The sequence below is a fragment of the Poecilia latipinna genome, unplaced genomic scaffold (assembly GCF_001443285.1).
Source record: "Poecilia latipinna isolate Pla-1442-1.1 unplaced genomic scaffold, P_latipinna-1.0 Scaffold402, whole genome shotgun sequence".
Taxonomy (NCBI): Eukaryota; Metazoa; Chordata; class Actinopteri; order Cyprinodontiformes; family Poeciliidae; genus Poecilia; species Poecilia latipinna.
In genome coordinates, this window is record NW_015113018.1 from 96,211 (window position 1) to 159,376 (window position 63,166).

Sequence of the window (63,166 nt, forward strand, 5' to 3'; positions counted from 1 at the left end):
ACCTCCTCATTTGGTCCGGCCCCCTGAACGATACCGGATCCGGCCCGCCTCCTCATTTGGTCCGGCCCCCTGAACAATACCAGAGAGCATTCTGGGTAAACGTCTATCTACAAACGCAGATATGTCGTCGGCAGTAATCCAATGCCCCCCCCAAGGCCCCCCCAGTCCACAGTTTCACTCTCCCCCCCGTCAACAGACCTTTTCTAAGGTTTCTGTCTCGAAAAACTAAGACCGGCCCCCGACAAGAAAAAGGAACAGTCATGTGGCCCTCGCAGGAAAAAGTTTGGGGACCCCTGCTCTAAGGTGTCACAATGAAATAGTGAAGAAACTCATTTTTTATTCTTAAATTGTAAAAAAAAAACATGATCAGAAGTAGAGCAGCAAACATCTGTCTTACAATTTCATCAAAACTTAGCGAAGATAAAGTTTTGCATTTTCAAACAAAGTCATACATTATATGTTTTTTTTAATTTTCTTCTGAGTATGATGAGCGTAACTAAAATTAAGTAATACACAGTTAACAAACAACTCAAACACAAAAATGCTGTTAGTTATAAATGTTCAGAAAAGAAAAGCCTGTGCTTTATCTAAAGAAAATCTAAAATGTATATTTATCTTTTTTTTTAATCATGTTTAAGTATTCAGAGATGCCTCCAGAAACGTTTTGAAGGGGTTGCCAGGAGTTACCAGTAGTAGTGAGGTGGGACTGTGAAACCAAAAGTCAGATGAGAATTGCAGGTGTTTTACAGTGTTGTTGTATGTATAACTGGAGCAAAATAAAAAAAGGACATGTGTGTTAATAAGCAAACAAACAAGCCTTATTTTAGGACAAAGTACAGCTTTAGAAAATCCTCACCTTTAAATGTTGCACACCAAACTAACCACATGTAATGTCTGTTGTCATTGTTCTCTTTTACTCTGAAAACAAAGTTCCTCCTTAAAACGACTCAGATTTGGGAAGTTATGTAGAAACAACAGAACAAGTGGCTTCTTGTAACAACATATCAAAAACACAAGAAGGACTCATAATGACGCCAACTTAGTACGAAGATTACTACAAAGACAGTTGATTTGTGTCTCTTGTCAGGTTAGTGATGCCAAAGGTATAATAACTTTCTGCTAAAAGACTTTAAGAAGTTAAAACCCATTCAATCACCTTTCTGCAAAGTGCAGAAAGGTGTTTCCATGAGCCCTGCTGAGCCTATTCCACAGCATGATGCCGCCACATACAAGCTTCATGTTAGTTTTCCCTCAGCCATGATGTTTGCCATATAAGTCAAAAAGTTTAACTTTAGTTTTCTGTCACCAGAGCACCTTGTTCCACATGTTCAAGGAACAAGATGCCTTGAACACCTTGTTCCTTCTTGCAGACGTAACTACTTCTGGCTTTCTCTCACCAATTTCACAATCTTGACTCTCTTCCATTGAAGGCAAATTTGAGGAGTGTGCATGTTGTTCTGTTAACTGGTTCACCTACCTGAGCTGTGGATCTCTGCAAATCCTCCAGAGTTACTATGCTGCTTTCCTAAATAATGCTCTCTTTGCCATCCCTGTGTAGGTATTCATATGCTTACAGGTGTTCCATACTCTGGTGTGTTCCTTGGACTTTATGACGCTGGATTATTTCTTTTATACCTTCATGACCTTACACAGAACACCCACACACACACACACACACACACACACACACACACACACACACGCACACACACACACATATATATATATATATATATATATATATATATATAGAGAGAGAGAGAGAGAGAGAGAGAGAGAGAGAGAGAGAGAGAGCAAATCACACACATTTGAAAGCAACAGGCTGCACTAAATATTATTTACAGGTATCAAAGTAAAAGAGGCTAAAATGTTCTTTAATATGCTTCTAGTTGTATTTCATAAAAATCTTGAGTCATTTTCTTTGCACTTCAAATCTAGTTTACTGCTTTGTGTTGGTCTCAATTAAACCCAAATAAAATGTATTATTTTAAATCTTACCTAACAAAATGTTAGAGGGTGCTTAATACTATCGAAAGATACTATACTTCTAATAGTCTTCTCCCACTGCACACAGACATTGCAGTCATTAAAACTAAACTCATGTTCAGTTTTATTGAACTGAACTTGAATAAAACTTATGTTCAATTTTATTGGCTGCATAGAGGGAGATAAAAAAAGGAACTGTAATCTGACCTGAATGAAAAACAGCTACTATCACATTATATTTGTTATACAAAAAGTTTTTGTTATGTATCTAGAAATACTTCTGTATCTGGAGATACATTTTTGATGAACAGCATTTAATGCAGTCTATTCATTATATGATTTAAAATAAATAGTATAAGGTAATAGAAACAAAATATAACGAATACATAAATTTGATAAAGTTCTAAAATGTGTACATTACATATAGAATCATTCAGTGCCAGTTTTATTCAAATTGCACTGGATAAACAGGGAAACATTTTGGCTTGGGATAAGTGAACCATAGACATGAAGTGAACATTTGAGGGGCCGAAAACAGGAAGTCAACTTAGTATGAAGTTGACTTCACAACAACCTGCCATTTCATGCATAGTCCGAAAGGTGGCAGTAATGAATTCAGTCTGTAAATAACTAACCGAAGAAGAAATTCCAACCAAAACAGTCTGTGGCGCTTTTCATTTGAAAACGCTTTGCTCTTAGATAGAAAATCTAGGAGAAAATGAGTATTTCCGTGTTTTTGTTTTCCTGCGTTTCTTGCTAACACCGTTTCCCCAGTTCCGTTAAATCAGCCTCCATGTATGCTAAGGAGTTAGCTAAATGTTAGCCAACTGATCAATTCTTTTCTCCGGGTTGAACTGATGTCTGTCCGGCGGGTTCTGGTGGGTTGTACCGTGTTGTCTTTACAAGATGCCTGTGTGTTTTATCCCTGCTGCAAAGGCTGCTTCTCCCGGATCGATGCTGAACAGAGAGACGCCTTAAGGTATAAACGAAATATAAACAAGTTTTAACTCTGGTTGAAAAATGTTATTTCAAAGGAAATTCAACATGGTTATATTCTTATGTTGTGTACTTATGTACTGCAGACGTTAATCCACAGTCACGTGTCCTCTCTGTCAGGTATAGGTGCTCCAGGTGTGATTACAGGTGTATCAAGGATCAAGTGGACTACAGATACCGTCTCTCCCTGCGAGTTGTCCGAGATACATCCACATTTGGTGTAACCGTGTTTGGAAATAGTTTGAACTCCTTTTTCGGCATCCATGCAAGTGGATTACAGAGGTAATTTTTTATGTCTTATTTTCCATTCAAAGTGGCACAGTTGGTAGCTCTGATGCCTTGCAGTAAAATGTTCTGGGTTTGAATCCCAGCCTGAGGTTTCTCTGCACACTTTGCATGTTGTCCTTGTGTTGCAGTGAGTTCTCTGTGATCACATTTTGATGAACATAATGTATTTTATATCTTTTACATGATGATAAATGATTAAGTATCCACTTATTAAATCCCATCCCCTCTCAACTCAAACTAAAACGGTGTCTGTGTAATCATACAGTAGTATACTATTTGTTAACTTTAGTGTCTGGGTCACTAAAAACATAAATCGAGTGTGTGTAATCGTGGGCAGTGAAAGTCCATCCAACAGGCCAAATGCAATTATTGGCATGCAGAATTTGCATTTGAAATATAGCACTCCACTTAATGTTGCATTCAAGCTGTTTGCATTTGCAGAACTGCACACATTGGTTTTCAAATGCTCAAATCTAATCTAATTACTTGTCTACTTTTCTGCTAGTTATTATGAACAAGGAAATTAAAAGAAGACATTGTTAAGCAGATAACAATGGAGAAGAGTCAACTGATGATGCATAATAGACTTGCACTTATACTGACAAAATCTGCTGGGATTATATTTTATTATCTGTAGGTTAGCTGAAAATTCAGAGGGACCTGCCGGACCATCAGCAAGATCCACATTGTTGGCGAAAGCAGTTGAAGACTGTTTCCTCGGTAGATACTTCATCTTTGGTATAAAGGTAATAGAGTTTGAATAGGTTTTTTTTTGTTAAGCAGCGCCGTACTTCCTAGTTTTTCATTCAGGTAAAATTCACATTAGTTGTTTAAAAAAAGTGCCAGTACATCTTGATCTTGGATCATGTTATTTTTGTAACTGTGCCAGGTTTTACAAGTTCTTCAGGTAACTGAAACAAATCTGCCCAGTTGGCCAGGATGGCACACTAATTGTGTTTAACATGCAAGTCTAAATATTTACGCTGAAGGAAAAAAAAATACCCATCCATGCTGGTATGCAAAAATGTATTTATTTATTTTTTTTTATCATTTGTTCACTTCATATTTGTAGTGTCTTTAAGCTACAATAAAAAAATAATAATTTTCTTAAAGCTAAAATCAAAACATAAAGGGATAGTCTCATGATCTATCCAAATTAGTTTGAAGAATGAAACTTTTGTCTTTACATTGACCAATCTATTTCACATAAAAAGAAACATGAAGAGGATTCTGTATATTTCTCCGGGTTAAAATATATTTAGAATCAATCAAGGAGCAATAAATGTAATATGAAGCAAATTTTTAGTCTTTAAAGATGAACTAAACTAGTGAAAAAAGCAAAGGTGCTACAATAATGCTGTTATATTATCTTCTGCTTAAGGCTGGTTCACATTTTAAATGTGCAGTAATTCCTCTGAATAGTCAAAAAAACTGGTGTTTTGCATATTGTTGATAATAATAGTTATTTATTAAATCTGGAGTAATTACAAAAATATTTCAAAGCCTTCTGAATTTTAAGATTAAGTAAAATAAGTTTTATAAAGGGAATTTTGTCTGTATTTATTCTAAATCAGTTCTGCACATTTTTACTTATAATTATTAAATTTTATGCACATGGTAAAATATTATATTACTATAAAACAGAAGGAAGTTTTTCTGTACTTCTAAATCACACAATCAGAAATTGTTTTCTGGATCTCCTAATCAAGTTAAGTATGAGTTTTTATCCTTTTTTTTTTTTTTTTAGTTTTGTAGTTCTCCACATCAAAGGCACGCCACTTCAAGTTTCTCTCTATGTTGGATTTTTACTTGAATAAAGAGAAATGAATTAAAAGTGAAACCGTGGCCACGTGACCTGATCTCTGCTCGGTTGTCCGTCTGTGTTCAGGTGAGCAGAACAGAACGGGAACCCTGGCTTGAAGAACCTGATGGAAGTGAGACCGGCAGAGGAGAGAGAGCCCAGTTTGTTGCCAGTCAGATGATTCTTCCCCCAGCCTCAGGCCTGACCGGCTGCACCGTGCTCAGTTATTATCAGCGCCTCCTTCAGAGAGCTTCTGAGCACGTAGCTGATCCCAGCAGACCGTCCTCAGCCCCCCTGCTGCTGATTTCTGGTCCTTCTCCGAGCAGCACCCTCAGTGGCGTCACTCTGTGTCCCTCGGGTCATCTGTCCCAGGCGCTACTTCGGTAAGAAAAGACAGAAATCACAGTGTTTCCTGTACAGAAATATTCAAGCCTCACCCTTTTTAGAATCTCGTTAATTTTATTTTTATTACACAAAATTTGCGCACACGCAAGTAAAAGCGTTTTTGTTTCCATCCCAGTTTCCAGCACCAGAACCAGTCAATTACTTCCACCCCTCCGTGGCAGCAGTCGCTTGGGCTTGTGACGTCCTCAGCAGAGCAGGAGGAAAGATCCAGTCAGGATGGCGCAGATCAGAGCAGCAGACTGACAGGATGCAGCCCAGCGCCACTTCCTGTGCAGAGAGTTCACACGCAGAACCATCCAGGCACCAAGGAGAGTCCAGCTCCTCTAAAGCTAGAGTCCAGCTTTCACATCCACCCGTCCTTTACTGGGGATTCAAACTCCTCTTGTGCAGGAAGTGCTGGAAACAGCTTCAGTGTGAAAACTTGCTGTAGTCCATCACAGCCGAGGTACAAAAGCTGCAGTTTCACTCCGAAGGAGCTTCCCACCACACATCAGTCCCAAACATTTTTATCAAGCTCATTTGCTTGGGATGATTTGCCTTTCTCTGAAAGCCTCTCCGAATTTTTGTGCAAACAAGACGAAGGTTTAAATGTTCTCTGTAAAACAACAAACTTAAATTTGCAGCATGAAAAACAAACAACAGGAACCTTTGCGGAAATCGCAAACCGGTCAGCCGAGCCAGCTGCTAGTTGTCTGAATACTGGAGAGATGATCTCCACAGACCACCTCCAAGATATCGCTAATGTGCCAACAATAGATAGAGAGGGACAACATATTCTATCTGATCGAGACTGGAAGAGCTGTGGTGAACGCATGAGCAGGCCTGAAGACAACATGATTCCGAGGTATGATGAAGCTTTTTTATCTTTTGAAAAACAGGAAGAGCAAAATGAAGTGGACGGTTACAACTGCTCAGCTGACTTATTCGGTGACTCATTTGTACACCCGGCAACGGACACAACTCACACACGCACCGAGAGATCGCCTTCAGATGCCCATTTCCGGTTCGCTGAGATGAATGTTCAGCACGTAAAGAATGAAGCCTCGAGTGTGTCACATTCAACGCCTGACAAACGGAAGCTGAAAAGCGATCTGACGGCTAAAAGGGATTCTGTAGGCCTGCAAGATTTTGACTTTGTTCCTCCTTCTCAGTCCACTCCCATTGTGAAAGCAGGTGGAATGACACGATCGACCGTGGTCACTTCCTGCAGAAGTTTGACAGATGAGACACCAAAAGAAAATTTAAGGTGGAGTGTCAGATCCAGGAGGTGGAAGAGCAAAATAATTCCAGGAAGGAGATTCAGGAAGGATGAGAAATGTAAAGAACGACATCCAGCAGGGCAGCAGGTAACGCGGCAAAGAGGAGCAACTAGCTTTGAGTCACCCAGTCCAACCAGTCAGAAACGTGACTCTGAAGCGAGCAATGTGACTGTTTGGGACTATGACAACGCAGAGGGAGTTGTTCCTCCTACTCCTGCTCATAAAATGCAGTTGAGAGTCTCATTCAGAAAAAAATGTCAGACGGAAAATGGCCGCAGGGATTCAGGTTGTAACATGAGACGATCTCCGGGAGCTGGAGGAAATGATGGCAGAGCTCTGTGGGATCAGACTCAGGCTAATGAGACAGAAGGTGAGAGAGATCTTGATGGATCTCACCTCACTGAAGATGGAGGAAACCTTACATGTGACTGGTCAAGGGATTTATTTTCAGACTCTTATCTGAATTCATAACTTTGCAAAAAAAAAGAAAGAAAAAAAAGACTTATGTGTTAAAAATTTAAGATGGATCAGCTGCTGTCACCTTTTCTTTAATAAGCTAATTAAATATTTATTTCACTTCAACATGCTTTTTATTGCATGCACTAAAGATCAGCTCACATTTTATAAAATTGCTTTTAAAAGTCAATTACCCACATTTAAGCATGTTTTGTTTCTTTCAAGCTTATTTAAAAATCAAGTGTGTTTTCTTTGTTGAAATATGCCAAACATATGAGGTTTTTCAGTTCTTTTCGTTTGCCCCATCCTAATTATTTTTTAGATATTAATAATATTATTACATCATAGTTATTTTATAAATTTTAACTAATGATAAATATCCAAAATATGCATATTGCTAGGTGCGTTTGTGAACATGTATTTGCTGCTGAGAGGGAAGAGACAGCAACTTAACAGAGGGGGGTCAAATACGTAACAAAGGTCCTCTATTAGAAAACAAACAAACGATTTGGACATGTGTTCATCACATGACCAACTAAACACTCTGTCACTTCTAAACTCTGTAGTGTTAAATGAATCCTGCCCTTCTTGGCAGCACCCAGACCCGGTGAGAAGACCTGCTGTTCCAGGTTCCTGTGTGTGTGTGTGTGTGTGCGTGTGTGTGTGTGTGTGTACGTGTTCAGGGGGTCAGTTATGTAGGGACGAGTGTGGACAATGTCGTGCCACAGAGCTAAGATTAGCTGTCACGATGGCTCTGTTCTGCATGTCTGAGTAAAACAGAATGAGAGCAAGATGAAGATGATGTTACATGTGTAAAAGTGGAAACTGGACAGCCAGTCCACAGCTGGAGTCCCGCGCTGACCTGTGTGTGTGTTGGGGCTGGTATGTGCTCACTGCTCAGCTGAGTGTGTTTGTTTTCTTTCGTTTGTTATGGGTCAGGACCACTAAGTGATGGAGCAGAATGGGATTCTTCAAATGTAGTAAATGCTGCAGAAATGTAGCTTTTGCAGTCACACAGTTGTTGGTTCAGACTGAAATGTTTCTCTCTTCTACTGTGAGTAGAGTGCCTTCGTATTTGTCCAAAGAGCAAATTTTCTCCAAAGGATAAAAGACTGCAGACTTAGTTGATCATATTTTTTTTGTTGGCAACAGAAATGTTGTCATAAAATTTCATTCAAACATTTGTGATCATTTCTGTATCCTAATGAAAATATTTGGTGCAGTTATTTGGTTCACACATGCAAAATGTGAGTTTAATCACAGGACTATTAATATTTGCTCTATTTTTCAGAATGTGAATAATTAGGACAACTTTGGTAAATTTGGCAATAAAATTCAGTTACAGTAAAAATATTAGGTTCAAAAACTCTAAGATTGTGTTTGGTCATAATTGGAAGAGCTCGAATGCTGCAGTGTCTTGCAAACATTTTTTATACTGTTTGAAATTTCCCATGTCCCATTACAATCAGAAACTTTATTATATTTAGTGTGATTTTATGTGATTGATGGCGAATATATATATATTTTACAAATACAAACCCGAGCTTTCTTTTGTATTCAGTTCCTTTAATCCAGCAGACATACGGTGGGCATGTTCACCTCAGTATAAATCCAGCTGAAGGCCTCAGAAGTTTGTTAGAAAATATTACAATGTATCTGACAACAGAGCGTTACTAATACTTGGTATTACTAGTTTTATCTTTTGCTACGCTTTCTTATTAATTTTGTTCCCTAAGTTGTGTTGACACTGAACTCTTGCACTGTACTGATCCAGAGTACGTTGTTTCCAGAAGCTGCAGCTCTTCTGCACCCCACTGGTACAGTACGTGAGCTATGTCACTGCACACTCAGTGAATGGAAACACTTGGAGCCAGCATGTGTTCAGCTTTACTCTCTGTGACAGAGGGCACATTGCTCTGACCCTTGAATCAGCGCACCGGCCTCCTGCTAAATAAGTAGCTGTACTCAAAGGCCTTCTCGGAGAATGTGAAAGTCTCAGCCTTGGCTTGTAACTTACAGGCTTGTAGGATGTCTCACATGATCTGCTGTTGATCAAACCACACCGCAGCAAATTGCTCCGAGGCAAATTGCCAACTACTTGAATGCATTTCTTTGGAGGAGCTGATCCTTTAATTGCAATCAACTTGCTGTTCTAGTTATTTGATACTTTTCAACTTAAATCTATTTTAAGTAATGTAACATTGTGTATATTTTCTTGGTAATGTTATTGTGTTTTTATCTCAGATTGCAATCGGTTTTCTATTTATTTTCTCTCGTTTTTATCTTCTAAAGCTTTTTTTCTCTGATGTTGATTCCCTCATTGTATGAAAATATGAAACATTTTCATGCAAAAAGGGAAGATTGTTGCTGAAATTGTTTAATCATTTTATGTTGTAGAGGAGAAATGTGTATGATATAAGCTTTAGTTATTTTTTTCTTTTTCTGAAATAGATTGAACATTTCTCGTTCTGAAATACTTTGATGATCATCATTATTAAATGTGTCCTGAAAAGTACATTTGCATTTTGATTTTAAATAACTGCAATCCCAACTTTTTGTTTGTTTGTTTTTACGTTTCTCTTGCATGCTTTGCAATATGAACAATTAAAATAATTAACAAAACATCCACTGTGAGCCTCTAAATAATCCAGCTGAAAACAGAGATAGTTTAAAATGAGAACAAAAAACGGATCTTTTAAATCATCCATAGGTGTTTAACTGGCTAACAAGGTGAAATGCAAACTATTATAGCTGATCAGTCTGATGATTGAGAATTAGAATTAACCAAGAGCTGTTTCTATCTAATCCTAAAACCAGCAGGCAGTAATGTTTTGCATCCGCAAACAAAAATATACAATTAAGTTTTCTGCAATGTGTCTCTGTATTTCATTGTCATCAAGCTGCTGGATCAAAATTCCAACCGATTTTGCTTCATTAGTTTCATCGACTTATTGCACATTAAACAGGCAACATCATCACTTGATGCATATTTCATATGCCGGTAAATATGTCGTACTATCTCATCTACGTGAGCCACAAAACGCACCATTTAGATGTGTCACAATGCAGCGCAGCTCAGTGTACTGCAGTAGTATTTCCATTGCACAGTTGTCAGGGAAAATGCACTGCAGGCCTGTGGCGGGCAGGAGGTGTGGCTGTAACGTTAGAGCGGTGGAGGGATTAAAAGCCGTGACGAGCACGTGGTCAAAGGGTGGAGAAATGGCTTTGTATGGGGTTGTCAACAAAAACGTCAGCTGAAGGGAAACCGGCTCGTGACACTGGAGAAGCTTCTGTGTGCAGAAGTGAACTAGATAGAAATCATCCTGAGAATCATCAGCGCTATCTAAGGTGGCCGAACTTGCATAATGCAGAGTAAGATCTTAGGAAAGACTCTGAAATAAGTAGCTTTGATCTTCAAATCTCTTTGCAACAAATACTAAAAAAATAATAATAATAATCACAGGCTATTATTCTATGGCTCACCTTTGACCTCGATCCAACACAACCAGGTGCAATATTTTTGAGTTTGAGCTCTTTTTTGTGCACCATGATTCAAACATAGACAGAAATGACCCCAATGAGCCACCATATGTCTGTATCTTTTAAATAAAAAGGGCTTCCTGCAGTGTTTTTGTGGTGCAGGCAGGAGTGCTGGTTCTACTTGCTCCAGTTCTGTGTCTGGTGTCAGCCCCTCTCTATAACAGGACATGGAGAGCTTGACATCACAGGCCAGCGCTCCTTATAAGCACCTGAGCATCCACGTCATGGCTCACCCCAATATGAAAAGCGTGTGATTGTTTTCCACATGAGACCCAGTGCAGATAAAGTACGGTGGGACTATATATCCACAATGAAGACTCTTTCCCCACTTTAACTGAAAGCAGGGCAGACAGTGATTGTTGTCCGTCTTCGGTATATTATGAAGGTAAGGGTTTTTAATTTTCATATTCACTTTTACCCAGTCTAAAGTGCTTACCAGGTCTTCACTAATATGTTTCTTGTAAAAGTTATGAAAGCTTTGGTTTGCATAACACTGGAGTATAACACTTTTATTTAATGTGGTTATTTTTTTAAGTTTAGATTACTCTCCACCTGCTTATTTTTGCTTATTTGCTGAGAGTCGGACTTCATTATCAAGAATGAGTAACAAACTGTTTAAGCACTGATATCGCTTTTATTCACACAAGTTATTAGAGAAAATTAGAGCACTAATTAATGTACTGTTAAAAATCGATTTCTCATACAAGTTTCCCCTTTCTACATGGTTTTATGTTACTTTTTTACTTTTAAAAGATCTAAATTTGCTGCCTGACGATTTTCATAGCTCATTCATTGATTTCTATGACTTGCAAATAAGAATCATTTGGTGGCATATCTCACTTCTACTGAGCCACTGGTATTTTTCCGTATCTTCTAACTACATTTTTTTCAGATAATATTATGCACCAACTCTTGACCGACATTATTGCTCACTGAAACATTAATCTTTCCCTTTATTTTTTAACTTCTGGAGCTGTAGGTTTTCAGATTACCCATCACATTCATTTTCAGGTGCATAGCTCTAGAAGACATAGTCTTACAATATAAAATATATTGATAAGCAATGATACTTACAGTTTTCATTGTATTATTTTTATTATTATTGTTGAAACAACAATTTACACCTAACAATATGCTGATTTGTTGACTCTACACAGCTGCAATGATAATGATTTTCTCTTATTATCAATATAGTGATGACACTGAAATCTGTTTATCTTCATACCTGTTCTTCAGGCGACATCGTCTCCGCAGGACGTCACCCATGCAGCATCACTGCTGGCATATCTGAACCATCAGAGGGATCGAGGCATATTCTGTGACTGTGTACTCAGGCAGGGGCAGAACTCAGATCAGCTTTACCATGCACACAGGTCAGCATCGTATTATTATACAAATATACAGCAATATTTTCAAAAGGACAAAAAATATTCAGAGATGTCTGTCGAGTGGTTATGAAGGAGTAAACGCCCCATAGAGATTTGTTTTAGATTTTTTTGTTAATGTTTCAGATCATCACACCAATTACATTAGGAAGAAAACAAAACAGTTTTTACACCTCTCTGAGCTTAATAACTGCTTATGCCACCATTGGCAGCAATAACAATTTATGGCATTACTTTTTATAAATATGAAGCATTTGTAACAGTGAGATTTGGGACTTTTGCTTCACATTGGAGGAATTTTGTCCCACTCATCTTTTTTTTTTTTTTGTCTTTCAGCCAAATTTAAAAAAAAATTAAAGACGCCTTAAAAAAATCTTTACAGACGTCTAGGTCTCTAGGACGGTGTTTCTTTTTCATTTTAAAATTACTTTAGATGGAGTAGAGAGTAATATGTTGGTTTTTAGATGTTTTTGTCTACTTTATGTTCCTGCAGAGACTCTATTTAATTGATTGTTTGATTTATTTCCAGAATACTAGTTAAAATAAACTTTTTTAATCCCAGAAATCACTTTTTGTTGTTACGCATACAATTTTCTTCAAGAGTTGCTGTAGACGATGATAGCTTTGGGAAGAAAGGATCTGTAATCTGTAATCTGTAGCCAAAGCTCTTCATCTGACTGACACCCTTTGGTTTTATAGCAGTCTCATGAAAAGGATGCTCAGGGTTGTCCATAACTTTTTTTAATTTAATGAAGACTCTTGTGCACAATAATCCCCAGATGTTGCAGAGTAGCCCCTGGAGCAGAAACAGCCTTTTTTTTTCTTTTTATCAGCCTTTATAAATCCGGGCTCTGATGCTGCTACCCAAACAGATGATGGCAGAAGAGATGATATTTTCCACAACAGATTTACACAATATATGCAGCATCTTGTTACTGAACAGAGAGACTGTCACTTCTACTTGTCTGGTTATAATTAGGCATTTTTCTTGACTTGTAAATTTCCTAAAACATGACTTTTCATAACTAATCCATGATTTAACAAGGAGCACTTCTAATTCTTCTAGGCCCTTAGTGAATGGTTGTTAAAATGGCTTTTTGTATTTAATCAGGGTCTCTGTGTCATTTTAAAAGTTGTTTGATGATCTGTAAATTATTTTAAATATATTCAAACACTTTGTGGTAAAAATGCAAAGCTAGATAGGGGCAAATACTTCTTTACAGCACTAAGCTAAGCTTGACTCTTTGCTCTGCAAGGTGTATCCTGGCAGCCTCCAGCCCAGTGTTGGCATCCATCCTGTCCTCATCTGGTGTCCTGGTGGAGCTACACGATCCAAGTCTCCCGGACTCTGTGCTGCCGTCCCTTTTGGACTACATTTACACCGGGGTTCTTCCGCACCCTCTCAGCAAACAGGAATATTACAGACTGCTCTCTGCCGCCTGCCAAATGCAGATGAAAGAACTGCAGGATGCTCTGAGAGCTAACTGGCTGCAGATCCAAGGGAATGCTACGGATGATAAAAATGCGCCAGTTATGGTTGAAATGTACTCATTTAAAGAGGCAGAAGATTCTTACAAAATTGACTTTGAGACCTTCAAACACCTTCCGTCATCAACCACAACATATCATTTTCAAAGCCATGAAACAACTAGACAGCCGTTACTTAATGAGATGTTTCAAGAACCCCGGATCGCTTCAGGAAGCGCCAATGCCTGTCCTGAAAATGATGAGGGAAAAATAAAAAATCATTACGTAAATGGTCACACAAGAACTGGTTTAGCTTCTTTAAATGATTTAAATACTCTCAGTATCCTTGAAAGCACTGACACAGACGACGCAGGTGACTACAGACAGGTAACGTCGCTCACCCAATGGGAATCGCTGAGGTCCAAGGATGACAAAGCTCAGATGCATGACTCATCCGGGGTAGATGTGCATCATTCGCTAAACTTTGTAAAACCAGACATGAGACAGAGAACCCCAGAGGAAGACTTACTCAGTAAATCTAAGGAAAGAAAGAGATGCTCTTCCTCTCCGTCATCATCGTCACCCCCATGCTCTGAGGCGGTGCCTGTCATTTGTCACAGTAGCAGAGCGGCTGTCCTGCATCAGTCAAAAGTCTCTGTGTGGCCTCACAATCAAGCATCTGAGTCTTTTGTCCAGCCTCCCTCCAAAATCGCCCACTTCTCACTCTCATTAGACATAGGCGATGACAACACTGTTGAAGCAATTACCACTCAGTGCAAAGATCAAAATGGAGAACAAAGTCAGGATCCCAGAAGCACTATAAGGCACACCAGCTGTGCTACTGGCCACAAGGTGGACAAGGATTACAGCAGCAACAATGGACATTTATTTAAATTCAATGACACCTGCAAGAATGCATCAATGCATTTCTCTGCTACCGCATGTGGCAAAGTGCTGGAAAGCAGAAAAAATTCATCCCCTGAAACCGCGGAGCCATGTTCCTTTTTAACAGCACCCATTGACCACAAGTTGTCGGGCGCTACGAGACGCACTGCTCAGCCAAATCATTGGCATCTTCCTCATCAGGATGGACGATGTGAAGACGCATCACTTCAAGATTCAAATCACCAACCCTTAAAGCCTGCTTTGTCTCCTGATTCAGATGAGTTAGGCGGTGAAGTTAATGCTCCTTTTTCAGCTAAAAGATCACTGAGTCAATACTTTTTTACAGAGATAGAAGACCAGTCGGATATGAACACCAAACATGATGAGCTACCTGTGCCCTGTCAGCATGGGCATGACAAAGAGGTAAAGCAGTTTGTTGGCATGGATACAGCTGATGCACAAGCAAATCAGGATTCCTCTGTAGCCAGAGCTGAGACGTTAGATGAGGCTGATGGACAGAGAGACATCCAACAAGGAAACCCGTTTGATATAAAACCATCCCAAACAGAAGATTGCATTACACTAAACATTAGCATGACGGAGGTTCCCAAACCTAAAGAGCTTGAAACTCAGAGCAGCTCCTCTCCAGTTTACTCACCTCTGAGTGAGCCGGACTGTGATCGAGCCTCAAAGCCATCAACTGTATCTGTCTGCATACCTTCTACCCTTCCAGCCAGCATGCCAACAGATAGGTCAGCTCATCTGTCATCTCCCAATCACCAGCCTTTCCAGTGCTCTTTGTGTGATCGCTCCTTCAGCCAGAGAGGTTCTCTGAACAGACATGTGCGGAGCCACCTTGGCGTTCGGCCCTTCCCCTGCCCCTGCTGCCCGATGACCTTCTCACGCCAATATCGTGTCACAGAGCACATGCGTGTTCATCAACGTTCTGCCCTGGGAAATGACTTACAAAAGTCCTCTGTCATAAACAACAACTAAATGTCACAAAACTGGAATTGATTAGCATTTTTATAGTACATTAGAATGTTAAGAAGGAAAATTGATAGCTTATTTGTGGATGATGGACTCCTGTCAGCTTTTGAAGGTTTTGCAAACCTCACGTTTCTCAGTTTGTGGCATTCTTTGGAATCCAGTGTAAAAATCTAGCAGCAGAGGCATCTTTAGCCACTTTTCATCATGATCTTCCCCAGCAGCTGATGAAGAACAAATCTGTCCTGTTACATTTTTAATTTATATTTCTACTTCTACAATTATTTTTGGCAGCTATTTTCCTTTGAAGTCCGCTGACATCAATAAAAATTGATGTCAGCATTTGTTACCTGACATGAAACTGCAGATAGATGTTATTAGCCGTTACATGTAGAACCTTCAGATGCTGGGAATTTGGCAGCTTCAGATTTTTTATTTTCCTGCTTCGAACTAAAGCCACAATTCAGCGGCAATGTTTGTGCCTGGAGTGTGTTGAAGACTTCATTGTTCTCACGAGATAACAAAATATGTCTACGAAGCGTTCCTAACTTCCCCAGTCATCGAGAACATAAAAGTCACTTCCACTTCGCTAAATTTTTTTGGCTGTTACCAGAATGTTTTTTTTTTTTTTTTTTTTTTGCACAGCAAGTGCGTCAAAATCTAAGAAATGACATGGCAGCTCAGTCAAGAAACAGTTTTAGCATTTTATTTTATATTGTCACACAGATGTTTGTATTTATGCAGCTGAATCCATATAAAAGATGTTAATAATGTTAATAAACAGACAATGTTAATTTAGCACAAACAAGGTGATGCTTATTAGCTCAACATCCAAGTCAGTGTAGAATATGAACTGACAGATGATGCATATTGCAGTCGTTTTCATGTCTTGGGATATTTCTCCCTTAAAAAGACATAAAAAGAAAACTTCAGATAGTGTTATTTTTTGGGAGGGAGTGGAGAAGGGAGTGTTGCTAAAAACAAGTTTATTCCTGTGCCTTCTGCCAGTAGCCTTCTGTTTATCCTCTGGTTCTCTATCTGCCTTATGCAGAAACCTATGCTGTCATGATCAGTTACTGACATGGATAAATAAAATTGTCTCGAGGAATAGCTTTAAAGACCCCCTGGAAAGTTCAAAGAAGAATTGACATGACCACTTTTCTGATTTCCTGAAAGAAACATTTAAAGAAAGTAGAGGGGGTTTAAAATCTCTAAGACACATCCTTCTTTTCTTCGACACATCCTGGAAATTCAAAGGTATTCCCAGGATACCTTGGAATTTCACAGGTGAGTCCAAATGAGCTCTTTGTGTGTCCTGGGGTCTCCTCCCAGTGGGATGTGCCTAGAAAAGCTCCATAGAAGAGATATGGTGGTAGCTATAATCTTGAAATTACAAATCTATTCCTAGGAGTTCTACGTTGAGCTATTAGTCAATATGTGAAATATGTGATGAATTCTTTTTATGCAATCTGTTTCTGTTAGTCCAGAAGGGTGCATGTCTCTACATTTGTGCTGCTGGTTTGCTGTGAAACTTCACCTAAAGAAACAAAAGAGTCAGTCCAGAGGTTCCAGAGTGTTCTGTCTTGTTTATGCCAAGTTTATTATAATGGGTTTCTTCAAAGTTAACTTGTGGAATTTACTTTTTTTTTATTGTTGGAAGTTTAAATAAAAAACACCTCACATATATGTAAAATGATAATGTTGCTACAAATGATCACAATGTCAACAATACCCCGCTGACATTTTATCCTACTTTGAGGCATTCCGCTTATGAAAAATAAAATAAAATAAAAAAATGTAGATGTATTAGTTTTTTGGGGGAGGAGGAGGGGATTTGTTGTCCTATCCTTCTGCTAAGGATAATTTAACATTCAAATTAAAGAAACACATGATTAACTTCACAATGAAATTATTTTGGAAAGCATTTATTGGAACTATTAGCAGCTTTAATGGAGTAATAGTCTACCTGCCTAGGCCTGCCTGGTTTTCTTTCTGCAACTTTATTTCCTTCCATTGTTATAGACCTCATACTTCCCACTCTACTTGTATTCTATGCCGTTCACTGAATATGTGAGCTTGTGTAGTTATAGGACTTTTTATAATTTCTTTACAGAACACATCATTCAAGTCCTGAACTGTCAATAAAATGATGACCCTTTTTGACGTGGGAATGTGTTTACTTAGCAACTAGAACATCGGGTCGCAAAAATATGTCGGTTGCATTGTAATGACTACTATGAAGAAGTAAGCTTAAAGTTGTTGACTTTGGAGTTATAGATCTGAACATAACTCATGCCCATTGCCAGAATCAGGTACGGCAACTTGACACTAAATATCAGGTTGAAGTTCCATTGACATTGGGAACAAGTATTTCTGAAGAAAATATTTGTATGCAGCGGTATTAGTGCCCATTTCCCAAGAAATATTACCAAATCAGTTTGGTTATCTTTCTTGCCTGTGTCAGCTTTTGTGAAAGTTGTAGTGCGTTGTAACATCTGAGGTTAGTAGCCACTTATACCAGTTTTTTTTTTTTTTTTTTTTTAATTATGTTGCGTCATTGGAAACATGTGGTTGCAACGATAAGTGCTTGTTTGCATTTTTGTATAGTTAATCAGAGGTACACTCTGGTACAATGAGGATAACACTGCAAACTGAACTTCTTATGTGGCTTCTAAAAGTACGGCCTCACAATCTGAGGGTTTCGAAGAGACAGGGGAGCATGAACACATGACTCCTTTTCATTTCACATAGCATCTCAGGATCTTGAACATTTTCATAGACGCAGCATAAAATCTTGAAACAAATCAGATTACTAAACAGGAGAGCGAAACAATACTAATAAATAGTCACCGTAGCTGATGTATTATTTCTAAATAATCTATGAATTACAGATTAAGTTGTTACCACTTGGAACTAATAAGTGCTATGCGTTTTTCTGTGTCTTGCTCGCAGTGCTGGCAATGTCCACACAGTTTGACTGTTGCACTCACTGGTTTAGCTGGTTCAGATGACGCAAAAATAAGATGAACTCCAGGCTGCAGCTAGGGGCAGCAGCTTGCTACCACTGCTGAGCGGCAAAGCTCAGTGTTTTCACTTTGATGACGCTGGCTTACAATTTCTGGCAGTAAGACACAGGACTGGCCACACCACACATTAGTTGGATTATTTGCATTGTGTTCTCTACGGTCACAGAGGAAGGCCAATATTTGAACATCTGTTAATAAATGAGAGATTCTTTGTGCTGCTGCTTGAGCTGCGAAAGTTTGGACCTTCTTCACTTTTCATTCAACTGGTGCTTCAGCTGCCGTCGCCGTCATCACCACAATGGCCTAAACAGAAGACAAAGAATGCTGGATTTAATAATGAATGTTGTACCTATGTTTTCAGTAAGACAGACGCTTCTCAATCAGTGATGAAGTATTATATCATAATCTGATTATAATGCTTAATCTCCAAATAAAATCTGTCTGAAGGATGAATTTTTTTCAGCCTTTAAACCAACTACACCACACTTTTATAGAGGCAAAAAAATATTTGATCAGTTTACAATGGTTAAAGTTTATTTAGGGATCATAACAAAACAACTGGGAACTGGAAGTTATTGCAATCAAAAACCTACAATTTTAATCAACCTAAATTGTATTTATGCTTCAGTAAAAATGGGCACTAAAAAAATTATGATTAATATCAAAATGCTAAACAAATTCCTTCCTATAAACTACTTATTAAACCTGAAACACCAAATTATTTAAATGGAAAAAATATAATCAGAGTTCAGAAACATAGACGTAGGAGCCTAAGAAAAAAAAAAAACACATGACACAAAAAGAAAGTGAATTCTAAGAAATAAACCTGAACATAATGACAATGACAAAAAAAAAAATAAATAATAAAAATATAAATGAAAGCCAGTAACACAAACACCTAAAATACTCAGATTTTGCAGATTCCAGTATATCTTAGGGAAGGATTATAAAGTTGTTATAGCTCTTTCTAAAATCTCTAAAATATATATTTTGAAGAGACTCAGTGGAAAATAGCTAAAATGAAGTGAAATACAAGATTTGAGTTGTTTTGTGCGCTAGTGATCAACACACACTCGCACCTCGGCAAAATCCCTAACAGCCATGAAATGAAAGCCAAGACAGTTAAAAGAGACAAAACAAAGACGATCAGCAGCAGCACAGAATGCAGTGGAGCAGCATTACGGTGCACTTCATTTAATTTGTTTACAGAGCTATTAAAGCTCCATCTGAGTTGTTGTACCTGAGTTTTTGTTGAACGGAGGGCAGCTCCTGCCAGCACTGACATGGTGATGAAGATAATTGTACCAACGAAGCTGTACAACAAAAAGACTACCTCCAAGGTCAGTCCCATAACCTAAAAAAACAAAACGAAACACTCAAAAATACAAAAAACCCCCCCAAAAAACCACATTAATTCTTAAATAACGGTAAAATCGACAACAGAGACATTTTGATGGAGCCTGACGTTTATCCAAGGCAATTATTTAATCATACACACAATTTTTGTTTGGGCTTTGTTTTAAAGAGCCACAAAGCTAAACCTTTGGACATAAACATCTACAACTGTCCTAAAAGACACAATGCTAAATAACAGACAATAAATTATAATCAGGTTGGGAGCTGACATTTTACAACAACAAACAAGCAAAAAGACATTTTTGAAACAATAATTACTTCTATATGAGATGTCCATGGTATTTCATTGGCAATGTCGGTGTCATTGCTGTGTTCATGTTCATCACCACTGTATCCATAGTAGATGTGGAAGTTAATGAGCATGACGAAAATTGTCCAAAACCCCCCGAGCGTCGACACAATGCTGAGAGCAAATGATATGGTTACCTGAGCACAGAGATGATGAACAAGGTAACAAAAACACCTAGTGCAAACTTCCCTAACAAGGAGGCTCAGCTACATCCGCTGGTAATTTAGGAAAACTTACAGTTTTCTTGGTGGGTCTGTGCTGTGTCACAATATATAAAATCCCACAGATGGTGAGCTGTAAGAGGCGTGAGAGACAATTAGTCAAGTGTAAAACCCGATGCTTACAGCTTCTTCAGAACAAGGTCATTTTTAGAAAGCTACCAACCAATATTCCCATGAAAATCTCTGGAGGGATGACCATCCACATGTGGAGAATGTAGACGTCTGAGTAGGTGGCGATGGCAACAATCACCGAGGATGACCCGATGACCAGCATAACCGTCTAGAAGAAATTAAGAATGACTCTTTCAACCATCTTTTACCAATAAATAATCTGAAGTGTGTGTGTGTGTGTCTGTGTGTGTGTGTAGGAGTGTGCGTGTGTGTGTGTGTGTGTGTGTGTGTGTGTAGGTGTGTGTGTGTTCTCCTTACTCCAACGACCTTGGGTTGACACCTTAGGAAGCGGTGTAAAGGTTTATTCCCTCCCAGTGTGAAATCCTGAGTGGTTTCTTTGTTCCCATCTGGTTCACTCACAGGGGAGAGTTCAACAGACATCTAGGGGCAACAAAATACATAGAAATGTGGCAGTCTGTCTGAAGTCTGTTTGAAAATATTTATCTATTTTAGAGATTTGTGCTACAAAAAATAATTGCTTTTAATTATTTTCAGTAACATAATAAAATAACATTTTGTCATAAAAAAAATATTGCTGTGGTTTGAGGGTGATGGTGGTAGAGTCCAGTAACAGAAACCAATGTTTTCACCAAGCTCAAGTTGCAAGACAAGCAACTGAACAAGTACATACATTCCAGTGAATCTTACTTTCTACTTTTGATCAAGTATGAAATTTGTGAAGTATTGTTTAATTTCTGGACATTCAACCCAGCATGAGTAACTGAGCAATCTTGTTTTAACCAAACACTAATAAAGGTATTTATTTTAAAAATTATTATTGACAAGTAATTGGGACAAGCTATTTATTTGCAATAATTATTTTTTATAAATAGCAGAATTTACATTTTTCTCTATCTGATTTAATCATTTTTAAATATGATTAGTTACATCTTCATTTTTCTTTCTTTTTTTTCCAAACTTCTGTTTTTTTGGGGGTTTTTTTTAAATATTTGTTTATTGTTTTTTTTTTACTATATGTAATCAACAAAAGTGAACAAAAACAACCCACCCCAAATAAACAAGGAGCACAGCAGTGTCAAAATAGAATAAAATTAAAAAAAAAAAAAAACATACATACAGCCCACATACACAAAGTACAAACATACATTCCCAGGCAACATTCTACATAGTCAAAGCTCCCAGACAGCCAAGTGAACGATATATTAAATGTAAAGAAATAAAAAAAAACAAGTAAATTAATAAAATAAATAAAGATTAAAGTCTCTGTAAGAAAGATTGTACTGGGTCCCAGATCCTCCAGAATTTGTCTGACTTTTGATGAAGATCATGAGTCAACTTTTCAACTAAAACAATATCAGAGATTTGTGCAAACTTCTGTTTGACGCTTACGTTGTACTTTTGCTTCATCTTACTTGAGCAGCTCATTTCTGGGTATTCTGCCCATCTGTGGCTGTAACAAAGGAAACCCCTAAGTTTTCATTACACTGCTGTGTTTTTAACCACGTCCTCAGTAAAACATGACAGCTCGACCGAACAGCTGCGCTCAGAGAAAAAAAAAGAAGAAGAAAAAAAAAAACCTTTTAACCGCGCAAACCTCGGCTTTTGACCGCAAGCTTGAATAATCCCTCCTATTCCGAAAGCAAACATTCACTTACGGTAAAATAGCGAACATAAACTAAGACTAGAAAATCAAACACGGGAGCCGTCTAATTTGAAGGACAAAGTAGTCAATCGTTAGCAAAGTAAGGCTAAAACATAACAGGAGAAAAGCCTGACCGTGTGCAGATGTGGGCTCAGTGCTGCGAGTTGGACTTGTTGTTCCAAATCAGAATAACATCTGGAGTAGTTGTGTTACATCAATGGGCGGTCTGTGGCTCATGCTGCACTCTGCACCCCAAAGTCGCCACTCTGTGTTGTCGTCCAGTAATTGTTGCCCGCATATTAAATGTCAGCATGGTTAGATGTCCGCTTGCACAACAAGTATTGATACCTCTCAAACCTTTTCCCCCTTAATCCTTATTTAAACTCCATATATAGCTACTTTACTTATATATGTCCATAAGTTTGAGTGTGTCTGTTGGTTCATTCTGTATCAAGTCAGTTGAGTTTATTACTGCAAAAATGCAGAACTAAAGGAGAAGGTGATGAAATAGTCTGTGAGAGTTCAAAGCAACAAGAGACGATTTCCTGTTTTTGTAAAACTGATACATCTGTTCACTCTGGAGGTTCTCTGCTCATGAGGCGTAAAGAAATGCTAATGCATGCAAAAGTAGTGTGGGAAAGAAAAAAGCACCAGAGGCCAGGGACTTTAAAGAGGATAGTACTGATTTAGAAGAATGTGTTGTTTCCAGGCATGAAAATTATGTCTCTTTTTCTCTCTAGTCTATATTTGCATTTGCAGAAACGTCATATTTTGCTTGTCGGCGCAGATTAATGCAGATTTGAGTTATATAAATCCAGGAAAAGTGAGGAATGCTCTGATGAGAAGGAAAAAAGAAACAAAGTATATTCATATTCATGCCTGAATAAATCACACAAATTGGAACAATAGTTTTCTGAAAATTGTTTATTCTACATTTTAGACTGGATTGCAAAGAACAGTTTTCACGACACGTTGAGTAAAACTGTTGTTTGCCTTAAAAACTGCAATCTTTACATGTGATAAAGTTAACTGGAAATAAAGAGAGACCGAAAGAATGTTTTAAGTTTTAAATAATCTTTCACAGAAAGAATTAAAACATGACAATTACAGGATAATTTGAGAAGAAGTTGTAATCACTGATTTAATTAAGTTTTTCCACTTTCTAAAAGTAAACGCAGATCTCTAAAATGCGATTGTTATTTGATCTTTAACATTGAAAACAGCTCATACATCACATGCCTCTTTCACAGTTAATATCTCATTTAACTTAAAGGGTAAAGTCCTGATTAATTCATCACCAGACCTAAAGCAGGACGTCCAATTATTAAACGACAACATAATCATGATCAGCTGGGAGGCTATTGACTGGATTCCTCTCTAACCTTTTACTAAACAATAGTTTGCATAATAAAAGTAAAAGCAAAGACATTACGATTCCTTTTTATAAAGTTGATTTATATAAAAAGAGTTGCTCTTTTACTATTGCTCCTTTTGTAAAGAAATATACCGGGACATTTCAGTCAACTAGATGTATAACTGGAGGCCAGAGGAACTAGTAGGAAATGTCAATACATTGGATAAAACACTGCAGCTTTACTCAGAAAGCGGCTTCAACAATGTACTAAATAGCTGCTGCTGAATGAGAACCAGTAAAAAAATAAAAAGAAAAATACAATAAAAGAAAAAAAAAACACTGCATGGTGCACAACATCTCAAAATCTTTTGCAACTTTGGGTAGTCTACCAAACAACATTTGTGTTATTTACAGCGGTTTTCTCCCTGTTTGAGCTACACACAAAGCAAGGCTTCTGCATCACATACATACAAAATAAAGAATGGAAAAGAAATGTTGACACAACAATATGCACTGTTTGTCTTTTCTTTTTACAATAACAGGATGGGCACATGGTTTTACTTATCTGCCTCTGTACATTACAAAACTCTACATTTACTCAGACCTGCATAAACATAAAAAAAAATTGCATTGATGAACATTAGTCATTAGAATATTGTGTAATTTATATATTACATTCTCACAAGTTACCACATGTTACACAACATTGTTTGCATTGTCCTGCATTTATCTTGAACACGATAACAGAAAACTAGACAAATTTGTCACAGTAGCACGGTCAAAATACCACAAATATTTAGTCGCACCTGCAGAGGAGGTTGTTGTCACAGAAAACAATACCTGTGTTTTTTTTGTTTTTTTTTTGCATAACTTGGATAGCTGTCATGTAACGCTGTGTTTGAGAGGTCTAGGAGATTCACATGTGCATGAGGTCACACTAAACTGCATTTTGTGTCTGCATAATATTTGGTGGTAGGTTGCCAGTGTTGAGTAAAAATGTCAATATTCTTTCCTGAAGAAGACGTGGAAATAGATACTGCATAAAAACCTAAAGTTACATATTACATTATAACATAGGAAATGTTGTTTTATTGTTCAGCTGTATTGGTGTTAATCTAAATGAAAAGGTCTGTGTGACTGAAAAAAAGAGGAGGTAAACATTTTCCTGCAGTGGTGTGTGTATGTGTGTGTGTGTGTGTGTGTGAGAGAGAGGTGGTACACTTTTACATATGTGCTTTAAACCATGTGTTAGTTTTACTTTGTGAGGAACTCTCAACCTTTTGTTGAAATGCATCAGGTTCATTTTTCTGTCTTTTTTCCCAAAACTTCCCTTTTCCACAATTATTTTTCCTGAAAATGACTCCCTATTTTCCCTTAATTATTATTTCCACTTTGTACTTATTTAGCTATTCTGCTTACATGGTTATACATACATTCATTTATTTTACACGAGCAGTCACAATTACCTATAGGTAATGTTTTAGCGTAGGAACTGTTTTCATCCTCCATTTTTAGAGGAAAATCCTCAGGGCCGGTTTCCATCTCAGTTCACCTCTGATCTCAGACGTGAACCTCTGATACTGTCATCATGACCAGGACAAGCCAAAGCTGCAGTCTTGAAGATCCAATGTTTTTGTTTTATTTCTTCAGTTTGCCTCAATAGGCTGGGACTCATCCTCCTCATGACTGCTACTGTCAGGCAACCGTTTCCTCCAGTCAGTGTTTTGATCAAAACTGTCAGAGGAGGGGATTTCTGCTTCCTCGTTTTGAAGCAGGACCGGGAACACGTGGTCGACCATCTCACACAGGCGTCCAAATCTTAAAGGAACAAAGACGCAGCCATAAAAACAAGATTTTATATATTTTTTAAAAGCTTAAAACTGCAGGAGTGTTTTTAGTGAAATCACATTTATGGAAATTAGAAACAAACAGCGGGTATTACTTACGAGGAAATGTTTGTTTTGGCATGCTCCTGTACCAGCTCTCCTTTTGGGTTGACAGTGAAAATCCTGTTCAGAGGAATGCCGACTTCCTTATACGAATACACATCCTGGAATCAAACATTCTCAGTCAGCACCAAAACATCTATTCCTTTCGTTCAAAATACAAAAAAAAAACAAAACAAAATTAGCTTTCACTGTGCTTGTCAAATATTTTAGAAATTGAAACTTGACTCAAAGCTGACATCAAGGGGTCTCAGTGTAATCAGAAAATGGCTGTACACAGTTTGCGACTGTGTGTGTTCAGGTTTCTTACCGTGGCTCTGTTCCCAAAGGCGGCATAAAAAGGTTCAGTGTTCGGGTAGAAAAGATGCTTGATGTCCGTCAGACACTCAATCTTGAACAATTCTGGTTTCTTTTCAATAATCTCCCTGAAAACACAGAGTTTTGAGGGAATATTATATTTCGAATACTTTCCTGATACTGTCCAGCCTTACTATAAGCCGTACACACAGTCCTATTCAATAAATTAAATGTTACATTCTGATGGACTTTAAAAGATAACAATTATTAGGCAGGTATTAAACATGCTTTTCACAAAGGACGACATTACTGTATATTTTTTATTGGTCTGATGTAATATTCTAATGTTAAATGTCGTGTTTTCACTACCTGCAAGCGGAAAATCAACATAATCAACAGTAATGAAGGATTGAACACATCACTCTGTGTGTAATTATCCTAGGCAAGGCAAGTTTATTTGTAGAGCACATTTCAGCAACAAGCCAATTCAAAGTGCTGCACATGATGAAATCTGTGTACTGTGTGTCAGGGGACTGAGTCGCTGAATAATAACAACATAAATATGACCGTACATTTTGCTGATTACTTGAGTCTAGTTCACAGACCTGTGAAAGGCAGAGAAGAGGCTGCTGGGGCTGAGCAGAACCGGGCCCAAAGGCAGCATGGTTCCCCTTTCATTAACCCAGTGCAGGTAGCCCCTCGTCATCCCAGCCATGCCGATCGCTCTAGCTGAGCAATACATGAATTTATACCCGTTTCTGTGACAGAAAAAGATGATTCAGTTACAAAACACAGTATCAAACTAAACAAAAAAAACTCTTTATATAAAAATATTAAATGGCATGTTATAGCACAATCAATTATCTACAGTTGTTATAAAATTGCTGTGTATATCAAAAATATCTTAAAAGAAATTTTACTTTGCATCATTTTGATACCTTGAAATTTGCCTCCGTCTCCTTAAGAAGTTCCCTTTCCAAACCTCTTAAATGAACTGTTTACATTTCAGGTCTAGTGTTTCCTTTTAGTATATACTTAAAAATGTGTGGTGAACAAGCAGAAATCTTAATTATTACATTTTAAAGATCAGAGGTGGAGCGAAGTCATTATTTTGCAAGTCACAAGTACCCCTCAGGTTTTTCCATCTATGTCACGAGCCAAGTACCAAGTAAACACATTAGAGTCCCAAAGTGATTCCAAAGTACAGACATGCAAGTCCTAACTTGAGTCTAAACTTTTATTTTCAAATCTTAAATAATGATTTACTAAATATGCTGTCGAATCACAGAGTAATAATTAGCAAATCTGGAGACGTATTTATGACAATAATAATGAAAAAAATTATTTCTATGCAAAATGAAGATTACCTCCCAGTTAATCACTTGCAACCTGTTTATACGATATTGAACGAGTATCCGATCATTAGAACAGCAAGTAGAATTATTTAAACAATCAAGCTCATTATATTAGATGATTATTGCTGCTGATTGGACTGACTTTGGTTCAGGCTCACAGTGCAGAGAGTCGCAGTGAAGGTAAACAACCTGGAGAATGAAGCGCGTCAGTGGCAGAAACTGGAGGAGGAAATATTGGCAAATGGCTAAAGAGGCAGAGCAGCTGGATTGTGTGCCAGGCGTTCCATTGTAGCACACCAGGTGCACTTCCATGTAACAGTTTGTGTTTGGCATTCAGTATTTTCTAGTGAATTGGCTCATGTCCAAGCATAAGTCAGAACCAACTGCTATGGAAGTTTGAGTCGAGTCCAAAGTCTTTTTTGAGTTCATCAAGTCGAACATCATTGCATTTGTGACTGAAGTCTCACTCAATTCCAAGTCACACGACTGGAGTGCACACCTAACGACAAAACGGACAATTGTTAGGCAAGACTCACAGGCTGACTCTGTGGTAGAGCCGTGCAATCCCCTGGTGGGTCCAGTCTTTACCCAGTGTGGGAAGGATGTGGCCGAGAGTGTCGGACCTGAAGCACATTGTGACACAGACACAAAAGTGATTAAGCTCAAACTTTACACACCAAACCTGCATTAAACAAACCTCAACAGAGGAACAACTCGTGGAAAACCTGCCATCTACTGGTAACAAGCTGGAAATGATTATTGATGGCAGATGACTTGCTGCTTCTTACCTGGTGATGGTTCCATCTATGTCTGAGATGATAATCTTGTCATCCCAGCTCCAAAGGTAGATTGTGCCATGACAGCGGCAGGTGCCTTGATACTGGGTGGTTACGCTAAACACCACTTCATTGGGCCCTTCCTTTAGCTGCAGGCTAGCCTATAAAAACAAACAGACCACAATTCAGGAAGCTATGCAAAGCACAGGACAAAGAAGTGTAAATGGATTTCTAGTTTAACACAATCGAGGTCATAAACTTGGAGCTCCAGAGATTCAGCACCGTCTACAACTTTGGCCAACAATTATTTTAAATAAAGGCTTTTTTTTTTTTTTTTTAGATAAAGGCTCAGTTTTGCAGTCTTTCCACTAGGAAATTACACTAATGCAGGAAAAATATTTTCTTGAGAAGGTCGTAAACTGCATGGTTTTACTTAAAATGTACTTTAAATATTTAACCTGCGGTTCATTGCTTTTTTTTTTTTCTTTTTTTTTGGTAAAATATTATTCTCTGTTATAAAACCTCAAAAGAGAAATAACATTGTAGACAGTTACTGTACCAGCTGGTCTGACGTAAGCCGTAGAGTCTTCATATAACACACACCGGTGGAGTTTAAAACAGGCTCCGGTTGAAAGGATTCTGGCGTCTGATTGCATGATGCGTGGTCCTCGTCGCTTGAGGAGAAGTCATCTTTCAAACTAAGACATTCAAGGCACCAAGTTTGGTTAAACAGGAAAACTGATTTTAAAGCGAGAGAATAAAGTGACCATGTCATTAGGTGGGAAAAATCACCAGTTCACTGAGGTCAAAGTGAGTGAGCCATCTTCTCTCTCTCCCATTTCTGCAGCTGTTTCCTGAAGGGCAAAGAGATCAGAGCTAACTCAGTAAGCTGAAATGTTATATCCTCTGATCCTGTTGGCATTATTTCCCCAAAACTAATTAGAAAAGAATAATGTGTCTGTCTGCGGACTGACCGACTTAGAGTCACTGTTCCTCCGTCTCCATGAAAACCACCAGCGTCCTCCTTTCTTAGGCATCTTATCCTTCATGATATTCTCCACCGAGGCCTGAGGAAAATGATGCCATACAACTCAAAAATGACTGGAAATGTACTAGCACAAGCACAGGAATGACAGCCAGAAAAGAAAGAAAGAAGTAGGAAAGCGATAACTGAACCCCAATTATTCCGCACTAACACACACCCATGCAAGGAGAACAGAAAAACAACACGGAAAACAGAATCAGACAAGAAAAGACATGCTCTGATCAACAAGCCAGGAAACAGCAGAAATTCGTACAGGCTCTGAAGTGGTGGAGCCAAACAGACCGGGGAAGCAGTATGAGAAGAGGCCAAAAACAGAAAAAACATAACTCAGACACCAGCACTTGGTGAACACAAATGCCAATTTGATGGTAAGTGACAGAAATTATGTAAATGAAGGGGAAAAAAGAAGGAGCATAAAGACATGACGTTATTTCAGTGCCAGGAAAACAGATTTAAAGCAATATTACACTGCTGTATACAGATTGCTGATGCGATCTTCTAATAATAGTTCAAAGCACTTGGGGTAATGCCAGATATTTAAAAATAAATGATTCACGTCAACCACCTAGATCTGATGTCACTTAAGATGAAATCAATGTACTTGAGAGCCAGGAATGACTGCAGAGGCATGCGTTCATTTTTAGTTTTTATACTGACAATAACTGAAGCAAAAGCAAAAGGTTTTATATTCAGAGGCAAAATGCTGGGCGTGCACAGGGGACATGTAATGCAGAGGGTTGCAACAAAATCTGTGCAAAAATGTTAGCAAAATGACCCAATGTAGCAAAATAACTAACTGATGCTTTAAATGACGGAAGCAAAAATACTTTATACCACTGAGACTACATCTTAATAAAATTATATGTAATACTTTCCTTAGCATTTGCAATGCTAAATAAATGGGGCGTCTTGTTTTTCCAACCTTGTGTTGCTCTTACCTGTGGCAGGGGTTTCTGGTAGACCTGCATAGCCAGCATAACAGGAGCAGCCGTGGTCCAGTTGTAGTACCTATAACACACCACAGAGGGCGATAAAGAGCATTTCAAAACTCTTATTTAGTTAAGGTAAAAAATTAAAAAAAAATGGTCAGAATATTAAATATTTGGGTTATAACTTCTGAAAATCCCAGTTCACAGTTAAGAGTTACACTTGGTATTCAAAACGCATTGCTATTTTTGTCGCTCTGCTAAAACTCTGAATTTTTATCTTTACTTTTAATAATGTTTATATATTTTTATCTGTTTTAATCTTTTTCAAAATCTCTCTCTTTTTCACTGCTTATTCTGTTTTTATTTTTATTTTAATTATGTAAAGCACTTTGAGATGCCTTGCTGCTGAAATGTGCTATACAAATAAAATTTGATTGATTGATCGATCGATCGATCGATCGATTGATTGATTATTAGCTATGAGTATTTATTTAAAGATGTCAGGAATATTAACACACGTTTGAAAAACAGTGCTTCCCAGATATGATGGCTGACTATTTTGAAATCTTTAATCATGTTTTCCCAAATGAAACATAAAGCCAGTGCTTGTCAAATAAAAACATTTGTAAGTTGAAACACTTGTTGAAAGAGCAATGCTTACTTGTTTCCAACTTTGACCACCAGGTTAGGATCATCTATAATAGACGGGTTCTCTGAGAACTGCTGGTAAGAAACTGCTCTGTCCAGGAATTGCTCTGTGGTTTTAAAAACACACACAATATAGGAAGAGGATAAACTGATGAACAAAAACAGGGTTAACACACAGTAATTAACACAAGATTTTTTTTTTTCTGCAAAAAGCATACAGAATATTCACGGTCCATTTTTCTACCTTTCGTGATCTCCTTGTTGTCTGACAGTCCTCCGCACAAAGAGATGGCAACATGAGGCAAGTCAGCTATCTGGTCCAACAAACTGTCCACTCCGCTGTCCACGCCGCTGCTGCCCACTGACTGGGGGGACTGGTTGGTGCTCCTCATGTCCATCATAATCTCTGAGTCCCCCCTCGTAGAGCTGCCTCCTCCATCACTGACGAGAAAGACACATGCAGTTATCCTAAAGGATTTTTCTGTAAAACTTTTATTAAGTCAATTATAGTATTCTCATAATACTATATAGCCTACAAGATTAAGAGTATATGTAAAAAATTAAATTCACAAAAATAAATTCTCAAACATGTAGAAGTCCTTTTGCTATAAAATTATACTTAAGTTTACCAAACACTGAAACATGAGTGTCAAAAATTAAATAGATTGGATGTTGGACTGACTATCAACACCTGAATAAAATTTACCTTTTCGGGAAGTACAGCGCAGCAACTTCAGGTTCCAGCCCCGTAATGTCATCCAGATATACGCCATCAGCCCCCAGATGCTGGCTTCGTTTTTCTAAAACAAGACAAGATTACGTTTTTTATTTATAGCACCCATAAAAAATATGGTATCTGAATTGTTTATGGCTATGCAAAAGGCAGCCACTACCTTTCCTCTTCGATGGTGAATCAGTACTTCTGACAGGACTTCCTCCTGAACTTTCTTCAGTTAGATGACCGGGGAGAGACTTTAGGGACATCGAACAAGCGGTCTCCACCTCCATAGACGACTGGCCAACATTCTCAGCCTCTTTGACTGCATGGGAAAAAACAGCAGAAACCAACTGAAGGATGAAAACAAGCGAATGAAACTACAATTACCAAAACCTACATAACTGTGACTGCTGGTACTGTCTCAGGCCAATGACAGAAACTTTGTAAAAGCTAGCATAGAGGTTTTTGATCCAACATTATTTTGCAAACTAGCATTTCACAATCACAACCCCATAAAGACAAGAACAACAAACCTCAAATTTCCAAACACACCAGAAAAAATGCCTAATTATATACATATATATTTAAACAAATTCTAATTTTACTCTTGGCATACAATGGACATACTACATAACAGGGTATAAAATAGCCACTAGAGGTCAGTAAAGGTTAAATTGAGCACATTACACCTTGTAAACTGACAAATAATAAAATAAAAGTGAAATAAAATATTTCACTTTTGAAATGTTTTACATGGCACCACTTGGCTGTCACATGTAACCAAAATATTGCAATCATTTCAAAGGTTTGATCACTGAAATAATTATTTTTGTCCCACTGCAGAAGCCAACGTTTTGTTTACCATTTTCTTCTCCAGAGTTCTGCTCCGATGTAATCGTTAACTTCAGCCTGGGCTCACAGCTGTTTCCTTCTACGCCCATGGCCCCGTCAGCGGCAGTGGCCTGGGCTGACTCTAAGCCACAGGGACCCTCCGGGGCTGACCCCGTCTCCGTGATGGCTCTGAAGTGGCTGCTTGCAGTCAGCGGGATGGAGACTGCTGCAGCTGAGTCCTGCTTCTGGCGAGAAGCAAGGAAGGATGGCTGGAAAGAAAGAAGATTTTTCACTCTGGAGTTTGCGTTTTTGTTTTTGTTCCCAGTTTCATATTACTGCATGCCCTCTAAAGCCCAAACTTGTAAGTTTAATCAGTTCAGAGACAAACCGTTCCTGCTGAGTAGCTGTAACTTTCTTATTGCTGATTATCCCTATTTGTATCTATTTAAATATGGATTTGTTTGTAGAAATACTCAAGCAAGATGTTCAGAGTTAAGGCTTGAGTTTAAATAAAGCAAAAGCAAAAATACGTAGTTCTGCTTACTGGTTCCTGGAATTATAGGCAAGACATATAAATGTGTTTCCACTATGATGCACATATCTGATGCTTTAGATATGCAGATTTGCCCAAGATTATTCACATTCTTGGCTGATTTAGACTTAAAATGATTTCTGTTCAAGCAGGACATTTGATTCTGACAGGAAATAAGACAAGATCTCCAAAAACAACACAACAATGTAAAAAGAGTATAAGAAAATGTATTCAAAATGGCATTCTAACTTAATTTATACCTTTTTAAATAATATAAAAAGGTATATTGCTTTTCTTCTTTTTGCATGTTTCCATTGATCTTTTAACCACTCATATTTCATGATGAGCTCCAAGTGTTTAATCTAACCTTTGTCAGTGTGTGTATACCTGTGCAGCCTGTGGCAGCTCGCCCCAGGTCCACAGCATTTCAGGATTCGTCTGATTGGTCAGTTCTGAGTCACTCTTCGGTGTTGATGATGCCGAGTCATCTGGACTGCTGTACAAGTACATTTCACAAGACACAACATTAGGACCAAGCATAATATACTGTTGTATGTTATAAGAAAACAGCATATTCTTCAAATCTTTACAAAAGCTGATTTATTGTGTCAGTTTCAGCATTTTCATTTCCTAGATGAATGCTCTATTCAGAAAGAGAAAAAAATGAAGATGATACCAAGCAAGGGAGGAACAGTGAGACGTGCTCTGAGGACAAGAGATGGACAGACCAAAGGATGGATGGATGGAGAGAGTCTTCTTAATCATGTTACTTCATTAGGGGGAATGTAAAACACACAAAAAATGACAACAAAAGGAAATGAGAATCAGAAAAGCTAAAGCAAACTGAGGCTAAACATAAATGCTGTCATAAAAAAAAACAGCTTAGAAGAAGAATAAAAGGGTGGGACATTTATGTCAAAGTGATACCTCTGTGATTCAGTCCACTCTGTCATGTGGTATGAATTGGTGTTGGTTGTAGGATCCAGATCATTGTATGCTGGTCTGATCACAAACACGCACATGCACACACACACGCAGTAATAAGTACACAAACTGATTTTTTTCCACAAATGTTTCAAGAGATCCAGAGCTATTATCACTACAAGTAATATTATTATGTTTTCACTCTGAAATTCAAACTGGTCTTGCTTAACTGAATCCATGCATTTAAAAACCGCACTGAGTGACTTTAAGTCAGAGGAGAAGGAAACCCTTAATGCACATTCCTTCATGTCTTTGAGGGATGTGGGAATTTTCCCAGCTCACAGTCGTGGTTGGACTTTCTAAAAATGGCCTCAGACCATTGCAATAAGGGCGGCCAGTGAGTGAGTGATCCACAATGTAAAAGAAATGAGAATATCGTGAGAGCAGGACTAATCCTTGGAGTGAAATCAACAAAAACAGATCCTTCAAAAAGAAAACATTTCTAAAGTAAACACTCGCAGGTGCAGGCTAGAAGCCCATAATTATTTTTAAATGACTTGTTCTGTTGAAATGATAACGACAGCAGGCGGCAACAACAAACGGTATTATTCTTCATAGATTTAATGACTGCTTGTCTAGATAAAAGATCTGAAAGCTAAAACTGTTGAAGGGAATTTTCTTTAGCTCAGTATGAAAAAAAACATGTTGAAAATCCTTCTTTTCTTGGCCTTAAGGGGCGTTTTGTATTAAGATTGTTGCTTTTAGAGAAACACTAGTTTATGAGCACATTTCAAAGTCTTTACAGAAAAGTGGAAACTGCTGGTTTAATGGGACTTTGTGTCTGAACCAACTGATCCACAGTGATCTCGTGATTAAAAATGGCTGCACTCCATGTCCCCACACTCACCTGCTGCTGTCCCCCTCCTTCTCCTCATCCGAACTCAGATCAATAGTAAACATGTCTTCATCCTCTGAGAACTCCTCCCCACTGTCCTCTCTCCTCCCTCCTGCACCCCCTCCTCCTTCTGGCCTTGCTTTCCTCCTCCTCTTCCTCCTTTTCTTCGATGTCGCTCCATCTTGTGGCCCCAGGCTCTGGACAGGAAGTGTGCTGCAGGGGATGTTGTCTGTGTGATAAAAGAGAGCAGCATAAATATTTTTCTTTTCTCAAAATGACAAATTCCGTCCTTTATTTTTAGCCAAGCGTACCATGATGGTGAGAAGCACCCCTGCCCAGTTCGGTCTGCATCAACTCCTCTCCCACTGTCATGATGGGCGAAGTTGCAAGGTAGGATGGTACCACTTCCTGTTGACAGGAGGCATGCCTTTATCATTTGAGTTCTTCGACTGAGCAAAAACAGCTCACGGAGACTGATGAGGTGTTAAAAATGTACAATGAATCATGCTCTGGGCTGCAATATATGTGAAACTGCAAATATTTGAAATTGTTCTGGAACTCTGCTTTATGGCCAATGTGATTTTTGTCATGTGCTGAAAGAACAGGAGATGGGCAGAAGCTTTCACTCACCACCGGATTTGACAAAATCCGGAGAGATTTAACGTTTGAGCCAAGATTAGCTAAATCACGTGGGGGGGGAGATAAATAGGGGACACAAAGTGCTTGGCAAGCACACATGCCAAGCACACACTACGGCATGTGTGCTTGGCTGCACACATGCCGTAGTGCAGGCTAACTCATTCAGTTGGAAAAGGAATAGAAGCAGTCCTCTGAATGCACACAATGCAAGGATAAAACACGTCTGCACTGACATCTGTCCCACCTGGGAGCATCCAGTCCAGATCCAGTTTGAGCTCAGACTTTTTATTCACTTCTAACTTTCCATCCTCAAACCTTTACTGCCTTTCTTCCAAAGGCAGCTGAAATTTTACTAACAAGAAACTTGATTTAAATGAAGCTAAATAAAATAGTGATGGTTTGAGCTAAATAAATTGTTTTTTTCATATAAGTCAATGACATATAATATAAATACTTAAGAAAATTACAATATGAACATAGAGAGATACATTCAATGATGTTTTTTGGGGGGTGGGGGGGTCTCTTTGCACTACAGGAATGCAGCAGTGTTTCACAAGAGGGACCTACATTATTTGTAAATGCATAAGTCCTGACAAGTCCCGAAGTTTAATTTTACACCCTGAGGAGTAGATAAAGGGAGGGAGAGTGGGTGAGTAGGAGTGAAAAAGATGTCTGGGGTTGATCCCACATAGTTCTTTAACAAAAAAAACAGTTTTTTCCTTCAACATGTGAAACTTTAGATTAGAACTGGGGGAAAGGGCAGAACGAAGACACATAAAATATGTAAATTTAAAAGTTCCTCAAGCTGTCCCCTAAGGTCCTCCTAAACCTGTTCATCCAACAGAAAGCTATGATCCGCTTTTAGATGACGTACAGTACGTCTGGCTGATCCTCTGTCCCCCTGTCTGTCCTGTCTGCACAGATCAGTGACCAGCGAATTTCTGTGTGTGAACACACAAGGCACAGAGAGTGAATTGGTCAGAACTATAAATAGGTCTCTGGCAGTTTTCCACTCTGCAAAGGGAGGGCTGAGAGAAGGAGAGGATTTAAAGCTACATCTGAGCAGAACAGTATGGTTTATTTACAGGAAAATTCAAACTCACTTCCTATATACACCTATGTACACAAAACTTAAGTTTTAGAAGCTGCTCATCCCCTCTAATAATCGCCTTTTCCAAATCACTCTGCATTCAGGAAAGCAGACAACTCTTCTCGTGGTGCCACTAACGTAATTGTGACTGCTCACGTTTGTTTATCCCATTAGTAGAGTTGGGCTGGCTTTGTTTTCCTCCAGAAAAGTTGTAGCCACTCCTCTTCGCTGCCCCTCTCCCAAACTCCACCTCCAGTGCTCCTCTCTAACCTTTATGCATCCTTATCTTTCACTCAAAACTAATTTCAAAGTAAACACAAGTGTCTCCAGCTTAGTCTATTTCCTGTTAAGCCAGAATTACAGCTGCAAATGCCTCCATTTAACAGGATTCCCCGGTGATAGTGTGCCTAAAATGTTACTGTGCTAGAGTATTTTTTTCTGTTGTGTTATTCCACATAGCTAAAAGCAAAGTGGATAAGTGCCAACATGCTCTCAGTTGAATCTGTTTTTTCGCAATAAGCCCTGCTTACATTTCCAGACACGTTCTCTCATTATCAAAGGCAGAGCCGGGTCTGTGTCGAACCAGGCCCCATGCAGGATTTACGTTTGGACGCCACTGTCCAAAAGACAAAATTTTACTAATTACCTGGGAATCAGCTTGTTTAATTATATGCGCATTGTGTATTTAGAAAATATTTTAGACTTAACAGGTCAGGCAACATTTGTCTATTAATTAAATATCATAGAGTGAACTTATGATGATATTTTTAAGATATAAATGATGTAAAGAAAAACTGTAGAATTTATTCAAATCAACTAAAATCAAAGCATTACACTGTGATGCTGCTAATGTAAAACTGCATGTTTACACACAGTATGTGTCAGTTCTTTAAAAAATCTAAGCAAGTTATGTGTTTTGATGATTCTTCAGAATTTGTTAAAAAATGTAGAATTCTTTTAAATCTAATATTTTTTGGGGGCAGGGGTGCGGGGATAAATCAAGCACAAAAGTCTCTTTTTCTTGTCTAAAATCTAAAAGCAACCACAAAATACGTTCTGACATTTTTCCTGTGTGAGAATTCAAAGGCTCTCGGTCGCCCCCTGCTGGCCTGGTGGAGCCTGGCAGTGGCTTTGTTATGCATCTGACCTGCCCTGGTCACAAAGCTACTGAGCAAAGCTTTTAGGTGTGTGATGCTAATGTTACATTGACTCATCGACTACTCTGTTATTTCAAACACTTATTTTTCTCATTTTATATACATATGTAAAAATGTATCTGTTTGAGGCTGATATAATTATTTCCTTGATATTCACTCAGTAAATAAAACTTAAGATAAAACATATGACATGTATTGAGGAAGCATAAAGATTGATTGCAGCAGGGTCACATCTTAAAACACTTTGGACTCTCTCTGGGTGTTTTTAGATAAACCAGTTTGATTGAGTTGTTGATTCTTTCTTACTAGTTAGAGTCATTTCTTCCAGGAATATAAGAGAATAAAAGCCAAAATGACACTGCTTAGCATGCTTATGGATTTATGTCTCATCTGATGTTCAAAAGCACCATCTAACTAATGAGTAAGCAACAATATTATTGTTCTCACTTGGACTAAGGCCCCTTTGTATGCTTCTGATACAATATTCAAAACTTTACCATATTTGAGCAAAACAAACCATGACAAAGATTTGAGAATAATCAAACGGAAGGATGTTAAGTAGTTTTTGATAGGATGTCCCTCCTCTGACAGCTTCATGTAGAAAACAAAATGCCCAAGGATGCTTTTCTGGATTTTCCAGGCTTGTCTGGGCAGGAATGGCAGTTAAAATAACAAGTTGTAGCGACAGATCAAACAGTGAATTGTAAAGGAGTTAAAACTGTAAAAGGTGGCAGGAACTAATCACACTCATCTGTGTGTTATGTCAGGCAGTGAAAACCTACATCTACAAGTTACGCTGTGTTCTGCGCTATAATTGCTCGTGTTTATTGAACTGCGGTAATGAATCCGTCAGTCATCACTCACCAGTGTGTTCTCAGTCTCCGTGACGAAGAAAGCCTCTCCATTCTCTCCAAGCTTCATGTGCAAACTAACTGGCTCTCCATTAATCTCTATGTCCACCTATGAGAAACAAAAGTGTTGACCCTTAGCCTGTTCCAAACAACTCCCTGAAATTTACTTTACTCCTATGGAAATATAAAAATTTTAGCTGAGGTATGATGCAACCATTATAATGTAATGTTTGCGTTTGTGGCTTACTCCATTTTGGAACAATGGATTGTTCTCAGAAATGTCCAGAGATCTTGTTTTATAACTTAATCCTGCTTTAAACTTTCCTATAACTGTATTCCTCACCTGGCTGTTGTGTTTCTTGGCCTTTACTATGTTGTTTTTTGCCAATGCACACAACAACAACAAAAAACCCTTAGACTTTCAGAGAATAGCTGGATGTATAATCAGATTAAACTACACACTGCGGATTTATTAATTTGGTGACTTACACACACAATTGGCACTTGAATTTTATTTTGGGGGAAGGAGCAAAGTCTCTGTCTTTTCAAATTTAGATTTTCAAAAAGGATTATATGTATCATTAATATCCAACTTCACAATAGTGCAGTACTTAGTGTAGATCCATCACATTAAACTTCAATAAAATATATTGAAGTTTAGCTTTGTAAAATTAGAATTAAAAATAATAAATAATTGAAAATAATCTAACAGGGAATTTGTTAATGAACTGCTTGATAAAGTGGTACTAGACATGTACCTTTGCATAGTAAAAAATGTCAAAGTCATTTTTACGTTTTATACTGCAAATGTGAAAATAAAAGAAATGATAAGATAAACATAAGAATACTGTTGTTTATCCTGTTTTCTTTGCTGGTTTTATTTTTCTTTTTTATCCTGTAACATTACTTGTATCCGTACACACCACCTCTAACAAACAGCATACAGAAAACACAACTAGATGTGAACGTAAAACAAGGAGACTCTTACCACTTTCTCACGGGACCGCAGCACACCCATCTTTCCGAAGCGGACGTGAAACGGGGAGCACTGCAGCGAGCCGTCCGGCTGCCGGACCACAATGACATCAATGCATCCAGACAGCGTTGCAGGGTTGAGCCCCCTGTACAGCTCCTTGACCTGCACAAACACCTGGCCCGCCAGCTGACCCACATAGTTCATGGTCTGTAGCTGGAAATAAAGACGTGTATAATTAGTCCTTTGATTTATAGAGTTTATCAACATGCTAATGATCTACGTGTAAGTCAGAGAGAGAGAGAAACTTTTTCCTGCCTACAAAAAACAACAACAATGTTTTCGAATCCATTTCTTCATTCTTGGGATGCTGCTTTGTGAGGAGTATGTTTATTCATCTGTGCATGTAGATGTTCTTGCCTCAGGAAAAAGATGCTAAAAATAAAATTGTCAAATGTCTCTACCGCTTCTTCAAGGTCAATCAGGGACAAGATTACCTCTAAGAGACTGAAGACGCCTTATTGTTCCAGAATCTTAAAATCTTTTTAGATTGCTAAAGCTTCGCTGCAGATGCAAGCAAAGTCATGAACATGCAACATGCAGTATTATTAGACATTAGAGCAACAGATAGAGCATTTAAAATACTTTTTTTTCCACTGTGTACAATAATATATAACTAAATCTGACTGTAGGACATTTTCTTCAACTCGAAGTGTAAATTGCAACTTTCCCGTAAGATATTCAGATTTAATAAAAAGAAAAATGTTAGATATTTATATATATTTTTTTACTTATCAGTCTAGAACAAAATAATCTATCTCAATGTATGCTGAAAAATACATAACACAAAACACCCTCACAGGAAACAAAATGTGAAATAAACTACAGTTGCTGAAACTATAGCAGGAACTAAGACAAAGCAAAAAAGAGCTGAGTGAAATTTATTATGTATAATGTAACAAAGGGGTTCGTAGGATGGAGACAGCTGTACAAGAACAAAGATTACGTGATCTCTGTGGTAGGTGTGCTGACTCAGATACTGCTGCGTTTACATAAACATCCACAGACAATCCAGCATGTCTAAGGGAACAGATGGCTTCATGCTACTAGAAGACACGAAGAAACACTTCTGATGAAGATGATTTTTTTTTTAACAAGAATCAAAGTCTGAGGAACTTCTGTCGCCAAGCAGACCGACAAGTTACTCATCACAGGTTGTTATAACAAAACAACTGTGACAAAAGCCTGGCAAAGAAAAAAACAATGAACAGCTGAGTCATGAGTATTGCAACTTTTCATCAAGTTAAAGTCAAAATGGAAAGAAAGTTAGTTCTAACATTTTACAAAAACACGATGTTGTCGAGGCATGAGATGCTGCATTAGTGTGGAAAAGAAATGCTGTTTTGTTATCTGGATAAACATGTTGATATGTTGGGCATGACCGAACGCTCAGCAGCTGGGAGCGGATTTGCTTGGCACTGATTGTGCAACTGACCGTTTGCTTCACTCTCACTTCCTGGTCCATTTAGTGTCTTTGTCTCTACAGCAACAACCTGATAACATGTCCATTCAAGCATGCACAGCTTTCACTGTAAACATTGCCCAATAAGTGCACATGCATGTCTCTATTCATATGCTAACGCAGAAAAACACAATCTTGCACAGCCATTGTAGTGGTGAACTGCTTTTCAGATCCTGATAAAGTTCAACGCTAAGTGCAATCAGTTCAAGGCTAACTGAGACTTTAACTACACCACTGACTAGACTGCCTGTGTTTACTTAATGTCTTGTTACAAATTGTAGTCCTGACAAAATTAGTATTTGTTTCTGTAGAGATGTGAATAAGCTTTCCTTTCTACCTAGACTTCTACTGTTCTTGTATGTTTGTCTACAATGTTTCAGTCAACGCATTTCGGGTGTGGACAAAGATAATCTGCATAAACACACCATGTAGTGTTTTAAAGATAATTACATTTTTTAAGAGAAGAAAAATCATCTGGCATCATGTGGAAAAGTAATCACTCCCTTTGTTAAGTCATGAACTAAGAGTAAAAAACCAACATCGTTTTGGAAAGAGGCAAAAATGACATCCATCAGAGAGTTCAAAGGTCAAAGCAGCTGTTGGAAGGTTTTTCTCCTATGACATTAGCATAAAACTAACAGAATTTCAGAAAAAGAGCACCATATGGCACGGAGGTGGCTGTATGATGGTCTGTAAACATGCCTTATTAATGGAGCAATAAATTGTCCTCTTGATCAAAAATCATCTACTAATGACCTTAAGCTGTCCTTGGTTTATAGTAAAATAATGGTCCAAAGCACAACAGGAAGTCCACCTCTGAATGGCTCTAAAGACAGATGTGTTTTGGAGTGGCCCAGTTAAAGTCTGGACTTGAATGAGTCCCAGGCAATGTGGGAGGCCTTTCATACTGGAAAAGTCTCCAATAGAACAAATTAAAACGATTCTCTTGGCCAAATTTTCCCCACAATGAAATACAACAATCAAAACCATTTATCCCAGAAGCTCGATGGTAGTTGTTACCAAAGATGGCACAACCAGTTGAAAAGTCTTGTTTTCTGCCTTAATAAACAAAATAAGTACTTCAAAAGTGCATTATGCATATTCTCTGGTTATCTTGCATGATGCTAACATCTTTGATTATCTGAAGCATCTAAGTGCAAAATAAAAGCAAATCAGTGAGGGGTCGAATTGTTTTTTCAAAGCACAGCGACCCTTGGCCACTCTTCCAGGACACCCCTTTACCACAGCCAATCAAAGTGTCCCTCTATTATGTAATAGGCAATCACCATACAAACCACATGTTATTTTATCCTGCAGAATGCTTTTAAAAAGATCTTTACATAAATTTAACATCATTTAAATTCACCACCACAACATAGTCACGTTAAACGGAGGACAGACTCTTTCTCCTCTAAAGCTTAAAATGAAGTCACACGCTTCACCACTATTAACGGTGAGGTGAGAAAGAGGTCACTGATAAACTGGACGGGTTTACAGATGATGAACTCCTGAGTCGCACCAATTGGAGCTGCAGTTGGATTGACGCTCCAAAATTACTCTCTGCAAATAGATTAATTATCAACTACTTTCACCGAGGAAAGCAACACTTCTGTTAGGATTTTAGTGTTTTTAAAACGGTCGTCAGACAGCACAATTAACTATGAACAGAGAGAGAAAAAGAAGAAGAAGAAAAAACGCACGTTGCATCTACACGGGGCTGGTGAGCAATGCGGTGTGATGCGTGGCCTGCGTGTCGAAGCATCAGCGCAAAACAAACACACACAGACAGAAGAGGTTCTGCAACCTGCAGTCATTTTAGCTGCCTTCAATTCAGCTTAGAAGCTCCGCTCCGAGGAAGCTGCGATGCAGAACACTGAAATATGTGGGGTGTAAACATCCCACAGTAGCCATCCTCTCTCTGCTTACATTATTTATTGACGCGGCTCTTCGCTCCGGGATCTTTCCGCCATTCAATCCTCCCACTCTGTCATCAGCGTTAATGCGCGTCAGAGTCCGGATCAAACATCACCGGTAACGTTCCGCATCATTCAGTTTCCCTGACATCTGATCACAGATCCTCTCTGTCTGCTGAAGGTTGCTTCTGAGGGCTGAGATATTCCTCCCTCCGCCTCGGAGCGGAGAGCACGGAGGGAGCTGATTGGTGGAGCTGCGGGTGACGTCATATATTATTGTTTATGGAATATTTCCCATTTAGGAACCACTCTGTGGTAATTTATTGGTTGTTTATTGTAATTCAGGACAAGATTAAATCGTATTTTGGTCTAATCAAACACAAGTTCTCTGCAGGGATAGCGTTACGTGGTTTATGGTTAAATCATTTTATATGTACGAATAGTGTGTAATGTGCAATGTGTGTGTGTGAGGACAAATGCAGAAGTGCATCACCTGATCTTGTTGCTGTTAATCGGAGAAAAGAGAAACATCTGATATACTGATATAGCTATGTAGAACATTTATACATTGTTATTTTGATTTTGATACAACACTCCAGCAGACTGTGTAATAAATAAATAAATTCCCTTATCACTTTTTTTCTAAAAAAAAAAAAAAAAAAACTCCATTTACATGTGGTCCCCTAATGAGATTCTCTGCATGTCTTTTACATTTACAACTCTTCCTGCTTTTCCAAAAGCCTAGCACCAGATGATTTCTGCTTGGGTAGGCCCTGCAATGTTCTGCTAATCATACGTCTCTTTTAAATTGTCATTTGTGGTTTGAACAGAAGCATGGGAATCGTATGATGAAAAATTTTACAGGTTTTGAAACAATAACATTGGAATTTTTTTTTTTCTTTAGCTTTTGAGCAGCAATGCCGAAAGCTTCTCAGAGGTGACACATGATTATACACTAATAAATTATTTACCTTGAATGATGTGTTTATTGTTGCCGGGTTATATCAGTATCAGTGTTTTGTTACTAGTGAATGGTAATAATAAATATAAACCTTCAAGAACACAGAAGGTACATGCTGTATGTAAACTTGAGAGAGGAGCGAGGTCATATTACCATTAAGAAGAAACATAAGTTTAGTATGTGACCGTGGAGACAAGAATAGCGTTGACATTCGTGCAGCCTGAAGGCTTCAACAGTCATGCAAAAGCCCCAGTGGGTCTTTAGTGAAACTATTGATTTGCAAACAGTCAAAAGGTAAAATGATAAAAGTTAATTTAGTTTGTGTTTTAGCACATTTTACTCTCCCCTGTTTTATTTTGCTAGTAAAATGAATGCATTTCATAATTTAAAGTCTATTTGGCTTCATTTTCTGTCACAAGCTTCTAGCATCTTTTGAATTCTTTACTCTGGTTCATTATAACCATTCAGGTTTATTTTGTGGTATGTTTCATATATATTTTTAGGTCAGTTTCAGACCTTTTGTTCATGTTTTTTCTGTGCCACCCACATATTTTTGTTTTGTTCCCACGTTGAGTCCATTCATTCATCTGTTTCTATTTTAACAGCCGGCTTGTCTCATCTGTTGTCCCCATTACTGAAGTTTGTCAGTATCATTCATGCCCTGCTGGATTCTTCCGTTATCTTAGTGTGTCCTGTGTAAAGATGTTTGTGTTCTTGTTTCATGATCAGTTCATCATTTGTAATTTTGCCTACTATTATTACATCTCAAAAGTTAGTTTCTGAGCTTTTGATGGATTAATCCGATCTATGATAGCCAGAGAATTTGAAATAAACCTAAAAATCTGACCTTTTTCAAATGTTTTTTTTTTTTTTAATTAAAATGTAAAACTCTGTTAATAAAATGGGAGAATATTACTTCATTTTTACTGTTGGTGAATACTTTTTAAATCGTGCTGCAATAAAACAGTTTGTATTCTGAAAAAAGGTAATCCAAAGTTTTTCTTTACAGAGTCTCCTTCAGTTTAGTCACGTGGCTTTTTCTGTTGTTGCTTAAAGTTTCTAAGAACCACCTCCCTGAACTTACTCTCATCTGTTTGGGTCTGGTCCTTCTTGGTATTCTGGGACTTAACGCATTGGACTCAGATTGTGTGTGTGCGTGTGTGTGTGGAAACAGCTCCAGAGCCAACACATGTTAGAGTTAATGACTGTATTGATCAAACTTTGCTGTCACTGCACACATACCTTGCATTGCGTAACTGTGGATCATGTGACCTTTCACTTTGGCCTTGCGCCTGATGAACACACAGTTCATACACACACACCCACCCACACACAAATGGACTCTCAGAACCAGGCAGGAAAGCAAGGAAATGTGCTGGGCTTTCTAGGAACTGTCCCATTCAACAGGGAGGAACAAAGAGGGAGGGGGAGAGAAGGGATGGAGGAAAACATGACGGTCAGGGAAAAATGCTGGACTTGAGAGAGATTCAGGAGTTTAAGGGCTTAGCTAAGTGCTAGCTAAGGCTTATACTGCAAAAACAGTCAAGAAGCTGTAGTCAGCATCTCTAAGCACAACTCTGACGACAGCAGAGTTGTGACAGGAGTTGGACTTGTGGTGGTTCACCACAAGCCTATGGTGGTATGAGGCTTCCTTACATACATTCGCCAAGAAATGCTACGTTTAAAATCTTTACAAAATCTCAAACTACTTTACACTCTCAAAGGACAATCATGAGATCAGTATTAAGTGGCGTCGATCATACAGCGATCACATGTTTTTGCTCATCAGTAAAGAAGACGACTGACATAAAAAAGTTTATTTCTTTAAAGTAGCAGAAGTCCAAACATGGCTTTAATGCCTGTGTTAGGAAACATCAGCATACATTAACAGTATCCTACGTCTTGGTGTATGTAATCAGGGTATTCGTGTTTGTCCGAGTGCTCCCTGATATGTTCCCAGCTACAGTGTAGCCTCGTGTCAAACACGTGAGAGCTGGGGGCCTAAATAGGGTTTGTTTTGCTGAGAAGGAACTTGCCTACTCTCTCCCAGGCAGTACCCCTCCGAGGTCAACAATGCATTCATTTCATCGCTACAGAGACGGTGGGTGTCTGCTCCGGGGATGGGTGGTTGGAGCCAATCAGAAAGCTGCCTGAGACACACACCACAGCCAAGCTACTGAACCCCAAGACTTCAGAAATATCGGATTAGCTTGTCTTCTCCGCCAGGCACACACGTTGTTAAAACCAGCACCACTCAGACAGCATCAACAGAGCACAGAGTACGTCTGTGGTGTGATTTGTGAATGTCAGCTGGAGTATTTATACAACAATTACTTTGTAGGTATTAGTTCTGCAAAGTTTGTCTATTTCATGTTTATCTATCTCAAGATATTTTGATGTGGTTTTTAGCACATATTCCATTATTGCATTTAATCTGTAAGCAGTGGCATTCATATGGTGATGTAAAAAGTTATAGGACACCATATTACTGCATGCTTGTTTATGCATCTGTATCCATATTTATTATCAACCATTGCAATACTCATATAATAATATAAGAAAGCAAAAATGTATAACGTTAGCTGAAGCAAAACTGGATTCTTCAACGTGATGACCCCAAACAAAGCAGTAAATCCAACATGATTTACTGAGAATTACTGATTTAGAGATTTAGAGAGCTTTCCAACATGGCTGAGAATGAAGAAATGAAAAAGTCTTGGCCTGAGTCAAAGACGAGATCTTTATCTCATGTGGGGTGAACTGAAATGAGCTGTACATGCAAGAAAACTGTCCCAACATCTTGATGTTAACCAGGCTGACAAAATAACTAAGCTCAACACAAACTTACTTAACAGGTAAGAGTATTACAATGCAGATCACTGTTCTTAGTGGAGTATTCATCATTTAGGTTAATGTCCAACAGGCTGAGAATGTTAAAAACAGTTAAATAAATTTAAATTTGATTACAGTAAACGTAACTAAATTACGTGTGATAAACACTGGTGGTTTCTGTTTGGATGTACGGCTACTGGTAAAAGTTTTGCCAACAACATATGTGACTACCAGAGTTTAGCCAGCAGCCATGATGTAAACAGAAGTAGAAACTTTCTGAGGGAGAAACAGAGTCAACAGAGGCATTGCATGATGACAGCATGTTATTATGCAATACCTTTTCTGTTTGACTGCGTCAGGCCATAGAGGTGTACCTGTGTTGGCTCAACAGGAGCTGCATGTATCAGGCGCTCGGATCTAAACGTAGACAGGTTCAGTGATATAATCTGCACAAGCAGGGTACACACTGAGAACAGCATGTGACGTTTGTTTGTACCAGTGACAGTCATGTGGCCACCACACAAATACAGCTCCACATACAGGCACCATCAAAGGTTTAAACCCTGCTGTTAAGATGTCAGTCATTTTAACTACAAAAAATAACATAATAAATCATTTTCAACATTTGTCCTGCGCAATTTAACAAATAAACAAATGGGTTAAAAAAGCTGCTATATCCTGGATACATAAGAACACATGCTCTCAAACTTATACTTGGTTGAAACACCACTTGTTTTAATTTCAGCACTCAGTTTTCACATAAATTATAGTTAATCTGATAAATCTAAAATACATTAAATGAAATTTGCTTATTTTATTCTTTTTCTTAAGGCATAGTTTTCAAAGTTACTTCTCTGAAATATGATGCGAAGCCATCAGTCAGGAACACTGTATTGGAAATAAAGCCTAAGTTCAAATTTGAACACAATTGGTGGAGACAGCATCATGATGTTCTCCAGATGGAAAAGTTGTAATCATGGTTTATGAAAATACAAGTCAGCTTTAGCCCAAACTCTTTAGTTGTTTGCTAGAAAGCTGTAAATCAAGAGGTTTTTCCATTTATTGGGATCACATTGAGGCCAGGCATACATCCAAATCAAGAAACAAAAACATAATTGGAGGAAAATTGAAACTTTGGAGTGACCTCACTGGAGCTGTATTCGCAATATGATGGATTAAGAGAGCTGCTTTCCAAGTAACGGAAGATAAAATATCACCAAGATGTCATGTGGTGTGCAGACAGGTTCCCACCGAAGAACGAATGCTGAAATTGAGTTAAATGGTGATTAAGGGTGTGAGCACTTATACATCCAGATTATTACTCCTTCTTTATTTTTGTACATATACTTTTCCCCTTTAAACTGATTTGTTTTTCACCTGATTGTAGGTTATACATGCTATGTTAAAAGTACAGGAAAGATTCATTGTGGTCTAATTTTTTACATCATAAAAGCATTTAAATGGGTGTGTGTACACCTTTAAGAGCCACAGTACAAAGAGAAAATCACACTGGGAAGTTTTTCTTGGAAAGTAACTGAGGGTCATTTGACCGGACATTAAATTCTCTCTCCCTCCAAGAGCAACATCGCTACAGATTTCCATACAGAGTCAGGTTACAGCTCATATCTTGGAGCCATAACTATAATTTCTCTGAGAAATTCATTAAGCTATGGCTGATTAAGTTTGGCTCTAACATTTTATAATTCTCACATATGCAGTCTTGATGCACCCTTGTTTGTACGTTTTATAAAAAAATTAAGTAAAAATCTTTAGCTCTCCAGTCACTTCAGGACAGTGATCTTATGTTGAGTCTGTTTTGTAATTATAAGTGAGATTGTTTTAGAGTCTTACCCAGGACCAGCTGTCAGAGAGGCTGTCAGTCTCATTGGGGCAACTATAGTCTTGCTCCTCCATACTGGTCATGTCTCCAATTCTTGGTTTGCAGATACAAACTGCTGCTTTACCACCTTAAAGAAGTATTGACTGAAGAACCCTCTAAAGATGCAAAATATCTCAAAAATCTTCTGAAAAAATGCCCCGCTGGTCTTCTGAGGTGTTCAAAATGTCTTTGTTCACCGTTTCCTGGTCAAATTCCTTACAAAACTGTCAAATATCACAGTTTCTTTAGTTTTTTTTTTTTTTTTTTTAAACATGGAGTGACTGCTCTTGTATGAGATGATGTGATCTTGTGTGATCTGTTTTTAAGTAAGCAGCTTGAGTCTGTGTGACAAGCGTTTTACACTAAATTTATCAACACATGTCTTCTGGGAACGTAGTTCTAGGAGGAAATCTGAGTCCTGACAGTTAGCACTGACTGCAGACTTAGGTTCTTGTCTTCTGCTCCATAAAAACAGCACCACTTTTACTGCCCCTGACAAGACAGTTTAATATTCTAGTTAATCTCTCTGGGGTAATAGGCCTGAATCACACAGAAAAACCACAGAAATTCAACCTGAGGACTGAGAAGGTGAAACAGACCTGAAAATAAGGAGCCAACGCTGAACTTTTGAACTGTTCGGCATGTCGTTGGATTGGTACTTCACTACACAATCAAACACACCAAGTTTAAAATATATGTGAATTTAAACAAATTGTGTATAAAACTGTACACAGTTAAAAAGCTGCAGAGAAATGGCACATTTGTGTTCCTTTCAGGTATAAAACTTTTTTTTTTTTTTTTTTTTTAAATTGTACCAGCACAGATACAGAGTGACAGTCTTACTTTTTGTACACACACAAAAAAAATTACATGATCTACATCTACAAATATCATTTCTAACGTTCGTTTCAAAAAAGAAAAAAAGTCTGAAAAACATGCATCTAAAAGAATCTAATAAAAAGTTTGCCAAAAATGGGCTTACATTGCACACAAATGATTGTGTCTTCCCTGTTTCCACCTTTTTGTTTTTCATTCATCTACACAGGAAGTTTGTTCACCCTGATAACACACAGCAAAAAGTGTTTGAAATGTCTTTGCGTTTCAAAAGCTTCATTATCTTTTTTACTAAAATATGTGCTCGACACATGTCTGTAAATGTAGAAAACTGGAATTTCTTTACCAAAGCATCAAGCGATAGATCCAAGCTTAACCAAGAACAAAATATAAAACCTTCCGTTTCCTCTCATCAAGTGATCAAACAGCTTCCCAGATAGAAAGTAAATAATGTCCTGCTGTGAGCTGGTAAAAGACAAAAAAAACACCCCACTGAATTTCTTGTGACCGACTCTTTGCAGCTCCTTTTGACCATTTGTTTCAGTCAGATATGTTTTCCAGTCAGGAAGAATAGAGGCCGGTCCTCTTTGGCGTTGGCAGTCTGGAACTCGTCGCTGAGCCTGAACCTCCACTGCTCCTCCAGCTCCAGCCTGCCCACAGTCTGCCTCAGTGAGCTGCGATCTGCACTGATTACACACAGGGTTGCACCTACACAGAGGCAGGCAACAGGGACAGACATTGTGAAGATGAGAGAAGTCCTTTCTTTTTTAATAGGTCGCAGGCAGGAAGCATGAAGAACGAATCTGCACAGAGATCATGTCCTATGTTGTATTTATTTTTGAAAGGTAAGTATGATGTTTTGTACAGGCCAAGATTACAGAGGGACATTCTGACATTAAAAGCGATACTTTAGACTTGATTCACACTACAATCTGCTGAGTGTTTTTGTTTGCAAAATGTACTTTATCCCCTATGGGCCACTGTCAACATTGCAGCACTTTCCAGTATGTTTGTGGTCTGCTGCTGTACCTTTGAGAAAGGTGAACTTCTTGAGGAACCCAGAGGTCACAAATGTGTCAGGGAAACAGAGAAGAAGCCCACTGAACAGCAGACCAGCGGTGCTGATGTTGATACAGTGAGGTCTGGAACTGACAAAACACACCGTCACCTGTAGGAGGAGAGCGATTTGTTCAAATGGATCCGCTTCAACTACGGCACAGTTTGTAGCTGAAATCACATTCGAATTTGCATACACTTTATAAAGAGAAACAACGTTTTTTCCCCTCAGTGTCGGACATTAAACCAGGCTAAACTTTTTCTGATTTAGGTCAGCTATACACAGTGAAAATGCCAGTGTTGAAAAGTGTCTATATGTGTCCAAGTCAGCAGGTGTTAAAGTAACACTTTTGAAAGTGTTAAAAGATTGACACCCATTTTTTTGTTAAATTAACTTTGGTCTATAATACTGAAATGGGTTTAAGAAAAGTTAAACTTTCCATTTCTGTGTATTGTTTTGAATATTTTCCACTGGATTTGATTGATATTAGCACCTTGTGGGTCAGTTATTTACTTTTTTAACACCACATTATGTTTTGTGATCAACGCTATGCTGGTGTTACTTTTAATATATTTTAACACCAGCACCTTTGTAAATGTTAATGTGACACTCTGTATTGTTGAATTTAACACCAGCTGACTTGGACACAGACATTTTGGGTGTTAATTCAACACTGGCATTTTTACTGTATAGGGTTACCAAAATTATTGTAATTTGTTAAATGTCTTTTCATTTCAGAAGTTTATATCCATTTTTCTTGATTTTTGGTAGAACTGGCTTTGTTATTGCCACTCAAATATTAACTTTTTTTTATTCGTAACTAATTTTCTTGTATGGTTCAGGTCTTTGTTGATTTGGAATGCCTGTTTGTGCAAAAATGCTAACTTCCTCAATGACATCTTGAGATGTTATTTCCACATAATGTCCTTGTCAGTGTGTTTGAGGTGTTGCTTTAAGATACATCTATACATTTGGATTTCCCCACATTGCTTAAAATTATAGTACTCTTAGTGTACATAAACTCCTAGATTCAAAGAAAGCTATACAATTTATTTTTTTTTTACAACTCATTTTTGTCATTTAATATCAGACAGTGACGGGTCATTATGTGCGTGGATGGGTGGGAGAGTGTTTTTATACCTCAGATCCCAGGTTGAGGTAACAATCCACAGACAGAACAGGGTGAGTGTAGTTCTTGGTGCTGAGAGGAAACAGTTTCTGGCTGGTGTGTTGGAGGTATTTTTCCAGGAGAAGCTGAGCTGGTGAGGCCAGGAAGAGATGCTTGCTGTCTGGGGCACAGATGTACTGTGAGGGCCCCACTGAGGTGGAAACGTCAGTCATCTGAAAGATAAAGGCAATTTTTAAATAGCACATTTTCAGCAACAAGGCAATACAAAGTATTTTACGGGAATTAAAAGAAAATACAGACAAAATAAACCAAAGGAAAGAGCAAAAGAAGAAAGAGCTAATAATGTTGATCCAAAGTATCTAAACTAGATACTTATACGTACTTATCTACCAACCCTGAATAGGAGTAAGTATCCTTTGGTGTAATTCCTTTTCTGGTTTGGAAGAATAGGAGTCTAAAAGTAGTTGCTAAGGTAGTTTTTCTGAATTGTGGATTCTAATCCCTGTTCTGGGTTGCTAAATAAGTATAAGTATTCTCTGGACTTTCTCAGTGTGCTCTAAATTTGTGAAAGTAATGAGTACTCCACAGTTTCTAAGTAATAAAAACTAAGTGTTCATGTTCTGGAAGACTTTTTCTGGATTCCAAGTTTGTTGTAATTCCTTTTCTGGGTTGCAATAATGTGAATCTCTCTGCATAATAATCTAAAAATAATCTAATATTGATCTAAATAGTGAGTACAGTACAGTTTCTAAAAGAAAGAGCTATAGAGTGACTAATGAACTAATAAACTAGAGCCTCTGGATTCCAAGTTTGTTCTAATTTCTTTTCTGGATTAAATAAGAACCAACAGTTTCGGATGTCATTTAAAATAATTTTATACTGTTATTTATTATGAAGGGTAAATACAGCAGCTAATGTGCACAAAGCTGTAAATGGGGCAATATTTTTCCCCATTACAGATTTCTTCTCTGTGAGTTTTTCTTCAAGATGTTTCAAATCATGAAATAAGTTTTGAAATGTGACATGGGGGAAAAACAAACAAACAAACAAAAACAAAAAACATGGAATAGTGGAGAATCTTCCCAGAAGTGACAAGGCTACCAAAATTACTCCAAGACAGAACCGACTACTCGTCCATGAAGTTACAAAAACATCCTGAACCTAAACCACAATCAGTTATCGCTGGTGTTCATGACTCAACAGGAAAAAGGAAAAACGACCTGAACATGCAAGTGTGATGAAAAAGGGTACGGTAGGAACCATTAATAAGCAACATACTTTTTAATCCGAGTTGTTTAGAATATAAATAAATGTATCAGGTGACTCTCCAGTCAAAATGATTATCAAAAACATTAAAATGTAATTTTTGATTTGTGGCTCTGACAAGGCTTTTTATGAACTGTGCAGTGGTCAGCTTGAATTATGGATTAGTGTCTACCTTGGTCTTGATAATGAATGCCCGGTAACCTCCAATGGCAATCTGCTTCTTCATCACGCTGAAGTTGTTGAACCTGCAGACAAGGAGTCCAGCGCTGTGCAACCTCAGGGTGAAGTCAACATCGTGACAGGTGAAGCGGTTCTGGTCGTATTGGACATTCTGGCTCCGGTCAACATTGAGAAGGAGGAAGTCATGAACGTGACCTCTGGAGAATGGCTCCCACTGTTTGACACCTGATTCAAAAGCAAAGCATTGCAGGATGCAATTAATGGAACATGCTGCTTTACCTTTTATAAAAACAAAATGTTGATTTGAGTTAAAGTGGTTAAAATTATTGAAAAATAATGAAAATGTTTAGGGGGTTTTTGTGAGCTTGCTATAATATTATAATAATCTTACATACATTCTCATTAGATGCAAGTGGAAAATTATAACAGAAATGAAAACTTGAAACATCCATCTATTAATCTGTATGATGTCGTTCACTCCTAAACTGAGTTAATGAATAAATAAATAAACTTTTAATAACAACACAAATCAGATCTTGAAGCTGACAATAGTATATCAGTAGTGCATAAGAAGATGGCAGTTATATGTTAAATTCAGAAAAGATTTTAAAACTTTTCTTCCCAAATACAAAACTTAGCTTTATTTCTCTTTAGGACAATACCTTTGACCAAGCTATTGCTGCCATGGACTACATCTACTCAGCTTTTCTTTGCTGAAGAACATCCTCCTGGATCTGTGCTACTATATTTTGTCTTTATCCGTTTCCCATCCTCTCAAGCCCTGACAGATGATGGAATATTGCAGTTCATGTTGAACTAGGTCAAAAGCAAGTGGTTCCTCTTCACTGTTGCTGCATGAAGAACTGATGCCAAGTCGGTGAGTTTGATTTGTATTTTTATTTATTTGTAAAAGGTCAATTCATATTAAAGAACAAAATGTAAATATGCGAGTCCCTTGGTTGGGAAAGCCAATCACAAAACATTGAACAGCAATAAAAAACAAAAAAAAAACCCTGTAAACTACTTGAATTTAAAAACATTAACATAACTTCTGGCTATGATGTAATCAGGAAAATTAAAGTCACAATTTTCTGAATCAAAATTAATGAAAGATGCATATTAATGTAAACTAATATTGTGTTTGATTTAATTGGTTGCTGCAAACATCTGGGCTTCTTTGAAGAGTTAATGTACAACAAGATGCAAACTAGATGTGCCTATAAATGTGCTGCAGTTAGGATTGCTTTTGACCAATTGTTACTGCATTTGACCAAGTGTTGAAATTGGATTTATGAGAATAAGTATAGATTTCATTTATATGCGGATGTTACTTGAACTTATCTGTCAAGAAAAAGTAACATTAAAATAATATTATTTATTTTTAATAAACTAAAATGAAGGAAGCTGCGAGGTTTTGGGTATTTTTGGATTAAAAGGTTGTTTTGGTAGTCCTTTTGTCGTTCAGCCTGAAACTTTTTCTCCCTGACATTGTGTTTTCTCACCCGTTACTCCTCGGCTGTTCCACTTCCTTATTCCACACAGGCCATACTGGGCAAGGTCTGGGCAGGCCTCCATGTGCTGCAAGACTTGTTTTAGTGACACAGCACGTTCAGCAGGACAACTATGAGGACAACACAAAGTAAACATGGACTGTGTTAAACCCAACAAGTTTTCCATAAGATTTTCTTTCTCAAAGAGCCTACGCTTTTTTTTTCACCTCAGTTTATCGTTGTCCACTGCGTTCCACATAACACAGGAGTCATCAGCAAGGATGATGAAAGGCCAGACATCAACCGACGGGCTACCTCCTTCCCCCCGCCGACTGCGCTCCAACTCCAAGTTGTGATAAGAAAGCTCCTTTATCAGAAAGTGAGCAGCACCTGAACATACATCGAAATATGATAATGAAAGTGATTTAATCTGAAAAATTATGTAAAATCCAAACAAAAGCGATAAATGTGAAACAGAAAAATAGGAGTTAAGAGTTAATCAGAGGAACATACCGATACCCGCTCCATTGAAGACAGTGGGCAGCACCAGCATGATGTGGTTGGGCCAGTACTTCTTGTAGACAGCCATCTCATACTCTTTAACTACAAGGATGTGTAGATGTGAGGCTCCGTCCATCGCATGGTACAGGTTGAACAGACCGTGCTCGTGGCGACCGGTGGTTGGGGTGAAGATTGGACTCTTGATGCAGTCTGGGCTCTGCAAAAGTACAACGGTAAAATGCAGACATTTTGTCATTTTATTAATTCAAGATAGCTCTATATGACAAAGAATAACAAAAGGTAAAATATGGGTATTTCTAGCAAAACATGAATTGACTGCTTTTGTATATTTACTCAAAGATTTAACAATTACACCACCTGGTGGAGAAATATTGTAACTGCAACCAGTCCTTGAAGAAGGTCACCTTAAATTAATTTCTCTTTATTACAAGCACGACATGATACATGTTTATATGAAAAACAAAAACTAATACATTTTTCAAAGCTAATCTAAGGAAAATATTCAACAGCTGAATGGTCCCTCTGGCAAATTCTGTAGAAAAATGTAAAATATAAACATACCCAGTCAGAAGTGAGAGGCAGCCGCATGCTCTCCAGCTGACCTCCTGGCTGGCTGAAACTGAAGTAGTGTTCCTTAGACTTTGGGATGATGAAATAGAGCTGGATGTCTTCTCCGAGCAGAAGATGGGTGAAAGTGAAGGCATGCAGCGTTGACTCATACATCTGAAATTTGATAAGAGATGGCTCCGATTTATATTTTAGAGGTAGCTTGAATGTTGTTTCTCACACTGTCTTCTAGCATTTTGTGTGTAGCTTGCAGACCTGGTATCTGGGGTTAAAGCCAAGGTACTGATGACACTGCTCACAGTGATGATAGGTGTTGTACGCTGCGTACTTGGACAGCTTAATCCGGGACGTCCGTCTGCGCAGGTACACGTCCTCCTGGCGAACAGGGTTTCCTTGGCAACACAACAAAGGAGAGAGGAGGGAATAATATTGCAAGATGACTGATTGAATACCTGGACTACTTTTGGAAATTAAAAAATAAACTGCCAAGAGAAAGACTTTATTTGCAGAGTTCATACCATCAACTCGTGGTTTAAATCCAGGACAGTATACAATGCTGATGTCATCATACTTTGGGTCATGGACGGTGTAGTCGAAGGGCATTGTCTTCATAACTTCTGTGTTTGGCCATGGAGCATTGGGTGGGTGGTACTGCACACCTTCTGCCTCGGCTGCTGAAAATGTAATGCACTTTTCAATGCACATTTTTTTTTTTTTTTTATGAATGACAGAACTAAGAGCCCTTTGCATTATGAAGCTATGTCTAGAATTTGAAGATACATTTTTTTACATAGCGATGTGAGAACTTACTGCAGTGGATGTCCTCGTCATCATAGATATCCACCTCCATTAGTCGGATCAGCATGCGAGACAGGAGGCCCAGAAAATGAAGATATGCCCCTGTTTTCCCCACCTGACCATGAAAACAAAAAACAAACAAACAATAAAACCTCTGCATAGAAGAAAACTAAAAAAAAATGAATAGAACTGACGGTACCTGTGGCGGACCACTAAGCAACAGCCTGCGTGGGTGAAAATTGTCGGTTCGTCCTTCAGTGCGGTTGCTGTTGTCCATGTGGTAGGACCGAGGGACTGTCCACTGACGATAATAGAGCGACTGCTCTGTGCATGTCATCATTTTGCTAAGCAGAGGTCTGAGAAAAAAAAAAAAAAAAAACTCATTTCAAAGGGCAGGCCATTTTGATTTTCATCTACAATCCAGACTGAGTTTACAGTTGTTTCCACTATTTCCCACACTGCTGCCGTTTTAGGACTGTGCAAATCAACTTATAGCTGATGGCTCTTGACAGCTTACTTTTGAAATGAATCTATTTTCTTCAATTGTTTTTTTGTAAACTAATTGAGTTTCTTAATTTCAGGAAGAAAAGAAAAATACAGTGCCTTAGAAAAAAAAAAGGAAAATTAGTTTATTTCTAAGGACAGCTAAGTAGTAATTGAACTCCACCTGTGTCTAATTTAATCTCAGTATAAATTCAGCTGCTGAAGAAACTACATCACAAAGACCAAGGAACACAAAAGACAGGACAGATAAAGCTCTTGAGCATGAAACATTGTTCAGCCACTGAAGCTGGAAAAGACATGCAGCCATGCAGCTGCTTTCACTTTCCAATACGTACAACCTTTTTAATAAAGATATTAGAGTTTGCAGTTTTAGGAGTAGTGTAAAATGTATCTGAAACACATCACATCAGGACATTGCTACAGATAAAACAAATCAATTTTAATACAGAAAAATAAGAGTTTCCGTTACCTAAAACTGCTTGCCCAAGCAACAGATATGTGTGGCAAGAATGAAGTGCACCGTGGAAGGCCACTGCTGTCACTGGCTGTGATAATGTCATAGAGAGCACGGGGGAGGAGCACAGATGGTGGACGACTCAGTCCTCTCGCCCAGGAGCAGCTCAGATTAGGAGAGGAGGCCCGTGGAGATGAGGAGTCAGAGGATGCAGATTTGGAGGGATTTTGAGGTTGAGAAAAAGGCTGCTGTTGGGTGGCTGTTTGATTGTAGGACTGGATATTTGTTTGAGATGCTGGCTGACTTTGACCTTGGAGCTGCGCCTGCTGCTGAGAGATCAGCTGGACATGGGGATAACCCTGAACTTGGGGTTGGCTTTGGAAATTAGGGGTTGTTTGAAAATATGACTGAGAGGAGGTCTGGGGCTGAAGCTGAACCTGGGCTTTTGAGGGAGACTGTAAGTTGTCCAGAGTTTCTTTTGGAACATTTGGAGAGGTGGTAATTCGAGATTGGTGGGGATCTACAGTTTTACTATCGGGGCATGGCTGGACAGACTGAGAGGATTGTGAAGGAGAGTCTCCTGGAAATGACCCAAAATGACAATAGAGGGTTTTAAATGAATAAAGAATTCAGGCCATTTGCAAACTTCGATTTAATTTTTCATCATACCGTTCTCCTGTCCCTCCTCTTCTTCATTGTCAGTGCTGCTGAGCTTCTCAGGATCGCTTTCGATCAAGTCACTTCCTGGTCCAGGGTCGTGTGGCGGCCGTGACTCTGCCTTCACCAGGTAAGCAGCTAGTCCCAACTCCTGTTCCAGAGTGGTCCGTTGAAGGTATGAGCAGCTTATCACTCGGAGGTCGCAATACTTCAACGACCTTTTACAAGAAAAAAATAAGACAAATTTATCTGCTTGCGGCATTTATTGAAGCTTACTCATTTTCATCAGAAATGTAATCTAAAGTCGCCGCCGAAGTTCAGTGAGTACCTCGGTAACGACTCTCCAAGCGGTTCGGCTCCTGACAAGATCAGGATGCAGGGCAGAGCCTCCAGCTCCAAGTAGGTGTGAGGAACCCATTCAGCATCCTGGATCTTTAACCAAATCTGCAGTGCATTAACACACACATCAGTATATATTATTTACAGTATGATAACGCTTTTCATTTCTGATAGCATTTGTGTCAAACTGAATCCTATCAACAACCAACACCGTACCTTGATCTGGTCAGTGAAAGTCTGTCCAATCGTCAAAGCTTGGCTAGGATTCCCCAGAATGATTTCAAAACTGTCCTCCATACCCAGCTGCCTCCTCACTCTGGACAGCCGTCGGTGGGCCCAAGCTGCCAGAGCCAGAGAGGGGATCCGCAGCAGGACCATGTGACCATGACGGGTGGGACATTGCTGAACAGCGGTGAGCAGAGACTGCACAATTTCCATGGTTTCCACAGAGGTGTGTTTGTGGAGATTGTGAGAGCTGCTGATCTTGCCGGAAGCAGCCATCAGAGCAACACAGTATTGTTGGACTAACACCGTAGTCCGTATTACAGCACTGTGGAGCTTGGGAAATCTGAAAACACCAAGAGGAAACAGTGAACTTCTACTACGACTTGGCTTTAAACTTTATTAGAGTTTTGCTGATTAAGGACGGTGTATGTGGGTGTTGAACCTTTCTTCGAGGGTTGACGTCATGCTCTCAAAGGAGGAATCGTATCGCATGAGTGGGAGGCTGCTTCCTGAGCGGGTCGACTCTAAAAGCTCTGACACACCAAAGTACCTTGTCCTCTCATGATACAGGTCCACATCCTACGCACACAAACAACAGCTGACATTCAGACCACTGTATCACCAAATGTCCATCCCAAACCGAGCTTAGACTCACATTGCTGAATGCAGACGGCCAGTGAATCTCGTTGTAAGGGCTGATGCGAGTGCACTGTGTTTGCAAAGCGAAGGGGAATGAGGTGACGTGCAGAATCAAGATGTTTGTGGCGTCTTTCACCTGCCGGGAGTTTAACAACCGATCCACAAGACCCAGACTGCCGTCTGTGCTGCTGTAAAATGTGCTGATTGGGAGAGGAGCCACATAAATACAATGAATGACCTTATCTTTGTTGCATTATTTCATTGATTTAAGCTTTCCTAATTCAAACCTGCTAATATCCCAGTGGGCATGGTCATGAACCAAGATGTAGAGCGTGTAGGAGTTGCTCTGTGCTTCCTGGAGGAGCTTGTCAATTCGCGACTGAGCGCTCTGATCCATCTTCACCACATAGCGCTCTGCCTCTCTCTGAGACGCAAATTCCTGCTCTGAACTCCCAAGCTCCTGAAGAACACCTGGAAAATACGAAGGAATGAATAATTTAAATCAGTAGTAGTATATACAGAAAACTAAAAACACTTAATTTTAGCTTGTGACTATAGTTGAACTAAAAACTTGTCTGATACACACAGGTTAAGAGACAAAGACTTTACTAACCAGAGCTCCAGAGGTGAAGAACAGTCTGCCGAAATGAGACCTCGGAAGGCGGGACGAGGATGAGGAAGCTGACCCTGTTAAAGGAACCGAGGTCCAGATTCTGTGTGCTGGAGTCTGCGATGGCACAAACATGGGACAGCAGCTTTCTGGCCACCGCCAGCTGTATGGGACGAACCTCACGCCACTCTACTCTGTATTCTGCAAGCACAAAGATGGACACCAAGATTATAACATACAAAATGTAAATAAAGTTGACATTGTAACAGAAACTCAAAATTTTTAAATAAAACCCGATTTTTCAACAGTCGCTTGTTTGAAGAGCAAATCTTATCCAAGGTATTTTTCTAAGGCCCTTTCTGAATTGGACAGCATTCTACTACAGATGTAAAAAATAATTGCATTTCTTCAAAAACATGAACATTAATGCAAGTACCACTATAAATGGTTAACAATCCCAAAGAGCCTTCTTCTTACCTAAACAAGGAGTTTTGGGGCTTGAAGCCGTCTCCTTAGGGCTGGGCGTGTCTTTTAAACTGGATGTTTGTAAATCTTTTGGACTGGGTCCGTCTTTGGGGCTATTTGTGGCTTTGGGAGTCTTCTCTTCAGCTAATGCTTGACTACTGGATGAGGGTGATGCTTCGTGCTCCACACTGGCACTGTCCAGAAGGAAATCCATATTACCATCTGAGGAACAGAAAGCCACACAAATATTTTAGAAAATTCTGACAAAATTTTCAATAGCAAACGAACAAGTCAAAGACAGAGACTTGCCTTGTCCGAGGGAATTGCAAAAGTGGATAAGTTCCTGGGCAGCCCCTGTGTGGAGTTGGTGGCTGATTTCTTTCAGTCCCTCATTGGGAGAAAACATGCTCTCTGCCAAGGCACGACACTGATGTTTACCTGAACCGGATCCACAGATGAATTCAATCTCCTGTCCACATTTACCGTGGCATCACTACTTTTATTACACCCCAACTCTCACCTGTTACCACCACACAGGACTGAGTTTCTTGTCCCGGTGAAGTGACGATGATGACGACATAGTTTGTGTTTTCAAGCCGTCCATCCACCAACCTGCTGAACATTTGCAGAAGCCCCTGAGCCAAGGATTTGACATCTTCCCCCAACACCACCACACCCTCCCCACAAGACGAGGCAGCGAGCTGGGCGAGCCAGGGAAGCTGACTGGGGGTGAGGGGTTGCTGACTTTGAGGAGGTAAAGAGAGATGCTGGGGGAGCCCGGGCAAGCTAGCGGGTACCTGAGGATGATCAAGTTTAATCATTTATTGATGCATGTCATTTCATCAGTGTTGCTCATGTAAATTCGATTTTAAAAATCACAATGCTGATACTTTTCTTGCAACGTCTGACCTCTATGCCATAGTGTCTCCCTTGGGCTCCTTGCGTTTGTGACTGCTGAAACTGTCTGATCTCACTGAGGTGAGATTCCCTCCATGACCTCATGAATATCTGCTCCAAGTCCTCAATGAGGGGTACCTGCTCTGTGCCTGAGAGGGAACAAAGCTGCAGTCAGACTTTTTACGATCTTACCATTTATGATGGTATATAAAAAATATGTTGCACAGGTTTATGACTGAAGGAAGGAAGAGCAATTTGTGAAAAATGAAATTCTGCCCCCTCTTTGAAAAATGTAAGTGGCTGTTTTGTATGGGTCATGTGTATTGGGATAAAAGGAACAACAAATTCATTGTTCCACATCAGGATGGAATATGTTACTTTTCTAACATCTTGGACTTAAACTTTATTGTTTTATTAGTTCTCCCCACTGATTAGTGACCATTATCTGAAATAATTCAATAACGGGACAAACTGCTTTAAGTTAAACAGTTGAGCACATGGAGGAGAGTGAATCCAACACTGTGCAGACTGAGCATCTGCATGGCACACAATGAGGTTATGCAATGCTATGAGTAGGATATTGCTGCAACACTTAAATGTTAAGGCAGTGGAGAGTGTGTGCAGTACATATATGATGTTAAAGAAAGGCAAGGCCATAACCAACAATGCAATAGCTGTGTTTAAAAAGTCAAATTACTGTAGCTCATGGTTTGACGATTACATTATGTTCAAAAACCTTTTGCACTAACCAAGCTGAACGAGGTAGTAAACGGTGAGCAGAATCTGCATCTCAGCAGAGAGAGGTTGAATAGGCGATGGTCCGTAATGTTGGTAAACCCTGGGGAGTGTTTGTGAGCTCAGGTAACAACTCTGTAGGAGAGAACTGATGAGTACGTCATTTGTGTTGCCTGTGAGTTGAGGAAGAGGGCCATGACCTGGAGAAATAGGAAATGTACAGTAGAAAAAAAAAACATGGGAGTAAATGGGAATAAGTTGAACAATGTCAGTTTTGGGATTTTAGTAGTTTGTAATAATCATGCGTCCTTTTCATGTTTCATATTACAGAAAGATGTACTACAAATTGCTCCAAACAGTTGTAGTGACACAAAATGGTGGGAAGTATTAAGCCTTGATATCTGTGAAGAATACATTCAACATGTAATGTGCCATTGGTCCCAGAGTGGGACGCAGTAAGACTGACTTTAAATTCCTCAAATGACTCTGAGTGGGTTGGAACAAAAAAGTCAAGTGGTAGACCACCACAAAAAATGCTGAGCTTAGAAAACCAGTGTGAAGATACAAGAAGATCTTCAACCAAAATAAATGACTGCAGCACAAAACATTTTAAAGGCTCCTCATGCTTTTATGTCATGATCTTGCACAAATGAGCACCAGACAAGGAATATTTTTTTTTTAATTCATTCTATCAAGAGAAAAAAATATATTCTCGTGGTCCTGATGGCTTCCATTGTTGTTGATATAACAGGGAGATGTCTTTAGAGTAGTTCCATCATAGAAGCTTTTTCCATTAATGAAACTGTGGAGCTTGGTCTTGTGAAGCTGCATTAAACCTCAAGTGGTTTTGAGGAGATGTTGCAGCAGGCATCCCACCCAAGTGGTGATCACAGTGTTTCAACGGGAAATGCTGCAGTTTACAATGCCTGTTTAACAAAGATATTTTCCATCCTGCTCGTTTCCCTGATATAAACCAGAGTGAAAACATTTTTGGACAGATGCCAAAGGAGGTTTATAAAAACAGATGTCAGTTCCAGACAATAGATCACATCATATTACAACAATCCCAGAAGTGTCCTGGCAAGACTCAACTCTAGAATGCCTAAAATAATCAAACAAAAGCAGTGAAGCTACTTATCAAAAGTCTTTTTGTGGATATTTTTAGTTTCGTTTTGGGTGTGTGTGTGTTTTTGTCTAACGGTCTTAGACAAAAAGACAGTTATGAATGGTTTGTTTGAGATTTGGTTTTCTATTTTTTACCTCCTATCTCTTTTTCCATGCTTAACAATCCAGAAGCCTAAAATAAAAATAGTTGTAACCTTTTCTCCAATACTTATGTTAATAAATTACCTAGAAGACTGGAACTCCTTTTCTGTCACATCTTTTGGACCATTTTTAGCACCAATGTAAATTTCAGGAACAAAGTTCTCTAGCAAGAACATTCCAATACATGACAATTGAAAGATCAATTACTGTATAGACTTAGTTACAAGCATGGTGACAAAAGCACATATTTTATCAGAAAAATACCAGGTTCACATTACCATGTG

The 63,166-nt window shown here is 38.6% G+C and overlaps 5 protein-coding genes across 13 annotated transcripts in view; 2 read left to right on the forward strand and 3 right to left on the reverse strand.

Annotated features, from left to right (window-relative positions):
• The first annotated feature begins 2,581 nt into the window (after positions 1–2,581).
• Positions 2,582–7,317, forward strand: ddias (DNA damage-induced apoptosis suppressor). The gene is made up of 5 exons (XM_015037344.1): positions 2,582–2,965; positions 3,103–3,264; positions 3,908–4,016; positions 5,159–5,454; positions 5,592–7,317. Exons 1-5 carry the CDS (start codon positions 2,844–2,846, stop codon positions 7,204–7,206), a joined length of 2,304 nt encoding a protein of 767 aa, XP_014892830.1. The 5' UTR covers positions 2,582–2,843; the 3' UTR covers positions 7,207–7,317.
• A 3,643-nt stretch (positions 7,318–10,960) lies between these two features.
• Positions 10,961–17,618, forward strand: LOC106950470 (hypermethylated in cancer 2 protein-like). The gene is made up of 3 exons (XM_015037350.1): positions 10,961–11,116; positions 11,968–12,104; positions 13,373–17,618. Exons 1-3 carry the CDS (start codon positions 11,111–11,113, stop codon positions 15,462–15,464), a joined length of 2,235 nt encoding a protein of 744 aa, XP_014892836.1. The 5' UTR covers positions 10,961–11,110; the 3' UTR covers positions 15,465–17,618.
• LOC106950471 (uncharacterized) lies at positions 17,254–22,729 on the reverse strand. Its single transcript, XM_015037351.1, has 7 exons — positions 22,316–22,729; positions 20,837–20,959; positions 20,571–20,687; positions 20,424–20,480; positions 20,156–20,323; positions 19,722–19,835; positions 17,254–18,784 (listed from the first exon to the last, which is right to left on the reverse strand). Exons 2-7 carry the CDS (start codon positions 20,957–20,959, stop codon positions 18,737–18,739), a joined length of 627 nt encoding a protein of 208 aa, XP_014892837.1. The 5' UTR covers positions 22,316–22,729; the 3' UTR covers positions 17,254–18,736.
• A 509-nt stretch (positions 22,730–23,238) lies between these two features.
• Positions 23,239–42,784, reverse strand: lpin1a (lipin 1a). Of its 5 annotated transcripts, none has more exons than XM_015037345.1 (24): positions 42,590–42,784; positions 39,157–39,357; positions 38,182–38,277; positions 34,743–34,839; positions 34,444–34,660; positions 33,540–33,614; positions 33,289–33,381; positions 33,000–33,108; positions 32,112–32,349; positions 31,422–31,571; positions 31,238–31,331; positions 30,776–30,972; positions 30,545–30,638; positions 29,893–29,962; positions 29,208–29,294; positions 28,884–28,976; positions 28,702–28,763; positions 28,469–28,607; positions 27,922–28,070; positions 27,670–27,756; positions 26,384–26,536; positions 25,792–25,906; positions 25,482–25,585; positions 23,239–25,353 (listed from the first exon to the last, which is right to left on the reverse strand). In XM_015037345.1, the coding sequence occupies exons 2-24, from the start codon at positions 39,346–39,348 to the stop codon at positions 25,182–25,184; spliced, it is 2,883 nt and encodes a 960-aa protein (XP_014892831.1). In that variant the 5' UTR covers positions 39,349–39,357; positions 42,590–42,784; the 3' UTR covers positions 23,239–25,181. The 5 variants fall into 5 exon arrangements, with proteins under 5 accessions (XP_014892831.1, XP_014892832.1, XP_014892834.1 ...); XM_015037346.1 differs by having other exon boundaries at positions 31,425–31,571; positions 42,590–42,783; XM_015037348.1 differs by lacking the exon at positions 33,289–33,381.
• Positions 42,785–48,497: 5,713 nt separating this feature from the next.
• Positions 48,498–63,166, reverse strand: part of greb1 (growth regulating estrogen receptor binding 1) — a 30,255-nt gene continuing 15,586 nt past the window's right edge. For 3 of the 5 annotated variants that reach the window (XM_015037356.1, XM_015037355.1, XM_015037352.1), the window contains exons 10-34: positions 61,631–61,816; positions 60,894–61,030; positions 60,505–60,781; positions 60,294–60,422; positions 59,997–60,206; positions 59,523–59,720; positions 59,197–59,380; positions 58,926–59,109; positions 58,713–58,849; positions 58,262–58,613; positions 58,035–58,150; positions 57,719–57,924; positions 57,065–57,629; positions 56,291–56,447; positions 56,104–56,206; positions 55,812–55,967; positions 55,549–55,685; positions 55,288–55,449; positions 54,718–54,922; positions 54,432–54,594; positions 54,217–54,335; positions 52,707–52,939; positions 51,280–51,480; positions 50,112–50,250; positions 48,498–49,790 (exon numbers count right to left, since the gene is read on the reverse strand). In XM_015037356.1, the coding sequence (XP_014892842.1) occupies positions 49,627–49,790; positions 50,112–50,250; positions 51,280–51,480; positions 52,707–52,939; positions 54,217–54,335; positions 54,432–54,594; positions 54,718–54,922; positions 55,288–55,449; positions 55,549–55,685; positions 55,812–55,967; positions 56,104–56,206; positions 56,291–56,447; positions 57,065–57,629; positions 57,719–57,924; positions 58,035–58,150; positions 58,262–58,613; positions 58,713–58,849; positions 58,926–59,109; positions 59,197–59,380; positions 59,523–59,720; positions 59,997–60,206; positions 60,294–60,422; positions 60,505–60,781; positions 60,894–61,030; positions 61,631–61,816 (4,820 nt within the window). In that variant the 3' untranslated portion in view covers positions 48,498–49,626. The remainder of the gene's footprint in view (positions 49,791–50,111; positions 50,251–51,279; positions 51,481–52,706; positions 52,940–54,216; positions 54,336–54,431; positions 54,595–54,717; positions 54,923–55,287; positions 55,450–55,548; positions 55,686–55,811; positions 55,968–56,103; positions 56,207–56,290; positions 56,448–57,064; positions 57,630–57,718; positions 57,925–58,034; positions 58,151–58,261; positions 58,614–58,712; positions 58,850–58,925; positions 59,110–59,196; positions 59,381–59,522; positions 59,721–59,996; positions 60,207–60,293; positions 60,423–60,504; positions 60,782–60,893; positions 61,031–61,630; positions 61,817–63,166) is intronic. The other 2 variants (XM_015037357.1, XM_015037353.1) reach the window with 1 other exon arrangement.

Excerpts from the sequence above, each read along its gene's own strand:
- ddias (XM_015037344.1), top strand. The coding sequence starts at position 2,844 with ATGTCTGTCCGGCGGGTTCTGGTGGGTTGTACCGTGTTGTCTTTACAA. Across the intron at positions 3,265-3,907 it reads CATGCAAGTGGATTACAGAG|GTTAGCTGAAAATTCAGAGG; the intron begins GTAATTTTTTAT and ends TATTATCTGTAG. Across the intron at positions 4,017-5,158 it reads ACTTCATCTTTGGTATAAAG|GTGAGCAGAACAGAACGGGA; the intron begins GTAATAGAGTTT and ends GTCTGTGTTCAG.
- LOC106950470 (XM_015037350.1), top strand. Across the intron at positions 12,105-13,372 it reads CAGCTTTACCATGCACACAG|GTGTATCCTGGCAGCCTCCA; the intron begins GTCAGCATCGTA and ends TTGCTCTGCAAG.
- LOC106950471 (XM_015037351.1), bottom strand. The coding sequence starts at position 20,959 with ATGTCTGTTGAACTCTCCCCTGTGAGTGAACCAGATGGGAACAAAGAA. Across the intron at positions 20,688-20,836 it reads GTCAACCCAAGGTCGTTGGA|ACGGTTATGCTGGTCATCGG; the intron begins GTAAGGAGAACA and ends AATTTCTTCTAG. Across the intron at positions 19,836-20,155 it reads CATGGACATCTCATATAGAA|GTTATGGGACTGACCTTGGA; the intron begins GTAATTATTGTT and ends TTGTTTTTTTAG.
- lpin1a (XM_015037345.1), bottom strand. The coding sequence starts at position 39,348 with ATGAACTATGTGGGTCAGCTGGCGGGCCAGGTGTTTGTGCAGGTCAAG. Across the intron at positions 38,278-39,156 it reads TGCGGTCCCGTGAGAAAGTG|GTGGACATAGAGATTAATGG; the intron begins GTAAGAGTCTCC and ends TGTTTCTCATAG. Across the intron at positions 31,572-32,111 it reads GAACTCTGGAGAAGAAAATG|TCAAAGAGGCTGAGAATGTT; the intron begins GTAAACAAAACG and ends TTTCCCATGCAG.